Consider the following 72,089-nt stretch of genomic DNA (forward strand, 5'->3'; position numbering starts at 1 on the left):
TAAATATATTCAAGTCAAGAGCTTACCATAACCTTGCCTTCAGGCTGCAACTTCCCATTGTGGATGCACTAGCTCATATGTCGCATCCTCACTCCGAAATGCTCCTTGCCAAAGGTGTGAAGGAAGTGCTCTCTTTACAATGGTTCTCTCTCACAAAAGACAAGCTTCTCGGAAAGAGAAACTTGCAAGTAAGAACACAATCCCTTGAAGCAAGTAAAAGAGAGAAGGAAAGCTCATAAGAAAACTATTGCAAGGGAATGATTGTTTATTGCTTATTGCCAAAATTAACTTATATACAAATGACTAGTTTTCACACTAGGCCAACCAAACTTCAAAATAATCCGACTTCTTTTACTAGTCTTAAGCAACTATGTATACACCGAGTCCGTAGACTTTCCCTATTTGACACTAAGCGCATAGTAAGACTGTTTTATATGTACCAGCCATCTTACAAAAGCTCAGTGCCCAATCTCGTGGGTAAGATGGCAAAACGCATTGCGATAGTTTTCAAAAAGGTGACTACAAATTTGAAGATCGCAGGGAACAAAAAAAAGTCGAGAAGCACAAAACCTAGCAAGGCATTACAATCCTAACGAATGTGACAAAAACTATTGGCACAAGTTCTACAGGCAAATATTGACAGTGTCATTGATAGAACGGTACATCTGCACATATTACCTCTACTTACTGTAAAAACGAGCTCTTCCTGTAAAAAGCATTGAGACACCAATCTACTGAAGATTCGCAAGCTGTACCTGTAGCAAGCACACCCAGTTTGGCATCTTGCAGAATGTGCACACATTACCTCTACTTACTGACTCATATCAACATATATACAAGTAAAACCTGTGCGGTTACGACACAGCATGCAGAGGAAAAAAAGGTACAAAAACCAGTCACTTTAATTTCATTATCTATCAGTCACTAGGATATCTGACCCATTCTTGCAACTCAAATCTTCAAAAGGGTCTCAATGAGCCACCTCAGACATTTGCATCTCAATGAGCCACCTCAGACATTTGCATTGATTAATGGTTTTGCACTACCAGTGTACAAAGCCTTGCAGGACACAAAAAAAGGTCTATTTCACTCCAAACGCATCCAACTCCTCTCTAACCTGTCCTCCTTTTCTTCCTTGGCTGCGTAAACCGAGCTTTCTCCTCTTTCTGCTTTCTCTGAGACAGAATTTCATATGCAGTCCCTCTTCCAAACTTTTTATGGACACCGATCTTTTCCGACTCACCCTTTCCCTCTCTAGCTTTCAAAATCATGTCGTCCTTGTTGGTTGTTTTCTTTTTCTTTGCTTGCATTTCAAGCTTCTTTAGTCCAAACCCTCCCCCCGCAGTATAGGTCTTATGACTTCTCTTTCGAGTGCTGCTTAAAAATTCTGCAGCCAAGAGAAAATAGACTTGACCATTATTCGTAAAATGCAGCATTAAAGACATAAGGCACCTGTAAAATGTATTATTTGCCAACCTGCATCTGGCTCTTGCCCAACTTCCTGCCTATACCAGTCAGCATCATCCACATCATTTGCTAGGTCTTCCCCTCCTTCCATGTTTGTGTCCTTCACTTCATTTTGATTAGCCTTACTAGGGTGAAGCCTTCGGGATTGCTTTGCCAGCCTGCACCCAAGATTGCAATGCACTTCAGCAGCAACTTCAGTAGGAAGATTGGTCAAAAAATGAAAAGACACACAAAAAAGGCTCACTCTTTTCTGCGAACGTTTGCTTCTTGCTCTGCTCGTCGTTGCTTCCGCAAGGCCTCCCTTTGCTCTTTGTTCTCTTTCAGTACAGCGATTTCATCTTGTGTCTTTTTGACTAGCAAAAACCATGACTTCTCATTATCCAAGAATTCAATCTATAAATCCACTGTGGAGCTCATAAAGAAAAAATGGTGCATAATTCCTTGAGGGTTGCAAGGCTACAGTAAGCGAAACGTAAAGCAATTGTCATGCAGAAACCCTTGTGGTCTCAAAAAGAATAGAATTAAGAAGACTTATTGTACAACTACTTTTGTTGTGAAAATGTTTAACAGAAAAAAAAGTGCAGTGGAAGCACACACTAATATTCTAAAACTAATCTTGTATCATGTACAAAGAATGAAAACAGAATTGAAGGTTTTTCAAATACAAAAGGCAATCATTTCTGCTGATCTCAGCCCAAATCCCTGGTCGGTTGCAAACGCTGACTTATATGGTCTCTAGCATGCTGGTCGGTCACCAAAATGGAGTTGGCCTACTCCTACAGCTACCCGGCCAGCTTTTTTCTGCCCCAGCCTTATCTGGCTGCTCCCCAACATGGTCATTTCACATGTGGGCGGGCCGACCAATCGGCTGGCCCAGACACTCTATTGTATGGAGATGGATGTCATTCTCCCCCACTAGCATTGAAACTGTCCTCAATTACCTCCCCTCTTGAGAAGCTTTCAACAGTGGGTGGGACTCATTTGTGAACTGGTCCTCATCAAACTGCACTGTCTGGTGGATTGGGTAACCCTTGAACTTGAAAAGGTACTCAAATTATTTCCGACAATAATTTCTTTTGTGTAGATGAAGAACCACCTGCTCTAGCACCAACACTTCCTCAAATCCCCCATCATCCACCAACTCCACTTCATCCTCATCCGTCATAGTACCTAACTCCAGTCCATGGTGCTCCACTAGATTGCTCAGGTGAAACACTAGATGCATATTCCAAATGCTTGGTAACTCCAGCTGGAAAAGGACATCATTGAGCTTCTTGATGATCTTGAAAGGTTCCACCTTCTTTTCTGTTTACAAAGAAAGGTACAACAGAACCCTCATCTGAGGTCAAAAAACCAAGAATAAAAAAAGAGGTTGCTTCTTCTCTGGCTAGCCGCTATTGAAGAGAGCCTACATTGAGGAGGAGGGGAGGGGGGTGTTTGTGTGTGGTGTGTGGGGGGGTGCGACACTGTGGGCTTGTACTGCCAAACAAGTCCCAAGTCCCCATGAGCGGCACAGCGCTGCTACATCCAATCCAAGTCACAGATTAGACACCGAATGTCCGTGGAGCGTAAGTATGCTGGCCCGGGCTTCAAGGGCACAATAAGGCGGCACGGCACTGCTGCATCCAGTCCAAGTCACCAACTAAGCATCCAATGTGTAGAACACTCGTGCCTATGTGCTAGGGTTTTCAGAGATAAAAAATAGAGTGCAAAGGAATCACACATACAATAAACACGAGTGCTAAACTACTGTTTGTATCATGGACAAGAAAGAAGTAATACAACTGAAATTCAAGCACAACGGATGGTTGAGAGTAAAGACGTCAATTCGCAGCCCAGCACTGCTGAAGCCCGATAAATCGATCCTCACCACATACGACCCAAGACAACTAAAAACTTCCCAAACCGGGTCAAGAGAAGCAGTGGTACTTGTGGGAATTCTTGTTCTTTTTTTTCCCTTTTTTTTGAGGGGGGGGGGGGGAGAGAGAGAGAGAGAGAGAGAGAGAGAGAGAGAGAGAGAGAGAGAGAGCAATTGCCAAAGTTGCTGCTGCTCAAGAAAGCTTTCACTGTTCTACGTTTTCAGGTTCTTTGGACAGTCTTTCTCAAAGTGCTCAATGGAGTCACGCCTTACCATTCTTGGCCTTGGATTGTTCACCATTGTGCTTGCCCTTTTGTTAAGCCCACCACCAAGGAGTTCCCGACTCATAGCAAGAGGAATTGAATCCAAGGCTGATGCACACTGGAACTCGATATGAATTCTGTGAGGAGGACCAGCGGTAGCGCCCACCATTCCGGAGGACCAGCGGTATGGGGATGATGCTTGACCGGCCGCCGAAAGTGTTGCACAGAAGGAGCCAGATGCTCCACCTCCTTCTCAAGGTTGTCATCCTCAAGCTGCGAGTGATAACAGGCAGCAATAGAGGCGGTCAACCTTATTGAGCCTTCACAAAGTCCTGAGAAACAAAACTGGAACTGTGGAACCGTGGATCAGCAAAAATACCCAAAACTAACTCTTCCCAAACTTCTAATGTTCCCCAAATTCTATTCTAATCAGGCAAGCTACACACACGGGATGTGAGGAAAAAAAATTACTAGTATCCTAGGCTCTGATGCCAACTGTATGACTACTACTGCTGTAAACAGAAAGAAAAGTGCATCAGATATTCACAATCATAAGCACACACTAGTAATCCTAACACTAATCTTGTATGTTGCACGATGAATGAAAAGACAACTTAAGGTTTTTCAAGTACAAAAGATGATCGAATCTGCTGATCCCAGCCCAAGTTGTATATGAACCTCCCTGGTCGGTCTGTTGCAACTCTTCCAATCACCCTGCTCTGATGCGCAGAAGCGCTCTTGAGTGCAGAATTTCTGACGATCAGAATGGGGGCCTGAAGGTCCTATTTATAGGGGCCCCGGTGTGCGGATCAGCCATCAGAACAGAGTCGGCCTGCACCCAATCAGTTTTTTCTGCCCAACATGCCTTATCTCTGGCTGCTGCCCAACAAGCTGATTTCACGTATGGGCGGGCTGGCTACCCTGGGCACTTAACCAAATTAGCCAATCGGCTAGCCCAGTTGCTTTATCATGTGGAGGTGGGTGACACTGAGCATGCAACATGCACAGCAATTATCTGCAAAGGCCGTCAAAATAACCAGGTGTATATCTACAAGAAAAAACAAAGTGCGAATTGAATATCAACTTTAAATACACCATAAATGCATGCGCGCGCGCGCACACATAAATATATGGTCAACCGTCAGACACTGCATTATCTCACATAACCAAATGGACTGGAATTCTTAAGAAACAAATCATTATTTTGGTCATTGAATAGTCATGGGTTAAGATTGGAGGGAATAAAAGCAAACAAAACCCAAAGCACGCGTTGACGAGCTGACGAGGCTTACTGTACTCATGAAAAATGATAGCACCCGAACAGAGGCCCTCCTCCACCTTCACGAGTTGCATGGTCATTCGTGGCCCAATTTCTTGAAGCTTTACAGCACTTTTTTGAGATTTGCGATTCAAATGCCCAACGTCACTTGCTAGCTGTACCGTCGCAGCCTCGTCTTCTGCTTCACTTTCTGATCCATATCCTGCCCTACACAAGGATGAACAAATAAACTCTTTGACAGAACCAAACTCTTAAACAGCTTAATTATCTTATATAGAAGCACAAAATGTCAGTATTTTACAGCAACAATAAGAAAGCATGCAAAAGCATAGTGTGTGAGAGAAAAGAGAGGAAGACAGAGCAATGATGCTCCAGGTACAAGAGGCTGAAGCAAGGGGAAGCAACCAGCACAAAGAAAATCATCACCAACACTGCTACCACAGTCACCCTGATGAAACCGGAAATCCCCCCAATATATATAAATTTATTAATTAATTTATTTGTTTTTTTTGGGGGGGGGGTGGTTTCATCAGGGCCCTCAACAATAATAAACCCCAAAAAAATACCACTTCACACACAACCGGTTCCTTCCAGATGATCAAGTCTGGCTGGATCTCAGTGGCTTTGCTCCTGCACAAAAAGAGTAATGTTCAACAAACTTAAGTAGCACCTGCATGAGCGCCAAGTCACCGTGTTGTTTTATGAGGGCGCTTCAGAGGACATTCTTTGTGATAGGTTGATGGAAAGATTGAAGCTACACACACTGGTAGATCCAAGTGTCCTCTATCACATCCCCAAGAGTCATTACTACGTTGGCATTGATAATGAGGCAATACTTATGAGACTGCTCAGGATTACAAACGTGGCTTTGAAAACTGGCCCAAAGCCTATATAAGTGATTGAAGTGCAATGAACCTCACAATAGCTAAGCTGGAGCTCCCCCCTGCATGCCAGCACCTGATCCGCCATCGCCTCTGTTGGGGTAAAGGCGTTATGCCCACCCTTATAGTGTGTACAAGCCCATAAGTTATAGTACATAGTACACTTAGTACTTTTAATGTACTAAGTGCACTATGTGTACTAGTGCAATATACAAGTGTGATAGGGGAGTCACACACTCATGCCTTATGAGTTGACTTATCCCCACAACTCTCTCTCTCTCTCTCTCTCCCTTGTTCTTCTCTGTGTATGTCTCCCATGAATACTCTAACCTAACCCTAATTCCTGTTTTCTCCCCATCAACTGGTATCAGAGCTCTGGTCACCAGGTTCCCCTCCCTCTCATCAAGAATTGTTTGCCCTTTTGCTGGTCGTTTGCTCATTCTGTGAGTCGCCTTTTTTTGCTGGTCGCCTTTGTGCAGCGCTGGCTACTGGTCGACTGTGTGACCAGTCGCAGGCAGGTGGGTGGAGAGAAGCAGCAGCGTGGGCAGGCTCATCCACGCTGCCCAGCAGGCGAATCCACGCTGCCCAGTAGCAGCAGCTGTGCCATAGCCCGAGGCATGCGTGCCCATGCGTACAAGCGAGGGTCGTGAGGCAAAGACCAACGAAAGCAGCATAGCGGGGCGTCGAATACTAGTCTTAGTACTAGGCGAAACAGGCGGCATCGCAACAACTGGAGCCCGTCAACGTGTATGCGGCGCTGGGCGAAACATGACGAAGGCACTTCAGCGTGGCGGGGGATGATGCGGTTCTTCTTATTATCCCGAGCAGCGTTACCAGCGAGCTCCAGGACCTCTGCGGCGAGATACTCGAGCACTGCAGCCAGGTAGACTGGAGCGCCTACACAGACACCCTTTCTGCGTAGCGGCCCTTCTTGAGGAAGCGAGCCAGTCTGCTGACAGCTCTTCATTGCTTCACATCAAGAAGCTTGAAGGCTCGCATAATTATGATATTTGGCAAACCCAGTGCTACAATGTGTTGCTCCAGAAAAAGTAGCACAAGTCTATCAAAGAAAGGGGTGTGATGCCCGCTTCTCTTACTGCTGAAGAGTGGGAAGATATGGATGAGCTGGCAAGATCTACTATCATGTTGTCTGTGTCAGACTCATTACTTTTCAGCATTCGTGAAGAGAAGACAGCTTGGGGAATGTGGCAGAGATTGCAGGACTTGTATGCCCAACAAAGTGCCTCAAGCAAAGTGTATTGGTTGAAGAAACTCATAGGTCTTCAGATGAAGGAAGGGGCGTCTATGACAGCCCATCTAAATGAGTTTAATGGTATTGTCAGCCAGGTCATCAATCAAAAGTTGGCAATGGACGATGAGTTCAAAGCCACTTTTCTGTTATGCACTTTGCCAGAGAGTTGGGACACATTCAGGACAGCCACTAGCAATTCGCATGCTATGCTGTCATATGCAGATGTTGAGGGTGCTCTTCTTCAAGAAGAGATGAACAGGAAAAACAACTCTGTTGGAAAGTCCAATGCAATGAATGCACGTGGGAGATCCCAGCAAAGGGGAAAAAGCCAAGAAAGGGGAAGGAGCAAGTCTCGCTCCAAAAAGAATTTGGAATGCCATTATTGTGGCAAGAAGGGACACATTAAAAAACAATGCTACAAATGGAAAAATGATCAAAAGGAAAAGGGAAAAGGCAAAGACAAAGAGAAAGATGAAGCCAAAGATGTAAAGCCAAAGGGCAAAAGTGGAGTCAAAATCGAAGAAATCAATGTGTCACATGCAGGTGGCAGTGAGGATGAGGTCCTCTTTACGTCTTCACTTGATGCCCATTCACTTCTTACAGGTGGTCATGGTATGCACTCATGGATCATTGATTCAGGTGCCTCCTTTCATGTCACAGGTTGCAGAGACTTGTTTGTCAGGTACACTGCTGGCAATGAAGGAGTGGTTTATTTGGGTGATAACCATGCACGCAAGATTCTTGGCAGAGGTGATGTGAGGCTTGTATTTTCAGATGGCTCACAGCTTATGCTCCATGATGTCAGGCATGTGCCTGAGATCAAGAAGAATCTGCTTTCTACTGGACAGCTTGATGATGCTGATTATGTTACCACATTTGGTAGTGGAAAGTGGAAGATTAGTAAGGGCTCACTGGTTGTTGCCAGAGGCTCTAAGGTGGACACTCTTTATTTTATGCATGCAGGTGTTTGTCACCATGCTAATGTAAATGCAACCGAGCTGCCGGAAATTTCTATGTGGCATAGCCGGTTGGGACACATGAGTGTCAAGGGAATGGAGCAATTGTCTCGTTTGGGTTACTTGCCTTCTCTAAAGTTTTCAAGTTTTCAATTTTGTGAGCATTGTATATATGGTAGGCAACTACAGTGCCCCCACAAGAAAGCTCTTGGACAGAAAGATGCTCAGTTAGAGCTTGTGCATACAGATGTATGTGAGATGCCTCAGCTTTCTTTGGGAGGGGCAAAATATTTTGTGTCTTTCATTGATGATGCCACACGCAAGGTGTGGGTTTATCCTCTTCGTTTGAAGAGTGATACATTCTCAGTGTTTCAGAAGTTTGTTGCTCATGTTGAGAATCAAACTGGCAAAACACTGAAGGCTTTGCGTTCCGACAATGGTGGAGAGTACATGTCCAAACAGTTTCAGGACTTTTGTGATGCTAAAGGCATCAAGAGGGAGCTCTCTACTCCTTATGATCCTCCACAAAACGGGACAGCAGAGAGGATGAACAGGACCATTCAGGAGAAGGTCCGTTCTATGTTGTCACATGCTGCATTACCTCATGGTTTTTGGGCTGAAGCTGTTATGACAGCCGTTCACCTTATAAATAGGTCACCTAAAACGAGGCTTGGTGGGAAAGTGCCAGAAGAAGTATGGACAGGGAAGCCTCCGTCATACAAGCACTTGAGAGTGTTTGGTTGCGTTGCGTACGTGCACATACGCAGGGAAATGCGCACCAAACTTGATCCCAAGTCTCACAAATGCATATTCCTAGCATATGGTGACAGAGGTGAAATGGGGTATAGACTTTGGGATCCCATGAATAGAAAGATCATACGCAGCAATGATGTCATTTTTGATGAAACATGCATGTATAAAGAGCCTGCAAGGCAACAGGAGCCTGGCAGAGTCATCTTTGATGATGATGGACATCATGGACAACAACCAAGGGCTGTAAATCAGCCATTACAGCAGGAAAACCAGCCCTTAAATGGTGCTGAAAATGGTCCAAATGGACAGCCAGAGATGGCAGAAGATATCCCTATGGATATACCACAGTTAGAGGAGATACCGGGCATCATTTTTCAGCCTTATGGCATGGAACAGGAGCCACCAATGGGTGATATGCAGGCTGGACAGCAACCTGCAAATGATGGTCATTGGGTACGGAGGTCCACAAGACCCTCCAGAGCCCCTGACAGGTTTGTTCCAGGGGTTGACTATTTGATGCTTACTGACTGTGGGGAGCCCTCATGTTATAAAGAGGCTTTACAGAGGGCAGACAAAGCTCTATGGGAGCGTGCCATGAAGTCAGAGATGGATTCTCTGCATAAAAATGGAACATGGAAGTTGGTGCCTTTGCCTGCAGGCAAGAAGGTTTTGCCTTGCAAGTGGGTATACAGGCTCAAAGTTGCACCAGATGCAAAGCCAAGATACAAAGCCAGGTTAGTGGCTAAGGGCTTCAAGCAGGAATATGGTGTGGACTTCGATGAGATCTTCTCTCCAGTGGTCAAAATGACCACACTTAGAGCTGTGTTAGCTTTGGTTGCTCATGATGATCTGGACTTGATTCAGATGGATGTGAAGACTGCTTTTCTTCACGGTGATCTCCATGAGGAGATATATATGCAGCAGCCAGAGGGTTATGCAGTAAGTGGAAAGGAGAAGCTTGTATGCAAGCTGAAAAAGAGTCTTTATGGGCTCAAACAGGCACCAAGAGAATGGTATCATAAATTTGATACATTCATGAAATCACAGAAATTCAGAAGAAGTGACATAGATCACTGTTTGTACACCAAGAAAGCTTTGGATGGCAGTCTATTGATTCTCATTTTGTATGTTGATGATATGTTGATTGCCGGGAAATCTCGTAAAGAGATGGATGCTTTGAAGCAGAGGCTGCATCAAACCTTTGATATGAAGGATTTGGGTGATGCAAATCACATCTTGGGTATGCGGATACTTCGGGGCAGAAATCAGCATGTGTTGTATTTGTCTCAGAAGGAATACATTGGCAAAGTCTTGCAGAGGTTCAATATGGACGGGGGGAAGAAGACTAGTACTCCTTTGCCTCCATATGTGAAACTCAGTGCTATGGACAGCCCACAGTCAGATAGAGACAGGGCTGATATGGCCAAGATTCCGTATGCTTCAGCTTGTGGCAGTCTCATGTATGCCATGGTTGCTACTAGGCCGGACATTGCATTTGTGTGGTTTCTAGATACATGGCCAACCCTGGCAAGAAGCATTGGGAAGCAGTGAAAGGTGTCATGAGATACCTGAAGGGCACACAGGATATGTGCATTTGCTTTGGCAAACAGGATGCATTAGTGCATGGTTACACGGATTCGGATTATGCCGGTCATCCAGATAACCGGAAGTCTACTACCGGTTATGTGTCTACATTCACAGGAGGTGCTGTGTCATGGATATCCAGGATGCAGAAGTGCACAGCCTTATCTACTACAGAGGCCGAGTATATTGCAGCCACAGAGGCTTGCAAGGAGGCATTATGGCTATCTCGGTTAGTGGTTGATTTGGGTTATACAGGGGATATTCCATTGTTGCATTGTGACAGTCAGAGTGCCATCCAGTTGGCAAAGAACCCTGTCTTTCATGCAAAGACGAAGCATGTGGATGTGAAGTATCACTTCATCAGAGAGGTGATAGAGAACAAGCAAATTCAGCTTGTTAAGATTCATACGGATGACAACCCGGCTGATCTGTTGACGAAGAGTTTGCCTCCGGAGCGGTTTGCTCATTGCAGACACTTGATGGGCATTGGATGAGGCCATTTTCAGCCTTGATATGGCCTTGTATATTATCATGTACATGCTGATTTTTTCTTTTCCTTTACTTAAGGGCACTTTGCCTTTAAGTGGGAGGTTGTTGGGGTAAAGGCGTTATGCCCACCCTTATAGTGTGTACAAGCCCATAAGTTATAGTACATAGTACACTTAGTACTTTTAATGTACTAAGTGCACTATATGTACTAGTGCAATATACAAGTGTGATAGGGGAGTCACACACTCATGCCTTATGAGTTGACTTATCCCCACAACTCTCTCTCTCTCTCTCTCTCCCTTGTTCTTCTCTGTGTATGTCTCCCATGAATACTCTAACCTAACCCTAATTCCTGTTTTCTCCCCATCAGCCTCTGCCACCCCTGCTCCTATCCATGCATATGCACAGCCCCTTTGCCCTGCACCCCCCCCCCTTCGTTGCCCTCCCTCACCTTCGCCTCCCTTCCGCCGTCCCTCCCTCCCTCGTCGTGCTGCCCCCTCCTATGGCCCCCTTGCCTTCGCCTCTCCAGCGCCCCCTCCCTCATCGCCTTCTCTTCCACCTCCCCCTCCACTGCCCCCCTCCTTCGCACGCCTCAGCCCCCGTACTACTCCTTTTCCGCTTCAGCCCCTGCCATTGCCTCCCTCACCTTGGCCACCCTCACCATAGCCCCCGCCTTGCCTTGCTAGCCGGACTCCCACCTACTTCCCCCCCTCCTTACCCTCTTCCCCATCAGGTGCTTTTAGCTTTTGGGCAATTTTCTCTATGGCAAGACTCAGCATCTTCTGGTCTCGAACCCCCAGGACTCCATGGCAGCTGCTCCGTCATCCCCAATCGAGGCCGCCGTCCCTCACCTCTCTTTTTCACAAGCAGACCTTCAGCTCCTCGCTTCAACAGTCGCTTCTTTGGAGGCCTCCACCTTGGTATGCAAGATTGTGGGTAGCCACCCAGCGCGCAGATAGTTCAGGGATCTGTTACAAGCAAGCCTTCTTGGCGCACCTGGAAAGATCACTGATATCCATCCCTCGGGGCGTGGCTACTATTAGGTGGAGTTCGATTCGCCTTCTGGCGCACCTGGAAAGATCACTGATATCCATCCCTCGGGGCGTGGCTACTATTAGGTGGAGTTCGATTCGCCTGCAACTTTGGACAGAGTCATGCAGCTGAGTCAGTGCCTCATGCCATATCGCTTCCTTGCCTTCGAGGGGGGCCCTATTTTGCAAAGAGTCACGTACCCTGGCCTCCCAGGCCAATGTTTCATCTAGCATCAAATGGGACACCTCGCTAGAGCTTGTCCTTGGAGGATGCCTCCAGTGGTCCCCCAACCCCCCCAACCCCCAGGCCTCAGTTCAGATCCTCCTCACAGGAGTGGGAGGGACACATGCCCCCAGGTACCAAAGCACGAAAACCCGACCTCGGTTGAGCCCGATGCAAGTGAGTGGCAGACCGTTGGCCCGAGGCAGAACCACCAGCCGACTTTCAGAGCAGAGCGGTGCCGCCAGTGCCACGTGCACACCCATGCCATGGCTAATCCTGTGCATGAACAGTCTTGATCCTTGACTAATCATCAGTCATTCATCAGTGTAGTAGCAACATCTACAGCATCTTCATCAGCAGTAGCATTAACATCATCATCATCATCAACACCATCATCTTCAGCAGCAGCATTAGCTTCAGCATCAGCATGGGAATGCATGAAGGGCTGTCGGCTAGCAACAACCTTTTGCAGCAGGAAGCCGGTTTCCCTAGCATGGGAACAGGTGGCAGGACCAGCAGGCAGTTAAAGCACATCATATAATTCAGCATTTATGCAAAGGGACCTTGTCCACAGCAGGCCGCCAACAAGGGAACTGGCCGACTAGTGTCCCACCCATATATATAAGCATAAGTCATAATTCAGTATTCATCAATTCAGTAGTTCATTATTCCCTGGCATGGCAGCAGGTGGCAGGACTAGCAGGCACAATTAAAGCGCATCATATAATTCAGCATTTATGCAAACGGATCTTGTCCACAACAGGCCGACAACAAGGGAACTGGCTGACTGGTATCCCACCCATATATATAAACATAAGTCATAATTCAGCATTCATCAATTTAGTAGTTCATTATTCATTCATTCTAGCATCAATATAAGTCATCTAGAAGGGCCAGGGTCACCCCTATAGGGCTGACCATAGGCCTAAGTCATGTACAAGCAGTCATGTAGCCTTTTTGTACCATATGAATAAAAGAAAATCCTGACACCCAATCTCTCTCATCTTCTCTCTCCTATGTCTTAATCAAGTTAATTACAATCAATGTTCTTAATCCAACTTAGGGCTATGGATCAGTACAACAAGGCTTCCGCGGATGCAGCATTGGTATCAGAGCATTCAAGCTCAGCCCACTAAGCATTGTCCCAAGGAAGGTGCACAGTTCCAACAAAAAGGATGCAGCAAGGTAGCAAATGGGGTGGTCTGCCAACAGGCAAAATAAAAGGAAGCATTCCTTGAGGGTAGGTACGCATACCCAGTACCTCATTAAGCTCTCAGATCAATCCAAAGGCCTAGCAAAGGGCATGATTGTTTCCAGTAGGTAACCCGACACTATGTCAAGGCTAAGGGAAAGCAGGCATGGGGACACCAGTGAACAAATGCTCAGCTATTCATCAAGACTTCAAAAAGGAGATCAAGCGTGAAGGTGTTTAGACAAAAATATCAGTCAATAAAGTCAAAGTCAGTAGAAGTTCAAGGTCAATAGAAGTCCAGGGAGGAAGGATGACAGAGTGTTCACCCCATCATCAAGTTTAGCAGAAGGGAATGTCACGTGCACGCTTGTGCCATGGCTAATCCTGTGCATGAACAGTCTTAATCCCTGACTAATCATCAGTAGCATCAACATGGGAATGCATGAAGGGCTATCGGCTGGGAAAAGCATCATGTCGGCTGACAGCAGCCTTGTGCAGTAGGCAGCTTGTTTCCCTGGCGTGGCAACAGGTGGCAAGATCAACAAGCAGTTAAAGCGCATCATATAATTCAGCATTTATGCAAAGGGATCTTGTCCACAGTAGGCCGACAGCAAGGAACTAGCCGACTGGTGTCCCACCCATATATATAAGCATACGTCATAATTCAACAATCATCAATTCAGTAGTTCATCATTCATTCATTCTAGCATCAGTATAAGTCATGTAGAAGGGCTAGGGTCACCCGTGTGGGGCTGACCATAGACTTAAGTCATGTACAAGCAGTCATGTAACTTTTTGTACCATACGAATAAAAGAAAACCCTGACACACAATCTCTCTCTTCTTCTCTCTCCTCTGTTTTAATCAAGTTAATTAGCATCAATGTTCTTGATCAGGCTTAGGGTTGTGGATCAATATAGCAAGGCTTTACCACATGCAACAGTCAAGCGCGCCAATAGCCCCCCGACAGTGATCCCCCCCCCCTCCTCCAAAAAAAAAAAAAAAAAAAAACTCGCTTGGGAAGCATGGGAGTGGGTGTGCATTGCTTGACAATGGGCACAATTAAACATTTCGGCATTTAAACAATCCACAAAGCTGAAGATAAAAGTTGCACATATAACACCACATTGAGGCCAGAATGCCCCCCCCCCCGGCGGAAGCATGGGAGTGGGTGTGCATCACTTGACAATGGGCACAATTAAACATTTCGGCATTTAATCACAGCCATTAAACAATCCACAAAGCTGAAGATAACACCACATTGAGGCCAGAATGCCCCCCCCCCCCCCCCCCCCCCCCCCCCCCCCAGCGGAAGCATGGGAGTGGGTGTGCATCACTTGACAGGCACAATTAAACATTTCGGCATTTAATCACAGCCATTAAACAATCCACAAAGCTGAAGATAAAAGTTGCACATATAACACCAAATTGACACCGGAATGGGCCCACTCCTCCCCCTCCCCCTCGAGTATTTCATTATCCAAGGAGAAGTATAGTATGTACAAGCTTTGAAAGACTTACTCTTCCCATGGAGATGCCAAATTATCCATATACAACCATAAACATGTCCTTCATCCAATATGGATGACCCATACACCTGTGAACCTGCTAAATAGCCATATGGTTCACAGGTCATCCAGAGCCGTATAGAACCTATACATCAAACCATATGCTTCATCCATATGTCAATAAGCTTGTAGGGTAACACATATGCCTCTTCCTTGAGTGCATAAACCTGTAGGGCAACACATATGCTCAGTATGGTAGCTTGTACGGCACATCCATAGGTATATATAACATGTCCATCAGCCTTTGTGCTTCCTCCATAAAGCAAGAGACATGTATGAGAAATTGTATGGCACATACATAGGTCCATACATTTGAATAAAAGCCTATATGGCTCATTCATGAGTGCCAAAAACTGAAAAACAGTTTGTATATCGCATAAAACCAGAAATTTCAGTAAGCTTTAGGACTGTTTGGCTGAAAAATAGCCATCCGAGGTATACAAGATGGTTTAGAGAAGTGAATATCGTCTTCCCCAAGTTGGATATGGCTACGGTGGGCTTAGAAATGAACAGAAATGGTGAAAAAACAGAGTTTTCGGCCTCCAAAAACCTACTTGAAGCTCAAGCTCGCCCAAGAGATGACTCTCTCATGTTCAAATAAGCAAGAAAATGCTACAATGCCATGTGTAGAGCTGAATTGACAAGTGTGAGGACAATTGTCTCACTTTTATCCTCTTATCTATCACATGTTCCAAATCCAAAGGCCAAAAATTCCACAATCTTCAGCTCTAAAAATAACCCAGATGATAGCTAATTTCACAATGGCGCTTTGGTAATCTTTGATCTCTGTCGAATTCCAGAGGCAATAATGCTAACGAAAATTCCATCGGAGATTGCCCAAAATAGCAACTTCTCCTAAAATTTAGGAGATAATCTCTTTGTAATCCACCACATGAGAAATACATGTAAGCACCATGTAAAAACCTATTTCATTGCTCAATCTCTCCCAAATCCTCAAGAGTTTGCCAAACATACTTTCCACTTGACACTTGAGCTCCAAAGCCCATTTCTATGTCCAAGAAACCGTCTCGAGTGCCTGGACCATGCTACAAACACTTGGTACTCTATATTGGATAATCTCCCATTCCCAAAGCTTATACATTCTAATCTTTTGGGCATCCAAATCCCATCCACACACACAAATCTTGGAGATGCCCAAAATGGTGACATTCCCCTAGCTTCTTAAAGCTGTCCTCGATTTTAAAGCTTCAAACCATATATCAAGATATAACTATGTCCCAAAATAAATAAATGGGCAAGAATTCCGTGGAATCATAATCATGTCCCAAGTAAATGGGCGAGACAAAACGGTCCCATAAGTCCAGATATCATAATCATGCCCCAAGTAAATGGGCGAGACAAAACAGTCCCACAAGTCTAGATATCATAATCATGTACCAAATAAATGGGCGAGACAAAACAATCCCATACGTCCAGATATCATAATCATGTCTCTATATCCATACTCCAAGTCGAATCCATCTCCAAGGAGCAGTTACTCTACTCGTTCCCCAATCCCCGTGTCACATCAAATGCATGCTACTCTCCATTGGCTCCCATGCTTACACATGCAAACACTAGGCTGAGAAAATAGAAGACAGATTGATCGTGCACGCGGATGTAGAATGTCCACTGGATCTGAGCGCAGACATCAAATTCCTAGCATACCAGATTCCAGTCTATTGACACTTGGCATAGACATAGTCCCCTGCCAAACAAGGTGTCAGTCCACATGACCTTTGGCGTAGACAGAATGAGAGAAAGCCTTATGCTCTAATACCAATGTAACTCGGCTGGAAGCGCAAGAGTGGGTGTACATCGCTTGACCATGGGCACCATTAAACATTTCAGCATTTAATCACAGCCATTAAACAAACCACAAAGCTGAAGATAAAAGTTGCACATATAACACCACATTGAGGCCGAAATGGACCGACCCACCCTTGGAGTATTTCATTATCCAAGGAGAAATATAACATGTACAAGCTTTGAGCGCCTTACTCTCCGCATGGGCGATGCTGGATTTTCCATATACAACCATACCTACATGGCTCATGCATGAGTGCCAAAACCTGAAAAACAGCCTGTATATCGCATAAAACCAGAAATTTCAGCAAGCTTTAGCACTATTTTGCTGAAAAACAGCCATCCGGGGTGTGCAAGATGGTGTAGTAGTGAAAATCATCTTCCCCAAGCCGGATATGGCTATGGTGGGCTTAGAAATAAAGAGAAATGGTCCAAAAACCTGCTTTAAGCTCAAACTCGCCCAAGAGATGACTCGCTCATGTTCAAATAAGCAAGAAAATGCTCCAATGCCATGTGTAGAGCTGAATTGACAAGTGTGAGGCCACTTGTCTCACTTTTATCCTCTTATCTATCACATGTCCCAAATCCAAAGGCCAAAAATTTCACAATCTTCAGCTCTAAAAATATCCCACATGATAGCTAATTTCACAATGGCGCTTTGGCAACCCTCGATCTCTGCTGAATTCCGAAGGTAATGACATGAACAGAAATTCCATCGGAGATTGCCAAAAATAGCAACTTCTCCTAAAATTTAGGAGATGACCTCTTTGTACTCCACCACATGAGAAATACATCTAAGCACCATGTAGAAACCTGTTTCATTGCTCGATCTCTCCCAAATCCTCAAGAGTTCATCATACATACTTTCCACTTGATACTTGAGCTCCAAAGCCCATTTCTATGTCTAAGAAACAGTCTCGTGTGCCTGGACCATGCTACAAACACTTTGGTCCTCTATACTGGATAATCCCCCTTTCCCAAAGCTTGTACATTCTTGATCTTTTCCCATCCACACACATGAATCCTAGAGATGCGCAAAATGGTAAACCCACCCCCCCCCCAGCCCAAAAAAAATCTAGAGATCATTACCTCGTCGAGGCTTTCAGTTTCCCAAGAGGCTTCCTGACCCTTCAGAGTCTTCGGTGGCCCAACCTTGTAGCCCCCGCCTCTCCCCCGTGCAGGCAAACCCTTAACCCCCCCCCTACCCCCCCCCCTTCTCAACCTTTGCCCATCCCCCTCCTCCAACCCCTCCCCACCCCCCCATGCCATCTGCTCCTACTTCCCCCCCTACAATTCCCTCGGCTCTGGCTATATCGGAACCCTCTCCTCCCCTCCCTTCCGCCTCTCCAGAGCGTTCCCGCCACTCTCCACCCGCGTCTGACCCTGGAGCGGAGACAGCCGGCCAGCTCAATCCACCGTTTGATCGATCGATTTGCGGAGCCGGTAGAGATGACCATCGTAGCCTCTCCGGTGCACGCTCTGCGCCGCTATTCAAGGGCAGGTAATAGAGCTCTCGCACCATTTGCATGACTTGCATATCACTGATGTGCTTACCCACCTCTGGCCTTTGGCTCATATGGAGTTGGGTCGCTTGGGCCACAAAGATCAAGAAGGAGAGATGATGTCCTCCAACCTAAAGATGCTGCTTTTTGTGTTTTTTCATGTTTCAGTGGCAGTACCCCTCCCCCCTCCTAAAGATACCTGCATTGTGACAAGTGCAATCCACAGTATGCCTACTCCAGGGCTCGAGTAGAGTGGCTCCACATGGAGGTAAGGGTTCATGCCCATCTAGCACAACTTTGCCCCAAGACCCAAGAACGACAATGACTACTCTCCATCGAAATCCACAACCAAGACTCTTTGAGTGCAAGGCAATCCCGACAGTTCCACTTCCCACAAATCTTAGTTATGCGGATCATCTCATGGAACATCCATGGTTTGGGGGGCCCACAGTGCTTTCAAAGGTATAATGTCCTTAGAGAGGAACAGTTTGACATTCTCTTCATTCAAGAGCACCATCTTTCAAAGGGACATATTCACTATTTCAAGAAAATCCATCAAGGCAGGAGTCACACCTTTGGTTCCATTCTTTTAGAACTAGGGTGGAGTATGCATTTTCGTTAGCGAGCAACTCAGGCACCATTGTCACTAGACGAGCTCAGTGGTTGAACATCAAGATTGGAGAGGACTATGTGGGCTTCTGAATGTATATGCGCCAAACACTGCAAACAACAGGCAGGGCCACCTTCAAGAGTACAATTCGTCAGTCCCTACCCCAATCAAATTTCTAGTGTATGGGTGGGGATTTTAACATGCTAGAGTCGGCAGAGGACAAACTTGGAGGTGGCATGGCTACAGTTTTTGGTACAGAGTATTTGGCTTGGGAGGAGCTGATTTTGGCTCTTAGGAGACATGACCCTTGGCATCTTCCAGAGTTTGGACATAGCCCCGGGAGTCTGTGTTTCTATAGATCCGACAAGAGGAGCACTGGCCATAACCTATCCAGATTAGATCGATTCTATGTAGATGAGTGGGCTTGTGGTCGTGGTGGCATGACTGGTATTTTGGCAGGCACTTCCTTCTCCGATCATATACCGATTATTAGAGGAAATTTGGGAGAGGCTAGATTTTCACTCAAGAGCAATCGTAGGTGCCTTGGATGTAGTATCACCATTTGGCCACCCAACCGGTCCATCCTTACTTTCTCATTATGTATATACATCGGGCTGGCATCCATGGCTGTTATGCAAGGGATTGATGCCAGTCATGTGATACCGTGGACTTGGCTTTCCCCTTGGACTTGTGTTTGTGCATACATGCCTGAAAATGCCTAGAGGATTGGTGTTCCATTGGGTCTTGTACCTCGTGTACTCGCGTGGAACACATCTATTTTGGTATAGTCTCATGAACGGGGATTGTCCATAGACTCCATACTAATGTTACATTACATAGCATCTTTATGTGCTTGCCTGCAAATTGAATTTACATGTTGTTTTCATGCTTGCTTGACCAATGTGTAGTTCCGGGTAAGGGGATGCCTGCCCATGAACCGTGCATGTGAAACTGTCTGCTGACATGCTTATGTGGCATGTGACAGGTGGTAAGTATTGGCCATAACTGAGCCTTAAGATTTAGCAGTGAGTGCGTACACACTTAATTAAGTTTTGGGCAACCAAAACTCACTTATAAATTATGACCAACCCTGTGTTCGCACACGCTGATGTCACTGTCCACCGCCCAAACCTTATCCTCTTTGTCAAAGAGAGCAACCAGTCATGTGTCAATCCCAACTTGGACCCCAACTCTCTTTCCCTCTCTGCCTGACACCCAAGGTGGACATCTCATCATCTCTCTCTTCTCCCCTCTCTAGAAGTTGGCGCCCCCTTCAAGAGGCTTTATGGCTGTATTTTCTGCACTTTCTCCTTCCCAACACCATATCTAAGCTTGTTAGATTGTTTTCCAAGCTTCCAAGAGTGTTTCTAGGCTGTCTTAACTCTCCTACACACTCCCAATGATTGAAATTCAGCAAAACACTCCTTTTATCTGCTGTAATTTCTGGTCTTTTGGCTGAAAACCCTAATTGCAGCCTTCCTTTCTCAAGTTGAACCATAGGGGAAGCTTTCCCACGGTTCCTTGCAGCCACTTGAAGACTTCGGTCATGAAGGATCGCGACAAATTGAAGCTTTCAACATTCCAAACGCTTCCATCACGAAGACTTCTACTAACACCGACTCTACTTGCAATTGGTACGCTTTAATGATCAATTATGAAAACAAGTAGCAAGAGGAAGGAGCAAGACTCTGTGTTCGCATACCCTGTGTAGTGTTCTCTTGTCCTACGTACTCTCTTGAAGATTGTTTCTACCATGTGTGGGTGGAACAATAGACAGTAGATGGTAGGGAACATGGGCATTTGAGAGGGTAGTGTGAGTTGAAGATCTTCACCGACAACCATATTGTTTGCAATATTGTGTTCATATGCATTGGAATGGAAATCTAGTCAAAAATGCCCATGACACTATGGGCTTGATTCTCCCAAGATCAATATACACTATCTGAGGGAGGGGTTGGCCGTTCCGGCTCATTGTGCATCTCTTGTCAATTCAGCAAATTACATCTTGTATTGTGCTTGTTGTCCATTAAATCTCAGTGTATTTACGTGTATTGATTAGCATTGTGTTCAACCAAACATTCCACACCTACTGGTGAAATTACATGTAGGCCTTGGAGAGATTAGAAGTCTATTACAGGAGGCAGCGTAGAGCAAATTGGCTAGCTTCTGAGAGTAGGAGAGGAGCATTCGTTGGAGCCTAGCTTCTCTACAACGGCTTCAAGAGAGTGCACCAGATAGCCCGTGGATTGCGAGTCAGTTGGCTACTACCCATATAGAGCTCAAATTCATAGAGGAGCAAAGGGTGGAGTACAGATACCATGCCAGAGCCTCCTTTTGGACACAGGCCAGAGGACAGGGTCACTAGGAATTTCTTTGAGATTGCATGCCCACATAGGCGGAGAGATGGTATCTACAGGTTGCAAGGCCAGGATGGATCCATTGTTACAGACCCACCCCCCCATGTGAGAGTCATTGCCGTAGATTTCTTCAGCTCTCTTCTCACAGGTATCCCCATATCCTCACACGTGTTGGATGCGCGTGAGCAGGTTTGGCGACATACGAGCGAGGTAGTCCTTCACATCTACGGAGCTGGCAAAGGCTATGACGACATTACCTAGGGAAAAATGCCCAAGAGAGGACGCGCTTCGAGTCTCCTTATTTCTTCGTCACTGGGATCTCATGGAAGGCGGCCTCAAAGCTGCCTTCAACGAGATAATGGTTACGGGAGCCATGCCACAGAGGTTGTCAACGGGATTGATCCACTTGATTGCCAAGGATGGTGATAGCACGTTGGAGATTTAGCAATGGAGACGCATCACCCTTCTAGGGACCACCTACAAGATTCTGGCCAACGTGTGCAACCCTTCCTTCCCGACTTGATACATGGTACTTAGACGGGTTTCATTCAGGATCGGAGCATTTTGGACATCATCTTCACCTTATACAAGGCAACCGCTTCGGCCAGGATGCGTCAACAAGATCTTATGATTTGCACATTTTCCAGTCTCTGGATCTAGCTTACTACGATCAGGAATGTGTACATATGCAATGCAAGACAAAGTTGATTGGGGCTTTCTAGAGGGAACAATATGCAGGATGGGATTCCCAGAGGATTGGGTCCGAGATGTTTCGAGCCTCTACTTCACTTCACACAGCCACGTTCTTATTCAGGGGACAGATTTCGGCTTTCTTGCTCGATCCAGCAAGGCTGCCCTCTAGCACCTTATCTCTTCTTGCTTGTCACCAAGGCCATGAGTAGTTTTCTCTCCACCCAGGAGTTCGGGCTCTAGGGATTGCATCTTCCCATTCGCGCACAGGAGGAGCTACTTGATTCCAAGTTCGCCGATGACACGGCAGCATACATATCAGGGGACAAGAGGAACCTCCAAAGATTCGTCAAGGCGATTGAGATCTTCTTTCGTGCATCCAAAGTGCATATCAATTGGCACAAGTCGTGTGGATTTTTGGTTGGTTCATCACCCGAAACCCGACTTGGTGTCCAGTTGAGGCTTTTCAATGGGTCTTGAGGAGCACTCCAGTTCGTTATCTTGGATGCCAGCTTGGCATTGATCTCTCTCCTAAGCAGCAGCTAGCCCCTCTTCTAAGCATTCGGAAGAAGCTGCTATACTAGAGTTTAGCCAGCCTTTCTTTATTTGGTCAGGTAGTGGTGGCGAGCCAGGTTCTTGTCATGTGCAAGACATGTGCATGCTCATTCTCAGGGCTGATCCTTGAAGGGCAACACATAAAGAACCAGTTTTGGACCAGATACAAGAGCTAATGCCAGCTAGTATGGAAAGGGAATACCTTGTGGAGAACTCAGGTGGCTGTTGGCCAGCACATTAAGTGAGATATGCTTCTGTCAGCTGCAACAAGAAAGGATTATTTGTCCAAGGACTTGGCACCAATTGCTCATTGTTTGATTCACTCGCTCCTTTAGGGAGTAGAGTCATTAGACTAGACTTAGGCTAGGTGTTCCACCTTTTGAGGGGTAGCCAAAGGCTTGCCATGATGTACACCTTTTTTATACTACAGGAATATACTAAAACTCAGCTATCTCTCTCTCTTCTCTCCATCTGTCTTGCTTGTGTTTTGCATCAGATTGCTCCAGGATGGTGTTTAGGGCTGAAAGAAGACTCCCATAGCTTCCGCATGTCAGAGTTCTTCTTGCCACCATGTAGTACATCTCCTCCTGCTAGTCTTTCTCCTAGGCTTGTATTAGTCAAGTTTAGCCGTTGATCTGCAACTTTCTGTGGGCTAGCAACAACGAAAGGCTTGCTTGGGCCAAGGTCGCCTGGAGAGTGATCATTCAACCGCAATGCAGAGAAGACATGAGCATCATCGATATCAAGCTCAATTCGTGCTACGGACATTGATGATCCATTTGGGTGATAGCATCTGCACTTATGCCACTCGCACAGTTGGTGAGATTATGGTTGATATGCCACCAGTGGACGACACGCTCTGTGACAACCACTTTGGAGTACTAGAGTTATGGCAGTTATACCACCAGCTCATGTAGTTGGGTTCACACTATGGACCGACCTTTTTTTGTAAGTTATAGTAGGAGAGTACTTTCCCTTATAGTATGTACTCTTATCTCTTTATGTTAATGGTTGTAGAGAAGAGAAGAAGATAGAAGAAAATTCAACCATTCATCTCTTTTCTCTTGCTCTCTCGTGTGTGTGTGTGTGTGTGCTTACAAGGAACTCAAGCTCTCCCTCTCCCCCGCATTCTCTTTATGGTATCAAGGCTCCAGTTCGTGTGAGCGCTAAGGAGGCAAGCAACAAGCAAGAACAAGGCAAGCAAGGAAGCGCTACACGAGTAAGGATATTTCCCTCTTCTTCCCTCTTTCATTGTGGAGCAACACCTTTGGTAGCTGTGAGAGCTACACGAAGACACGAAAGTCATTGTCTCAAATTGAGGCATCCTCCTAGGTAAAGGAAGAAGAACACATTGTGTGCAGATAACTGAAATTTTACGCGTTTTAAGCCCTGTTTTGGCTTTGAAAGTTTTTTGCAGGCACTCTGTGAAGTGTCGATTTTGACTCTATATGCCCAATTTCTAGTTCGGTGCGCAATGTTACAGCAAAAATTTGGCTGCAGAAAAGTCTCTGCAGAGAATCTAAGTGTTGCACATGTTGGCGAATATATGTGTATGCAGCTGGTTTACATACAGTGACATTATAACAGGTTTACAGTACCACAGTGTTGGAGGTTGCAGATTTTTGCTGCAAGTGCAGAAGTTTTTGGAAAGCACCATTTGGTAAGTTGTTGCAGGTAATCATGTCTAACAGTCTATCCCAGATTGTGAGCGAGAAGCTAGACAAGAATAACTTCCAAGCATGGAAGTTCAATGTCATGTGCAAGACATGTGCTTGCCAATCCCAGGGCTAATCCCTAAAGAGGCAACAGATAAAGAATCAGACTAGAACCAAATTTGGAGCTTGTGCTACTAGGTTTAGGACAGGAGAACCTTGTGGAGAGGACAAGAGAGCTGTCGGGCAATTTTTGGAGGAGCCTTTCTCTGTCGGTTGCAACAATGTATGGGAATATTTGTCCTGGATCTAGCCGACAGCAGGTTGGCCAGTCCACTAAGGTTTTCCAGCCCTATAAAAGGGCAAACATGCTCAAGGCTAGATCATTCAATCTCTTGTAGGCTGAGTCACTAGACTAAATCAAAAAAGAAAGGTGACAATGTGTCTTGTTCTTTTTTAGCATAACCTACAAGAAATTTTGGATTTAATGGCAGAATTAGAACTTCTAGACAGTGCACCCACTCTTTGGGAGAATACCAAAAAGACATGGAAAAATAGGCTAGTCAAAGATTTCAAAAATGCCATTAACAATTTCAGGGTATCCCATCTTCTAAACATTAAGATCAAACAAGTAGCTTTTTCAAAGAGAAAAGTCAAGCAGGACAAGCTATGGGAGAACCAAAAACCCTTCCGCCTGAAGACTCAATCGCTAAATTGGTGAAGCAGCAGGTGCAAAAGCAAGTCCGGTCAATAAGCTCAAGAAATACCTTTAACATGAGCAATGACAAGCAGGATGGCAAAAAGAATAACAATAACAAGGGAACAAGAAATAAGAAAGTCAGTAAAGAGAATCAAGAAAAGAGCAATAGCCAAGACAAGAAGCAACAAGGTAACTAGCAAAACCGTCGAAATAACCAACAAGAAAACTGATAAGAAATTCAACAAGTAAATCAAGGAAATCGAGAGGAAAACGGGCAGCAAACAGGGGAATAATCCACCTTCATGAGCTAGAGGGCAAGGTGGAGATGGAGACCGTTTTGAAAACATAAATCGTGGGCAACAACAACAACAAGAATCGAATGTACAAACAGGGAAAAGAGGCCACTCTAGAGGTAGGGGGAGCCAAAGAGACCGAGGTGGTTGGCAAAGAAATCAAAGTACAAATAACATAGAGTGCTATTACTATGGCAAACCAGGACAGTTATTTGTAATGCAGCACATGCTTAGCTCCACGACATGAGACGTGTCAGAATCCGGAAGATGTTTGGTATGTGGATTCTAGTGCCTCTAACCACGTGACTCATGGTGAGTGGTTTAGAGACATGCAAAAAATGAAAAAACCAAGTTATGTAGAAACAAGTGATGATACTGCGCATCCCATTGCACATGTTGGTAAAGTGTCATTGTCTATGTAAGATGGCAAAATGAAGTACTTACAAATGTGCTTCATGTTCCAAATATTACAAAGAACTTGGTTTCTCTTGAAAAGATGGTTGAGCAGGGTCTGCAAGTGAGGTTCAATTCTCAAGGATGTTTTATAGAAGACTTCAAAAATCAATGCCGCTTGGTTGCAAAGGATAATAGAAATGGCACGATGTTTACTTTGAATGTTAACATGCCTAAGGTGAAAGCAACCATGTTTGCGCATGGGACAGGTGTCATTACACATATATGGCACAAGCGCATTGGTCATGTGAATATACAATAGCTGAAGTCTATGCAGACCCAAAATATTGTTACAAATTTACCAAAGTTTAAGGTTGATACATGGCAATGATAACATGGTAGGTCGCGAACAACATGCCAACAACATATGCTGGTGGACCAATAGCATTGGCGCGCGCGCGCACACACACACGCGCGCATGGGGAAGAGTGGGATTTTCCATGGCCTCTCAAGCACCAAGATATTTGAAAAATCCGCACTAGGCGCTAATTTCTAATCCAAACATGCTCCGATGGATACCAAACTTTGTGAGCATATGGAGGTGGGTCCCCCACACATGCTTGCAAAGTTTGGTCACCATCAGAGCATGTTTGGGTACAATGGCATGGTGAAGAGGAGGATTTTCCATGGCCTCTCAATCACTAAGAGACTTGAAAAATTCGCACTGGTGGGCGTTAATTGCTAATCCAAACGTGCTTCGATGGGAACCAAACTTTGCGAGCATGTGGGAGGGATCCACCCCCACATGCTCGCAAAGTTTGGTCCCCATCGGAGCACGTTTAGATTAGCAATTAGCGCCTAGTGCATATTTTTCAAGTCTCTTCGTGCTTGAGAGGCCATGGAAAAATCCCGCTCTTCTCCATGCCATCATACCCAAATATGCTCCGATAGTGACCAAACTTTGCAAGCATGTGGGGGGGACCCACCCCCACATGCTCGCAAAGTTTGGTCACCATCGGAGCATGTTCGGATTAGCAATTAGCGCCCAGTGGGGATTTTTCAAGTGGATATAGCAAAATAGTCTTCACATTTGCAAGATTCATGTGAGTGATTTGAGGTAAGAGGAGGAAGTAGTGACCGTAGTGCAATGCGATGGTGAGAGGAGGGAGGAGTGCCCGTAGTGCACTGCAATGCCGACGGTGTGACAATGCTCGTAGGAGGACATGAATGGTAAGCTACCCATGGTGGTGTTAAGCATGGAGACTCAAGAGTTACGAGCTCAGCCCCACCATCAGAAAGATCCCCATGACACATTGAGGTGATTAGGTGAGTGGTTCTCTCGAAGTTATGAGAAAGGCTCTTGGGCGGGCACACCCACAACAAAGGCACTCACTGCACAAACAAGAGATGGCTGCTAACACCCCCTCTCAGCTCCTAGATGTGGAACCAACCCCAGTGAGCTGGAGTGCTTCCGGAGCACAGCCTGAGGTAGAGACTTCGTGAAGAGGTCCGCCGCATTGTCCTCCGTTGAGCAATAAACAAGCAAGATGTCACAGCCAAAATCTTCTCACGGATTTTAGTAATCCAAGTGACGTACCCTAAGATCTAGCAAAGTCTAATTCTAAATTCATCAAGTTAACTTTCAAAAGCGCCAAAAAGTGATATTGTATCTCTATGTGCTTGGTCCAGGCATGGAAGACCATGTTCCGAGCAATAGCTACACGACTCTGGTTATCGCACTGGATGACCGTGGGTTCATTCTGTGGAAACCATAGTAACATGAAACGTTTCGTCCGTTTCGCCGTTCCGTCGTTTCGAAAGTTTCGTTTCGGGCGAAACGCAAAGGTTTCAAAATAACGCTTCTTATATACACATACCAAATTTATAACATAACCAACAGAAAGATGAAGATCCATTTTTTGGGACTAGTGGGTATGAAATTCATGATTTTGGGAGTAGGTTTTTTGGTATTTTCAAAATTTAGCCAAGAAAAGAAGAGAAAGACACGACAAGTTGGTAGGGAAGAGCGAGGTGAGAAGAAAATGGAAGAAGTTGAGAAGAAAAGGAGAGAAAGTTGGAAGACAAGAAAATGAAGAAAGAGGAGGGGTGGACCATGGAGGAGGAGAGAGAGAGGAAGAGGAGGCGTGGAGGAGAAGAAGTGAAGGAGCGAAAAGGAGGAGTGGACGAGGAGAAGAGGCGGGGCAAATAGGTTGCGGCCGAGAAGAAGTGTCGGATGCGTGAAGTGGCAAACGGGCAGCAAACAAAAATGGAAACAACGGCAAAAATCGCATTTGCAAAAAAAAAAAACCCTCCCCCCGTTTTTCTAACCTCACTTTACATTTGGGCGAAACACCGTCTCGATGGGCAGGTTTCGTTTTGTTTCGAAATGTTTCGTGCCGTTTCGAGAGGGCAAAACGGGTTTTTATGTTACTATGGTGGAAACCCAATCTCGCCAAGCAACCTCCGCAGCCACACAACCTCGCAAGCAGCGCCACAAGCAGCCCAGTACTCTACCTCTGTAGACGACAAGGCAATAGTTGGTTGTCTCTTGCTGCTCCATGAAATAGCTCCTGAGCCAAGGGTAAATCCGTAGCCTAATGTAGATCTCATGTCTGGATCTCGTCCCCAATCTAAGTCACTCCAACCGGGGGGTCTGACTCATTCCGTTGTTTCCCCTCTAGTGTCATAGAAGAGTCCAAGATCCTTCGTACCCTGCAGATACCACAAGATCCGCAATCCTGCGTCCCAATGAGTCTTCAAAGGCATCTGCATGAATGAGCTCAACAGCCCCACGGGAAATCTCAAGTCCAATCAGTTGTTCAGCAACCAAATGAATGAACCAACAAGCTTCCGATACAGAGAGACATCAACCTGCTCACAAGGATCATTCACTCTAAGTTTGGTGTTCGAGTCCATCGGTGAAGTAAGAGGCTTGCAGTTCTCCATCCCAAAGGTCTCCACTAACTCATGAACATACCGCTGCTGAGAAACAAAGAACCCCCTCTGGGTTTGCCAAATCTCCAATCCCAAGAAGAAATGAAGTAAGCTTCCCGAAAGAGATACAAGTTAGGATCTACAATTGATCTTTGAAATCCTGTCCATAGAAAGAAGGAATCAATCTTCTAATTCCAAGCCCTGGGAGCCTGCTTAAGATCATACAAGGCCTTCCGCAACCTGTAAACCATCCCCTTTGATCCCAGAACCTCAAAGCCTGGAGGTTGCTCAACATACACCTCCTCCTGCAAGTCACCATTAAGGAACACAGATTTTACATCCACCTCATCTACGGGCCACCGCTGAGAAGAGGCAAGGGCAAGAATTGTCCAAATCCTGGTCATTCTCGTTGTCGCTGCAAAGGTATCCTCATAGTCAATGCCAAGCTGCTGAGCATAGCCCTTAGCCACAAGTCTGGCCTTGTGCTTGTCCACCGACCCATCAGATGTACTTGGTCTTAAAGACCCACTTGACACCAATGATTGACCGTTTTGACGGCCTCGGAACCAGCTCCCAAGTTTTATTCTTCTCCATGGCATCTAGTTCCACTTGCATGGCTTTCCTCCAAGTCTCTTGAGAAAGAGCTTCCTTCACGGAAGTGGGCTCTTTGTCCTTAATGATACAAGACATCAAAGCATAGTTTACCTGTTTACAGCTCCTCAGAATGACTTGTGTCACGAACTCTGTGCGATCTGAAGGCCATCCTCTGTGGTCTACTCCGAGGGAAGCTCCATAACACCTAACACCCGAATGGTGTCTAACAACCACTTTGGTACTCGAACAGAACGCGGAGCCTCCTCCTGCTACTGGGGCTCATTTCCAGCCTCGGGCTCAACCTCTATAACTGACTGAGGCTGTCTAGCTAGAACAATAGACTAGGAATCATTCTCAGACTCATCTGGTTCTCCAAGAAGTGGCGGCTCATCCACAGTGGAAGCTGGAACATGCTCATTAAAGACAACATCTTTGCCGACAACAACCTCGTTCCGCTCTAGGTCATATAACCTGTAGCTTTTGGAAAGAGAGTTAATACAAGCTTTTGGGACTTCGAGTCAAGCTTCCCCCTCTGCTTCTTTCGAATGTGAACACATGCATCACTCCCAAACACACAGAAATGGGAGACATCTAGTTTTTTGTCAAAATAAGCCTCAAATGGAGTCATCTTTGGTACTAAAGTCGTCGGAGATCGCTTGAGGATATGGACAGCCGTAGCCACCCACAACCTCTCCCCAAAGTGGACGAGAAAGATCACGATGCTCCAGCATCGTCCTCGCCATCTCCACCACAGTCCGGTCCTTACACTCAACTACTCCATTCTCTGAAGACAAATCTGTATTGGCCAGCTCCTCGCCATCTCCACCACAGTCCGGTCCTTACACTCAACTACTCCATTCTCTGAAGACAAACCTGTATTGGCCAGCTCCCGCTTGATGCTATGTTCCACAAAAACCGCACAAAAGCATTAATATAGAATTCTCCTCCTTTGTCAACCCAAAGAGTCTTCACCTGCAATCTAGACTCCTTCTCCACCATAACATGCCACTCCTTCAACCGAGCAAAAGCTTGGTACTTATGGGAAAGAAAATAAACCCATGTAAATATGCTACAATCATCAAGCAGCAGCATAAAGTACAAAGAACCTCCCAAGGATGGGGTTTGCATAGGTCCACACAAGTCAGTGTGTACCAACTCCAAAGGTTTCGAAGCCCGCCTAGTAGCCTGCTTCGGAAAAGATTCCATGTGCTACTCACCACGAATGCAAGAACTACAGTGTCCCTACCTGCTGCCAACATCTGGCAAGCCATCCACCATCTGGTCCCAGAAAGCCCGCTGCAACGCATCCACATTCAAGTGGCCTAAACGAAAATGTCACAAGTCACTGATCTGAGTACCTGTCAGAGAAGAGAGTGCTGAGAGTTTGTAGATCCCATTCTCCACTCCTCCTTCCCATACAACATGGCCTATTGCTTTGTCCCATAGAGCAACAAAATGCTCATCAAACTCCACCCGGAAGCCAATCTTGCAAACCTCATGCACTAACAAAAGATGAAAACCAAGTGCTGGGACGTAAAGAACACGAGAGAAATGCTTCCCCCATTTGCCATCGGGAATAATCTCCATCTTGCCCTCACTATGAATCGGGATAGTGGAATTGTCGCCGATGAAAATGCGACCTGACTGCCGTTTAAGATCCTGTAATAACTCTCGGGAAGGAGTCATGTGCCTGGAAGCACCACTATTGAGAATCCACCCCCGAGTATCTCTGGCGGTGAAACCAACAGCCTCCCTGCTCAGAGAAGATAAAGCATCTGTGTCCATAATCTCCAAGTGCACAAAAGCTGGAGTCTTGGCAGCTGCAATTGAAGAATCAACACTCTTCTTGGTACTCCGCTTAGGACATTTCCTCTCCACAGGGCGAAGGTTCTGAGACCTTAACTGGCCGGTGGTCGAAATGCTGTAACAACAACAATCATAAGACAAAGGGAAGTCTTCATTGGAGAAGTCTTCTAAGAAGAAGCCTGATTCAGAGCGTGATGCTTTGAAGACCGAGCGGACCTGTAACAATTGTGGCGAGAAAGGCCACTATTGGTACTAAGAGGTCCGATGAGACAGCAAAAGTGATGGCCATGTCCTCAAAAGATATCTCCTTCCCAACCTGAAGAACCTCCTGCTGAAGAGCCTGCAACTTGTTGATGTGCTCCCGCATCATCGAAGACTTTGCAGGATTCATCACCCACATCTGCACTTCCAAGGGAATACACTTCATGGGTGATACCCTGTTATACAGAGAAGTCAGATGTTGCCAAATCCCTCTGGCCAACGTCATATGTTTGATATGATTGATCACATGTGGTGTGCAACTAAGGAAGATGAAAGAACGCACACAAGTATTAACACAATCCCACAACTGTGTCTGAGCCTCCCGTTCTTCCGAGTAGAGGGTAAAAGCTCCCCGTCCTCCAACTCCGGCCGTGAAACACCAACCATAATGAAATTAGCCAAGTCATAAGACTCCGTGACAGACTCCATCATTATCTTCCAGACGTCGTAGTTAGTCCCGCCCAACTGTCGATCCACCAGGAATGTGGGGAGTGTAGGGATCTTCACGTGCTTCTCAGCCATCTCAAGCAAATTTGCAATATCAAGGGTTCACATGGTCTTGTGAAGGGAGGGTGGGTGGGAAAAAAAATGAAGAGGCTACAAACACTATGCAAGGTGGCTGTCCAGCGGTGATGGTTGCCTTCTACCCGATCTCCAAGTCCTGAACAGCCCACGAAATCTCCAATCAACACCAAAAACAGCAAACCCTCAAGCTCCCACTGTCTCCAAGCTTCAAGCCACCTAGGGCTCTGATACCATGTCGGACTACATAGCAGAAAAATGAGACAAATGCTGTGGAGAACAAAACACAAAAGTGTAGAGAGAGAGAAGCTGTATAAACTCTGCTATATACACAAGAATCCAAAACAATGGGAAGTGGGGGACCAAGGGTGGTATTTATACCACCTTCTAGTGCTGGTTGGCCAGCCTAAAAGCAGCCGACACCAGCAGACTGAAAGTCCACAACCAGCCTAAAAGCAGCCGACAGCAAACTGAAAGTCCACGACCAGCCTAAAAGCCAGTCAGCCAGCAAAAATCTAGTCGGCCAGAAGAAAATCACTAGTCAACCAGTACAGTAGGAGTCGGCCAGCATACAACTGCCCCACGACCAGAAAAAAATAGGGAAAACATGGAAAAATGGGGAAAAATGAGAAAGGCTCCTGGGCAGGCACACCCACAACAAAGGCCCTCACTGTACAGACAGGAGATGACTGCTAACAAACACAACCCACAGAGGATATAACAATCCAAATGCCTAGACCCACACACAAAAGCTCTACATTCAGTTATGTACAACCCCCTTATGGGACTAAGGTAGCACTGACAGCTACCCACTAGTTATACCCAAGAAGGATATAACAATGTGCCTTTCGAAGGTGCCCTTGACAATATGACACCCTGACTTTCTCTCATGACACATGAGTTTGCCATCCTTGAACAGCTGCATAACAACTCTGTTAGAAGATCAAGTACTGCAAGGCTCATAACGCTGGTGTCAGCAAAACAATCTCCATCTTTTTCTAAAGAGAAGAAGCTGAAGTGATGTGCCCCAAAAAAGGACCTTGACATTATGGAACTCTGATTTTGTTTGGTCCAAAAAAAAAAATCATATTTAACCAGATCACATCCTAAGTTTAACTCACTAGCTATTGCTCGACCGTCATGACAATGAAAGAAAGCAAATATTGTGGGTGCATGGACCATTTTCCGTAGAAGCAGAATCATCCCGTTAGACATTTACGAGATTTTAAAAAATTTGCATGCTTTGTGAAAAATCATGGAGGCAAAGTACCAATACATACTTTGTAACAAACTCGCTCACGTCACCAAGCCCCCTCAAATCGGGGATTTTCCTATTTTGCACCAATTTCCTCAACGGACGGGACACTCCTACAGGTTGCAGCATGATCGAGTAGTGACGAAACTCGATAAGCTTCGTTTCTTTGTCATAACTTAACAATACAACCCGCTGACATGTCGCTAACTTCACCTGACAAGATCCAAAAAGCCAAGACAAATCAGCATAGCAACCATTTGACATGCGGCTAAGGTAACCCAAAAGAACACTCCAAATAGGAAGGTGAAACTTCAAAACCTCACAAACAATCCAGCAAGAGATAGTTAGGTAAAAATAAAGACAATACTATGGCAACAGAATAAGGGTGGATACAGAAAAATGCCTGCCTTTACCCGTGCAACTCCCTACTTATCCAGAAGCGGGAAGTGTTATGTATCCAGCCTAAGGAAAATTTTGAGTGAATTCTTACCGTGTTCACATTGATGGCTGGAAAAATGTTTTGGAACATAGCAGTAGTCAGTTTGAGGTGTTCTGCTTCTCCACCAAAACCAGCAAGAACTATCTGTGGAGAAGACAAAAAAAGAGGAATAACCCACAAAAGAAACAATATACATGAGACCTACATGCTCATCATTCTTGCCTCACCAGCGGAGCATTTTTAAACAGTCCTGCAGGAGCTCGTGGATGTAGCTGAGCTCGAGCAATGTCAGCATCTAGTGAGTAGGAGTGGATTTTAAAAGTTAAGGTCGGTCCTCGAGGGCATCGAGCTACCCTCAGATAGGCTGCTTTCTCTGTGTGGGATAGGATGAGAAAGTGTGTCACTCCAAGTGGGCCAGCAACATGTACAAAGTCCTTTACGGTGTTATTTTTCTTCTCCTGATAGAAAACAGCAGATATTAAAATTATCCACCAAAACGTGAGGCAACAACTTAGTCATAAAAACTGTATGTATAATTTAAAAATGGAAAGGGACTAACAACACTGCTCTGATTCAAAAGCAGCTAGTACAGACAATCAAAAGGCTCAAAACCTTGTGTGTAAACAGTTGATACGCTATCCCTAGTGCATCTTGATGCCCCCCAATTTCTTAGCTCCACTTGGCATCAGGAAAGATTACTGCACTTTCTCTCCTTTGACTTCCCTCTTCTGCTAAAGACATCTTTTAACTTTTATTATCTAGGAGAGCACTCCAGTTACAGCGTGTCACGTGTCCAAAGCATACTGGACTGAGACAACAGAGGAGGATATCCTTGTGGCCGAGTAACTTGCAGGCTAAAGCTGAGATCCAAGTGATAGAAGAAGATAAAGAGGGAGAGGTGGGTGGGGTCTGGAAAACTGGAGCTGGGGTGGCAACCAGGATTGAAGTGGTTGGTGAAATCTTACCCGTTTTCCCATTCTCCTAGCATTGGACAATCCTTCTTGACATGACTGTTTGGTCACGTATAAAGCATTGCTTTGATTTTAGGTGAGAGCTCCTCCTTGAAGAGGTGGCAAGATGCCACCATAGTCACAAGAAAGTTTCGTTGTTTCATCATCTCTAAAGGTTTTGTTTCATTCCGTTTCGTCTCTATGGAGGAAGAAACGCAAAGGATTCAAAGTGACACTATGTATATATGTATATACATATATGTATATATATATATATATACCTAGATGAATCCAAGAACATGCCCAAATTCACCTTTAAGGAAACGTGCATGTTATATACTCATGGTAGTCAACTCACAAGACTATATAACTATCCACTCCATTATGCATAGTATGGACTAGATGCTACGACATCCCCACACTAACGTCATCAGTGCCCAATCGTGGGTGTAGGACTATGTATCAAGATACGCACTCCACACACACACACACAAACACATAAGAGCATATTCACACAAAGCCCTTCGAACTGAGTTTCAGTCAGTCAAACCTCCTGAGATGCAAGGCAGATAGATAGATAGATAGATATATATATATACATACATACATACATGTGTGCGTACACACACACAAACACACACACATATATGTGTGTGTGTGTGTGTGTGTACACACACATATATATAGATGCATAATATACATATGTATGTACACACACATGTATATCTATATATATATCAATCCTGGTTGTACTGTGTTTTTTGGAGACTTTGCCTTTAGGTGGAGGGCAGTGTGTGGCTGCATAAGCTTGCGAAGGTCGTGCTGCAGCTGGCGCAGAAGAGGGGGCAGCTTCCCCCTGGCAATGACGAAGCTCCGGGGGACCTTCTCCACCTCGCCCTCCGATTGCAGCGGGTTCTGCGTGTGCTTCTTCTTCTGCACATAATTTCACATCAGAATCCTCTCTTGAACTACACAGAAATCTGCATATAAACCGAAAGCTTCTTACCCGTCGCGTGCGACCCATGGCTGCTCAACCCAGCAAAGGTAAACTCTCGCTATGCGAGGTTTGAGAAACCCCTTCAATCAAGCATGGTGCAACCTTAGCTTAATTTTTTTCCCACCCCCCTTACGGCCTAGCCTTTGGGGTGCTTATATTGGTCAAACATGTTATGATACATATAATTAGGTTTGTTCCTCGCCATATATAAATATTTTTTTCTTAAATTATTCATGCATATACAAATCAGCCACTTATCTCTTATGAAGTATTTTTCCATGGTAGAAGAATTTTGAAGTCCCTAATCGAATATATTGCCTCTTTGGTAAGTTAGCATGAAGTATTGCCATTAGGAGAGCTTGTTATGTCACACACACACACGCACGCCGTCCCTTGAGTGTGTATCTATGTGTCTATGCATCCACACATGATGAAAGAAAACACACACACATCCCTTGAGTCCCTTAAACCCTTGAAAGAGAATTTTACGAAAATAGTGAAAGTTAAGATGTCTAGGAGCTTGTTATGTCACACACACACACGCACGCACGCACGTCCCTTGAGTGTGTATCTATGTGTCTATGCATCCACACATGATGAAAGAAAACACACACACATCCCTTGAGTCCCTTAAACCCTTAAAAGAGAATTTTACAAAAATAGTGAAAGTTAAGATGTCTGTTTTAGTCAAACATTTTTGCCTTCTTGTGTAATAATCTATATCATCAACATAGCTTAGCAAAAGGCATTAGGGTCAAATTCTTTCCTCGTTGGCATACCTGCAATCGATTTTTTTAGCTAATTAAAGTATACCTACAAAACATTTAATAATTTTTTATACATGGAGTCTTGATTTGAGTAAATGCAAAGAGTGATCCAAGCCATAACAACAGTCACATGGGATGTGAATGCCATTAGACAAAGAGGTAATGACTATGTATAGTTATCATCTTCCAATATAAAGAGAAGTAATTAAAGCACTAATCAACAACATAAAGTTATGGATAGGTGAGAAATGTACACCATCTCAAACAAAATAGAAAAAGGAGCACAATTAGACAAGCTTTGAGTAGCACAATTCATAGACGAGCAACACTAAAAGTGGGGTAACCTCTAGATTCAAACTCTAAAAAGAACCAGCAACTCTTTATTTTTAAAATACACAAGCATATGAAAATTACAAGGCCATAAATGTATAGATGTTTTTCTTTTTTTAATTCTAAATAGATCTTTTCAAGGTCTTAGAAGATATTTTTGTCATTAAGCAATGGATAATCATTCCTCTTTGCAAGGGAATTCATGTGAGCTTTCTTCCCTCTTCTCGCTGCTCTCTTATGAATTCGTTTAGACCTTTGCTGCATTGGTGAGGATTGATTATAGGCTCTCTCTTGCACGAGTTTTCCCTCTCATACCACCTCTTGTGAGTGAGAACCAGCGTGAAGGAAACCCTCTTCTTGGCTCCATCTAGGTGGTTGGAGCTCTTACTCCACACTCCATTACTATGGAGATCTTCGATCTGATAATAAAGTAAAGATTTGGGCAAGTAGCTAGCACGCCCACATTGGGAAGTTGCTTTTTCCAACAAAGTTCCCAATGAAACATGTTTTGGCAAAGGCAAGGTAAGCTCTTGAGCTCAATAATTTTCTTTCATTCTTTTTCTTACCATGTCATTTATCATTGCATAAGAAGAAGAAAAGCTTCTTCATACATGGGCTAAGTATAAGCATAAACTTCCTAGTTTTAAAACAAACAAAAAGTGGTACTTAAAATATAACTCATCCTCTTCTTAAGGTGAAGTTGGATTGGAGTTTGATCTAGAAAAAAAAAAGGAAGAAGAAGAGAAAATGAATAATAAGAAAAAATCAAGGCACAGAGAGAGAGAGAGTCTTGAGGAAGTTTGTTAACCAAGAGGCCATCAAGCTCTTTGACACAATGAAGTGGAAATCTAGAAGCTTGCAAAGTGCAAAACTCTCCACTAGTATCGTACAATAATCCCAATGTCAAGTGCCACATCTAAATGCAAGAGCCATAGACCTTATGGAGAAAACAGTGCATACTACTAGGGATTGGCTAGCAAGGAGACAAGAGTCATAGACCTTATGAAGAATACTAAGGATTGGCTAGCAAGAAGACAAGAGTAATTGTATGTAGCTTAGTATGCTCTAATGACCACAACTAGCACAATACCTAAGCACTTCAAGGTACCTTTACAATGAGAAGAAAGAGTCCTAAAACCTATATAATTAAAAGAACAAAACTTTCATATGCTAGAGGGTAAAGGAAATCACTTTCGTTTACTCTCAAGGAAAATAGGACATCAACACAAGAAGAAAAATCACAAGCAAGGTATCTCCTAAGCCAATAGCCCAATATCTTGATCAAGATACCAATAATCACCACACTAGTAGCCTCAGAAGGGCTCAGGTATCTCGATCACGGTCCATGTCACTAAAACACGTCACCGCCACTTGGATATCTCGATCAAGATACTGAGTCAATTGGGTACCATGTCAATGCCAAAAGGTATCTCGGTTGACCCATGCATAACTACCCACTCGGATGTACATTCACCATGTATAGTGATGCTATCTCGACCATCAACATATCTTGAACGAGATATGGAAATGTGACCTTTGGAATATCTCAATCGAGATACTAAGATGTGATCTCATTGTTTGAGATGCTGAGATGTAATCTCAATCGTTCATGTATCTCGATCGAGATACATGGTTGTAATTAGAGCTATCCATGTATCTTAATCGAGATACCCTCAATAAAGCCGTTCATTTTACCAACCCTAAAACCACACATACATTTGGGCCATTCATTTTGCAAACCCAAAAAGTTATGCCACGTGATCTCAAATGAGATTATAAAAGCCCTATGATTTGTCCCCCCCTTATTCTTTTCAAAGCCTACTAATGGCACTAATCCAAGAGAACACAAATGAAGAGAGAGTGAAAACATTAGTGGTGTTTTAGAGCTTCATTAATGCTAGATTAGTATTTTATTAGCACTAGTCATTAGACCTTTCACATTAGCCCGCCTATTTATACTAGGCTTAGGGTCTAGCATAGAGTCACGCAAGGAGGGCCACTCTTCTATTGTGGACCTCATCGCATAGATAGAACATGAGTTAGAGACACACCATCTACTTTACATATCATGTTGGGCTTGGAGATGATGCTCTCATCCCTTTGTAGCCTTCATGATGTTGTTTATGTAAATGAGTGAATAGCACATCACCGTATTGCTCCAGTATCACATGGCTTGGCATATCATCAGGTGTGTGAGCTTGGGCCTATTAGAGATGGAGCATACTTGGATCTTTTTCTTGAAAGCCATGGGATACAACCTAGGGCAGGGATGACCCTTACTATTTCACATTGTTTGCATCCTCATATAGCAGCATATATCTATAGTCAATATGTTGCCGCATATGGGAGGATGTAAAACAACCTCCGGATCTCCATCTACTTTGTGAAGCAATTATACGTAAAGTTTTTCTTAGGGGAGCAGGTTGACTACACCAACCACCATCGGCCCAGTGGGGGTGCTGGGTCGAGGCTGTCTCAAGGACCACAAAAGCCGGCCACCCCTGCATGCAATTGTTGCTACTGACCCACCATCTACACCTTTGTCTACTGTTGAGGCACTAGGTACTCACGTGGGGATCAATGTGTTTAGTAACGTCGAGAGCATCCAACAGGTGGCATGTATTTTTTCATGATCAATGCCGACAGATGCCAAGGTATTTATACTTATTGATTGTTGCTTTTATAGGTTTTTAAAAGTTGTTTATTTTTTTGTTTATATCTTTATATCTACTTTTCTAAATTTTTTAAAATTAATGGTGGTGGTTGATTGTGACATGTAGGGTCCCACATCTATAAGCGAGAGACTCACAAAGGAGTTTCTAGAGGCAAGAGCAGAGATTAACCATCTTAGAGTAGCATTGCAGATGGTAGAGGCGGCTACTATAGAGGTATGTCAGGCGAGAGATATTGACATCCACCTAGTAGGTCTCTCTCTCTTTGTATTTAAAAGATTTATAATTAAGGTCTAAACTTATAAATTTCTTTAAGCTATACCTAATAGAGAGAATAAACAATTTCTTGTATGCTTTACTTTTCGACAGAGAGTACTAGAGGTGAGGCAGAGCAGCATAGGATCATGGAGAGGATTGCCCAGCATAGGGTGGAGTAGTTGATCCTGTATATTTGAGAGTTTTGCAAGTGTTCTGACATGACAATGCCTTACCTACCCTGATATCCACGGCTTGTTAACAAAGGTTTTTCGGTGACCTATCTCTCAAGATGCACCATTGTTTCTCCACAAGGCCTGATGCACTCTATGCCTCGAGGACATAGATGCAAACGACTACATCACTCACGAGCTTTTATGTTTCTCGACATGTCCCTCTTGCTGAGAGCATGAGTTAACCTGGCCACACATTTATGACCTTCACCCAGGCTTCACCCATGTGTCAATGCTAGGACTGGCAAGCCTCTAGATTTTACATTTGCTAGTGACTTAGGAGTTGATGCCACTAAGGACAGAGTTCACAAGCCCGATGTGCCTCCAAATATTGAGTGAGAGTGCACACGAGTTCGATGGATACCAGAGAGTTCCTCATAGCAAAGCATACTCACACAGGAGACGAGTGTGTGGGTGGTGCTGGTCCCAATGGCACCTTGGGCGATGGTGGTGGCAGTAGTGCTGCTTCACATGAGTAGTGTGTCCTTACAGCAGCAGAGGAGCTTACATGTGCAGAGCAGCATGCATTGACCATATGAAAATCTTGATGCAATAAGGAGAGGGAGTGAGAGTGAGAGAATATCTTCGTGGAGAGGAAGTATGCACAAAAATAGAAGGCAATAGAGTAGATAAATCTATTTATTGCTCCACTTTTAAAACTTATTATTATTAATGATGACTGGCAAATGTTTTGAATTTTCAATTTTGGATCCATGCTAATAGTGTTGCCATTAAACAATTCATGAGGCTTCTTTCCAAGTTAAAAAATGTTATTAACTTTTGCATTTGGAATCAAAGAGTAGTCATCTAGCCACTCAAATCAAAGAAGAGGAACATTTTGAGAAGTTTAGAATTATCAAATGACATGATTTTAACAACAACATTGTGGCAAGTAAAGTTTTAAGAATCAAAATTGAGTCCATTGATCTCAACTATCTAATTTAGTCACAATTGAGACTAATTTCCCACAACTAAGAGCCATCGACCTCAACTGATTAATGTTTAATTTACTTAAGTGGAACTAATTAACCTAAATTGAGATGGATAATAATCATCGGTTGTAAGATTAGTTAGAGCTAATAAATTGGAATCTATTGAGACTGTTGATGGATCTTAAGAAACCTTAATTGGGTTTAATTAGGGCCAATTAAGACCAATTGAATTTAGTTGAGGTAAGTCGGCCTTGATTAAGAAAAAATGTATCTGCATAGAGACCACTTGATATCATTGATACCAAGATGTCAACTTACCTCATTTAGTTTTAATCGGCTTTATATTAGACTTGATTGGTGAAATGGTCTCAATGAGGGCTTTTAATTTAGACCAATTAGATCTCAATTCGTTTGTTTGGAGTCCACTTGATGTTTAATAAGACTTAATGGAACTCGAGTCAGGCTTAAATGGTTCAAATCGATCCAATCTTGTTGGATGAGGGAGAAGATGCTCTACACACTCACACACACATAGGCACACACTCACACTCACAAAGAAGCTTAGAGAGAGCGAGAGAGACAAAGCTTGATGCTGGAAAGTACATGATGATGGTGATAAGGAATGAATAGAGTACAAATAGCCCTAGCCCTAAGGCTGATGTGGCTAACACACAAGAGTGTGTTCACACGGGGAAAAAACCCTTGCCAGCACAAGGTAAAAAGTGCTCGTGTGTAGGGTTGTTCACACTAGTGACTTCTAGGCTAACAAACCCCCTAAAGTGAATGGTGCGAATGTGTACAGATTATAGCTGAAACTGGGTAAACCCATCTGCCACATTGGTCTGTGTAGGCACAAACATCAAGAAAATCTCAAAATGGTAGTAGAAGACGACTGCTTAATACCAAGAGTTGCCAATAGACGGCGGTCGTGTGTAGGGCTGTTCACAACCAGGGACTTCTAGGCTAACAAACCCCTTGAAGTTAATGGTGCGGATGTGTATAGATTGTAGCAGAAACTTGGTAAACCCATCTGCCACACTGGTCTGTGTAGCCACATAAATCAAGAAAATCTCAAAGTGGTAGTAGAAGACAAATGGTAATACCAAGAGTTTCCAATATATGGCAAAGCCAACACATGCTTGAATAGGTGTGAATGTTGCCATACTCAAATTCACAACCTAAAGTGGCTATTGTCTTGGAAACAATTACCACTGTTGGACACTTTAGTGTCAAAACATCATTCCCAATAGTTGTTAATGGGGGCGGTAAGCATAAAGAAAACACAATTCCGCTTCACTGCATGCCAATGCCAAACCTGGGGCGAAGCTGAAATTTGCTCAACTGTGACACTACGTACTAAATTTCAAGATGGGTACTACATATTTAATAAGGTATCCGACAGTTTGCTAATAAGGGGTAGTATCAAAAGCTTCATTTAAGGTAGCCGGATGCCCATCTTGATTGCTATGAACAAGATACCTAAATTATGCAAAAGCCTAATGTCTAAACATCAAATGCATGCTGTAATGTCACGTCAAGGTCAATTTCTGTTAAATCTGTTGAATATTAGCAGGAGCAGAAGGCTGAATGCATGACTGTAACCCAATGATTTTCTTCCAATGCATCAAGAAGAGAAGGTGGCTCCTCATGTAATGCAGGAGCAACAAAGGGTGGAATCAATTAAAATAAGATGCATGGCAACGTGTGTCCAACTGGAATTGGGCGGGAGATCACAATGGTTGCATCCTCTTTAAGTAACGCATCACCCATGGCATTAAAGGAATATAAGAGAGTTGTGCTGCTGAATTTGACTTAATGGCATCAGTAGGGAGCAGAGGTCTAATTCAGAGCCAAAATAGGCTCAGCTGAGTCAACAAGAAACAGATAATGTGAGCACTGTGAACAACAGCAAGAGATAGACTATCAAGGTCCACTAAATGCCAATACATCTGAAAATAACCTTTGTCAAGGATAAGCCGACAAGGAGGAATCGGCAATGGAGTGGGCTAATATAACAAATCTGACAAGTGGGGGTAGCAAGGCATACATCCAACCAGACCATGAGAGTATAAGGCAACCTCTTAGCATGGTAATGTTAAAAAGGATGTGTTATCCCACACAGATTGATATAGAGAAACCCTGAATTATGCATAGTGACAAGGCAACCAAGCTAAATAATGCAACAATATGACTCCATTAGCATCCATATCAATGAGCTGCAAAGGTGAGGTGACTCAAATAAGGACCTGGATTAGCATCAGTAATACATCGAACAAAGTAAAACATCACTACATACATGTATGTCTTTAAGACAGAGCACAACTGAGAGGTCAAGTGCATAAGTGACCATGACATCATCATTAGTAATACACATCATGTGTTCCCCCTTGAATGTAATAAGCCATGGAGACAACTCTACTGTGACAATTGCTATAAAGCATAATCAACTGAGGATAGATTATCACCGGGATTAATGTTAGACATAGCACCAACAAACAATCCTAATTCAGAGTACAGATTATCTCCAGGATCAATGTTAGGCATAATTGCATCATGCAATGCAATTCTGCATCAAATAAACTAATTAACTGATAATCCTGCATGTGACAAGTATTCCCCCATTTGATCGGTCCGCGACACCAAGAGCTTATGTGGGAGTTGCATAGGTGGCAACTCCTAAACCATAAATTAACACTTCAACTGCATAAGAGCGGTGAAGTTAGGGTGACCAAGACAAGCGAGGCATAACCAAATCAGCAAACTATAGGTTGGAAGCTCCACGCAAAATCGAAAGTCGTAGAATCTTAGGTCGGAATTTGTTGACGTTGTGGAGCCAGCAAGTTAGAAGCTAACATGGCATCAGCCAGCCAGGTCAGCAAGTTAGAAGGTGACATGGCACCAATAAGTCAGCATGTTAGAAGGTGACATGGTACCAATAGGTCAGCATGTTAGAAGGTGACATGGCATCAACACATCAAAAGCTGACGTAGAGTCAATAGGTATGATGCTGAGACGAGGAGTCAACAGATCCGAAGCTGACATGGAGTCAGCAGTTTCGGAGGTCAAAAGTTGATGCAGCTAATGAATAGAATCTAAATCGATTGACGGGACGAAAGCTGAATCAGCTTCACAGAAGCTGAAAGTCAAATGTCGATGCATTGACAGACTGAATCAGCTAACGGAAGCTAAACGTTAAATGCCGAATGCCAAAGGCTAACGTCTTAAATCTAGATGCCGAAAGTAGTGCCGAAGTAGAAAGGCGACTGCTGGGATAGGTAAACTTGACCAAGAGCTGAATGCTGATAGTTAAAGGACTAAAAGCTATCTACTGATGTGGAGCTGCAATAAAATGTTGAACGCTGATGGCTATAAGCTGGATGTTGAACACCAAGCATTGACAACTGATTGGTAAACTACTAATGCAAAGGTCGTTAATCAAATGTGTGCGTTTGTGTTTGTGTGAGTGAGAGAGATGAAACTCGCTCGATAATGATGATAAGGAATGAATGGAGTAAAAATAGCCATAGTCTTAGGGCTGATGCACAAGAGCATGTTCACACGGGGAAAAAAACCCTTGCCCCAGTACAAGGTAAAAACTGCTCGTGTGTAGGGCTATTCACACCAGGGACTTCTAGGCTAACAAATCTAACTAATTAAATTAATTGAAGCTTAACTAAGTTCATTTGGACATTGTGATTAAATTGATCAGACCTTAATTGGTGGACTAATTAGACCTTATATACAAGCCATATTTCTAATTCCTAACCAATTGAACATTATATAGAAGATCTATTTCTAAATTCTATCTAAGTAAACTATCCCTACTTTTGCTTTGAGACCAATTGATGAACCTTAATTAAAACCAATTTGAATCTCAAATCCCTTGTCATTAATGTGTATGACCATGGTCCCATTTCATAGCTTGGCACACATCTTGGACTTATATAGACAAGCCAATTAGACCCGTTAGAGTAATGAGACCTTAATTTGGACCAGGGAACCTCAATTGGAGTCCATATTTCCTAATTAAAACATATAAAATTTTGATACTTAAAATAGAACTCACTCTTTACTTAAGGTGAAGTTGGATCGAAGGATGAGCTACAAAAGAAGGTGAGAAAATGAGTAATAAGAGAAAAACAAGCTAGTTGAGAGAGAGAGAGAGAGAGAGAGAGAGAGAGAGAGAGAGAGAGAGAGAGAGTCTTGAGAAGGCTAATAGGGTATGGAATATCAGGAAGACTAGGGCTTGGTGGAAGGAAGTAATCTTATAGAGCTGGTGGTCTAAGATTCCATATCAAGGGAGGGTGTTACTATATGCTAGCCTCTTTAATGCAGTATATACAATTTGGAAACTTGCAAAGTGTAAAAAGTATCACCAATGCCACACTTTGCGAATTCACTCTGCATACTTATTTGCTTCCTTATGTAGGATTGAGGTGAGGCATTCAAACTCCACCATCCTGCACAAGAAAGGTAGAGCTGGGTGGGAAAAAGGTAGAGCTGGGTGAGAGAAGGTAGGAGATAGGAAAAATAGATCGTTTCACAGATCGAAACTTGCGACTCCACCCATTCTACTTTTGGGCACACACTAGGTCATGTGGCACAATGAGGTTGATATTGCTCTTTAGCTTTAAAAGCAGGTTTTGGGAAGACACTAGGTCGTTGCGGCGCAATGAGGTTGATATTGCTCTTTAGCTTTGAAATCCAGAATGAGAAGTTTTATGTTTGAAAGGTAGGAGATATAGAGAAAACAAATCATTTCACATATCAGAACTTGCGACTCCAGACCATTCTGGTTTTGGGCACACACTAGGTCGTTGTGGCACAATGAGGTTGATATTGCTCTTTAGCTTTGAAAGCATAGAGATCATGAGAGAGATAATGATGGGGTAGGTGTGTGAAACATGAAAAGGCAATTATGAACCTTTTTCCTATTTTTGGTTAAATGGTACTATTGTCCTATTGCTAGTATCTATCTTTTCTTCTGCCATGCATGTCTCATTTTGCATTTAATATAGGGTTCTACTATATAATATGGCTTTGGTCTGTACCAATTCAGTAGTCTTGGCAATCTTTCGCCATCTGTACTTGCTAATTCAAATGTCCTTGTACCCAGCTTCTTGAAGATATTCTACCGTCATGGAATTGAACAGCAGCACTGCATCTCCTTCTTCAAAGATTTTGAACTTTGAGTACCTACCCACCTTAAGCTTCCTTCTCTTTTGAACCACTTCAGTCGTCAATGCACTGAACAACCTCTTTTCATCCAACTTTAGGAGATGTTCTATCATATGCTTCTCATATTCTTTTGGAGTAAGCCTTTTGCTTTAGTAATCATGACATTTGGCACTAGGAATTCCATGGCCACTATTGCTTCCAACCCATACACCATACTGAAGGGTGTTATTCATAAGATGTTCTTATAAGTTGTTCTAAATGCCCGTAGTGTAGAATGTAGCTTTGTATCTTAATCTATCCAATTCTCATTTACAGTCTTGACCAAAATTACCTTCAAGATCCAATTGGTGGACTCTACTGCATGACCATTGGACTATGGATAATATATTATTGACTTATTGTGTATTATTATGGGCTGGTCTGTCAGCTCCTTTACCTCATTCAAGAAATGAGTACCTTGGTCACTTATAAATATATAAATCTTGTCATGATCACTTTACCATTAGGGTGGCCTATGGATAATACACTGTTGACTTCTTGTGTATCACCAAGTGCTACTCTCTTAGCTTCTTTACCTCATTCAAGAAATGAGTCCCTTGGTCACAAAGTTCTACTCTATCAGCTTCTTCACCTCGTTCAAGAAAGTGAGTCCCTTGGTCACAAATATTTGAATCTTGTCATGATTTACTTGTTGCCTGTTCTTTGGGTTGCTAGTTTGAATAGACCTATAAAGTCCAAGCCCCATTTATGGAACAAGTCATGAGAGGCAACACTAGATTATGTGGCATTCTGTCTAAAGCATTTAGTTGTCCTATCCTTTGGCATGTGTCACATTATTTTGCAAAGGTGTGAACATCCTTAATTCTTATTGGCCAGTAGAGTCCTAGTTGGAACACATTCCTTCATATGATTTCTTTTTAAAAGTGTCCTCCATTAACTCTTTGGTGCACTTTTACCAAATAGCTTGTTGCGTTACTCATGATTTGGGACACATTTTCTAAGTATTTGATTAGGGCTCGTCTTGTAAAACTGCCCACTTATCACTATGAATGGCTTACTTTTGAGGGGGCCAGGTTCTTTCTTTGGTCTCTTGACATGTATTCCAAAAAGGATAAGTTAGCCAGGAATTGCAACATTTCTTCATACAACATCTTTTCAGCATGCTTCGGAATGCTTTCTGACACACTCCAGGACTAGACATATTGTGCATCCTTCACAGTCAAGCAATACGAAGGTGTAGCTACATCAGCCAACTATCTCCTGAATCTAATATGCCATTTGATCTACCCTAAGAATCTAGCTAATTCCTTAGTGCTTGTAGCTTTACAATGACTTCCATCTTCGTCAACCCTAAGAGTCTAGCTAATTCCTTGGTAATCCTTTGTGCTTGTAGCTTTGCAAATGACTTCCATCTTGGTCAAATTCACTACCAATCCTTTTGTTAGTGCTATGTGTCCTAGTAGGGATCCATGTTGCCTTGTGGCTTTTGCAGTTAAGACACATATTGTCGTTGGTTAGGGCACTCTTGTATCCTTTTAGACAACACATCCATGCTACCTTGTGGCTTATTGCCCATAGTAATTTCTTATTTGTTTTTGGCTAGAGTGGTCTTGTCTAGACTTTCCTCAGCTTGCCTTTGTAGGCATGGATTCTCCTACATTGTCCAAATCACTCCTTGTGCATTCTTCAAAATGTCTTCATAAGCTTGGTGAATTGTCCATACCCTCTACTCTCCTACCCATTGTTCCCTTTAGCTTTTTTGGATTAGATCTCTTATTTGCCAATGCCTTCATTGGTACTTACTGCCAAAATCTGGCACTCCTCCTTAGTGTAACCCTAGTTTTTTCACTTTGTACACCAAACATCCGATCTCAGTCAACATCCGTTCTTTCCTACATGTCCTTTAGCAAGCTCAGTCCAGGGCCTTTAGTTCTTCCTGATGAACGTCCACTACCTCTGCTTCTTGCCTTTCTCTTTTTGAGGCTTTTGCTCTTCATTGGTATCCAAATCTGAACTGGAGTCCAAGTTAGAAGCATCTTCTCTAGACTCTAGCACTGAACACTCCTCTTCTGTCTCTTTTCCTTTCTTCTTCTTCTTCTTCTTCTTCTTTGATTTTGCTTTTGATTCTCTCATCATTCCTCTCGTCTTCTTTCTCTTTTCCTTTATTAGACTTCTTGTTCTTCTTCTAAGGCTCTTTCTTGCTTTTCCTCATGATTCTCTCATCATTGATCTAGCTACTGTTGGCTCAAGTGTGAGTTTATAGGTCAGATGAGCTCACTATTACTTGGAGCATCATCTATAAACCATTAGCTTAGAGTAGCTTTTGCTCATATGTTATCTTGATCCAATATCATAAGGACTACTCTAAACTTAGCACTCTTTCCCCTCTTCAACCACACACTCTCTGCTTATCTTCTCTCTCTCTCTCTCTCTCTCTCTCTCTCTCTCTCTCTCTCTCTCTCTCTCTCTCCATCCCCCTTGCGTAATCCTCATCTTATTCTTCTCTTTCTATCTCTCCTCCTCACATTGTCTCTCTCTCCCTTCTCCTCTCTCCTCTCTCATCTCTCTCCCCCTCTCTCTATCTCTCCCTCTTACCGCAATTATTTATGCAAACATGAAACTATCCTTAGAGTGCTTCTATCTTCTTCTTCTTCTTCTTCTTCTTCTTCTTCTTCTCTCTCTCTCTCTCTCTCTCTCTTTCTCTTCCTTCCTCTCTCCCCCCTCTCTGTATCTCCCCCCCTTACTTATTGTCATTGTAAACACAAAACTCTACTTAGATTTTTTCCATCATAAAGAGGATATTAGTAACCATTGAGAGAGAGAACAAAAGAGGCCAACATTTAGTGTTGATTTCATGTTCTACAATTTATATTAAGCATTGAATGTGAGAAGAATATAATACAAACAAAAAATAAGAGAGAGAGAGAGAGAGAGAGAGAGAGAGAGAGAGAGAGAGAGAGAGAGAGAGAGAGAGAGAGAGAGAGATTTTCCCTCCCCTACCCCCAAGTGGCGAGCTCGCTAGTTGGGGGCAGGAAAATTAATAATAATAATATATAATCTCCCCCCTAGGGGATTTTTTTTTATTTTTAAAAATTTCCCTCCCTCCCAAGTGGGGAAGGGGAATTTTTCTCTCCCTCCCCTTCCCCTTCCCCCTCCCCCTCCCACCCCTCTCTCTCTCTCTCTCTCTCTCTCTCTCTCTCCACCCTCCTCTCTAATGCTATTCACTCTCTCATTATCTTGCTCGGCTCTCTCTCTCCTCCCCCAATCCACTCTCTTTGTAATTTTATGCCTAAGCAAGCACTCTTCGAGCCTCTCTCCTCTCTCCCAGCTCTCTCTATCTCTCCTACCCACTCTCTCCTTCTCTAATTGTTTTTCCTCTCTCTCTCTCTCTCTCTCTCTCTCTCTCTCTCTCTCTCTCTCTCTCTCTCTCTCACCCAGCTCTCTCTATCTCTCCTACCCACTCTCTCCCTCTCTAATTATTTTTCCAGTCTCTCTCTCTCTCTCTCTCTCTCTCTCTCTCTCTCTCTCTCTCTCTCTCTCTCTCTCTCTCTCTCTTTCCCCTTTTCTCTCTCCCTTTGTCTCTCTCCCCCACCCACCTCCTCTCTAATTTTTTGCTATTCACTCTCTCTTTCTCTCTGTCTCCCCTCCTCGACCCACCCTCTCTCTCTAACTTTTTTCCAATAACTCTCTCTCTCTCTCTCTCTCTCTCTCTCTCTATTTTTTGCTACTCTCTCTCTCTTTAATATTTTGTTTGTACTATATCCTTCTCACGTTCTCAATGCTTAATATCAAATTAAAAAACATGCAATCAACACTAAATGTTGGCCTCCTCTCTTCTCTCTCTCTCTCAATGGTTACTAATATCCTCTTTGTGATAGAAAAACTGTAAGGAGAGTTTTGTGTTTGCAATGATAATGAGAAGAGGGAGAGATAGAGAGGGGGACAGAAGAAGAGTAGAGAGAGAGTGTGTATGCTTGTAGATAAGGAGGTTAAGAAAGAGAGAGAGGGAGATGCACATAGAGAGAGAGAGAGAGAGAGAGAGAGAGAGAGAGAGAGAGAGAGAGAGAGAGAGAGAGAGAGAGAGAGAGAGAGAGAGAGAGGATTAAGGTGCTAGGCCGGGCTGGGGGGAGGGAGGAGGAAAGAAGACTGAGAAGAAGTTAGAGGCATGGATGGGTATAAAGAGAGAGTAGTTGTCAAGAAAAGCTTGCTCCAAGCTCTCTCCAAACTCACATTCTACCAAACTGGCAACATGTTCACTAATCAGGAAATACTCTCTCTCTCTCTCTCTCTCTCTCTCTCTCTCTCTCATTCTTCTCCTGTGTAATGTTAGGTTATCTCCTATCTCTTCTAAAATGGAGAAACCAACTCCCTCTTCTAGAATATAAACTAACTTTTTGTCCTACTCCATTTTGGATACTACTCGTTTGCAAAAGGTTGTTACAATGAAAGAGCATCGGCTTATGATGCATCCATTTTACCAGTGAGGTTATTATGCATCCATTGTTGGTGATGAACTATGGGGTTGTTCAGCCACCAACACAAGGCTTAGTCTAAATCATGCCAAATGTGCATTTGTAATAAAAAGTGGATCCCTACTAGAGAACATAGTGTCAAAAGAAGGCTTAGCATAGATCCACCCAAGATAAAGGTGATTATGAAACTATCATCACCAAGGAATGTTAAATAATCATAAAGATTCCTAGGAAACATTAGATGGCATAGCAAATTCCTAAGGTATCTTGTAGATATGGTGGCAACACCATTATATTGTTTGACAGTGAAAGATGTGGAGTATGTATGCTCAAGAGGGTGTCAAGAAACATTGAAATTTGAAGAGAATGCTTTGTTCAACACCCATAATTCAATAACCAAATTTTGATTTAATGTTTCATGTGTTTGTGGATATGTCTGCTATGTTTTGTTGCAGGAAGCCCAAGAAGGATTGCCCAAACCTATGTACTATGCAAGCTAGAGATTATCTAAAGTAGAAAGAAACTATTCCAATGAAGAAGTTTAGACACTATTGGTTGGGTAATGCCTTTAAATCTTATGTAGATCATAAAGAATTAAATTACTTAGTGAATAAACCAAATTTTAGCACATCAGGGAAAATTTTTAGATGGATGCAATTACTTCAAGAATTCAACTTCACCACCAAGCACACTCCTAAGAATGAACATACAGTAGTATTTAACTTTTTGTGAAGATTAGAATTAGGAGAAGCCCCAACTTGTGTGTGGAAGATGACTACTCCTCATAATAGTTGATGTGAAGCCCAATTGGTATGATGAACGTGCAATGGTACGTAACTTTTTGTGAAGATTAGAATTAGGAGAAGCCCCAACTTGTGTGTGGAAGATGACTACTCCTCACATAATAGTTGATGTGAAGCCCAATTGGTATGATGGGATGTTATTGTCTTGAGAGATGATTAGAATTAGGAGAAGCCCCAACTTGTGTGTGGAAGATGACTACTCCTCATAATAGTTGATGTGAAGCCCAATTGGTATGATGGGATGTTATTGTCTTGAGAGATGTAACTTTTTGGATTACATGACAACAAGAGATCAAAAGAAGAGATTGGCTCTTAGATGCAAGGTGTTCATGGTGGTAGCTAGTCTCATCAACTGTATTATATGGGCATTGGTTAAGTCTTGAGAAGGTGTGTTTCAGACCATGAGCAACAAGCAGTGTTGGCAAAAGCACATCGAGGAGTTAGTGGAGGACACTTTTTTTGAGAAGTCACAAGCCCAAAATTGTTCTAGGTAGGATTATGATGCCAATAGTAATAAGTATGCATATAACTTTGCAAAAGAGTGTGATACATGTCACATAGTGGGGCAGCCAAATGCATTAGGTCGAATGTTGCGTAACCCCATATTGCCCCTTGATCCTTTCTAAAAATGGGGACTAGACTTCATTGGACCATTCAAACTAGTAGCTCAGTAGACAACATTTTGGTGGTGATATACTATTATAATAAGTGAAGCCAAAGTAATGAGGGATTGCAAAGCCATGTGAGTAAAACAAAATTTGTCTATGAAGTGATCATGACTAGGTTTGTCTATGAAGTGATTATGACCAGATTTGGATGTGTGATTGAGCTTATGAGTGATCAGGGTACTTAATTCTCTTGAGTAAAATGATCAAGAAAATGATAGAGCAACACATGGTGATACACAAGAAATCAGTAGTGTATTACCCATAGGCTAATGGCCAAAGCAAAGTTAACTAACATAATCGTGAAGGGAATCCCAATCAAGATAGTTTAATGAGAAGCAGATAAATTGGGAATGAAAGCTACCTTTGGCATTTGGGTGTTTCAAACAGTTTACATGAACACAATTGGTTTAACACTCTTCAATATGGTGTATAGACTTGAGGCAGTGGTGTTGGATGAAAACTTTGGTACCTAGTCTTAGGGTAGTAATAGCAAAGAGGTTAACTCTGAGAGGCATAAAGATACAAGAGCTCCTAAACTATAAGGACATGGACAATAGAAGTGGTTCAAAAAAGAAGAAAGTTTAAACAAGTGGACATGAATTCCAAGTTTAAACAAGTGGTCATAAATTCCAAGAAGAAAGTTTAAACAAGTGGTCATGAATTCCAAGAAGAAAGTTTAAACAAGTGGACATGAATTCCAAGTATATAAATTTTTAGGAAGGAAATACAATACTACTTAATTCAAAGATGCATCTACATATAGATAAGCTAAAGACATGGCTAAAGATGCGTTGGGCATGCCCATAACTGATACACACGAAATTTAGAATATGAACATTTGAGCTTTCCACTCTAAATGGAGTGAAGATACCAAAACCAATGAATGGCTACATACTTAAGATGTACTATGCTAATTTTCCAAATTGATGCCATGTCAAACAATGGAGAGCATAATGTTTAGACAAGAAGACATTTGAATGGACGTGGAAATCATGTCAAAGTTAAAAATAATGTGGAACTCTAGCAACAAGACAAAGATTGGTGGATATAACTTAAAGGCTCTATTCCAAAAGGAGGCATTGAAAAATAGGCTAAAGAAGAAGAGGAGGAGAACCAATGACCTAATAAGCATGAAAGCTAAGTCTATGGCACCATCAACTATTGCTAGTCTAGGAGTGGGGAGAAATAAGAAGTTTAATCACAGCAAGACTGCTAATAACAATCAAAGCAAGAAGCTAGAATTGGAGTTCATCTAGGTAGAAACCAACAGGCTAGTTGGCTTTGGGTGGGGAGTAGTCAATGAACTAGTGCCCTCACCAACATAATAGACTGTCATGTGACCAGCTGGCTTTGGGTGGGGAGTAGTCAATGAACTATGCTGTCAAAGCCCCTCACCAACAGAATAGATTGTCGTGACTAGCTACTCTAGGGAGGTTGAAGAAGCTCAATCGATGATGAGTAGTTCCGCCCAAAAGCCCCTCACCAATCGGAATAGACTACTATCTAGAAATGCTCGGCAAAGTTCTTCAAGACAACAATCTAGACAAGAGTAGCCTAGAGTTTTGTTGCATGGATGGGAGTAGAGTAAGGGAGACAAGAGAAGGAAAAGGGAGCCATAACAGTAATGGCTAGATGCCTTCAAGCCCAACTGTTTTTAATGGAAAAATGCATATATTAATCAGTTTTATAACTAAAACTTCAAAAAAATTGAATCTTTAAATTCAAGGCTAGGCAAAATTACAATTGATTTTTCTCAATTTGAGTCGTGAAAATTACACTCAAGGATGGTTTTTTTTTTCTAACACTCGACATGTGTCAATGAGCAAACACCACATAGATATATGAGCTGAAGTACAACACCCGGACAAGGATTGAGTTTGTGCATGGTGGTAGTACTACACCACCAAACCTAGATGAGTGGGGATGGCTTAATGCATTTTTAAACAAGCAAAAGATCATTGTGAGCAAAAAATGGGGATTCACCATTTCCCGTAACGGTCTACCTCAAGTGGAAAGAAGGGAACATAATTACCAACAATGAGAGCATCCAGGAATACCTTTTCTGATAGTGGTTGTAGATTGAAGGGGTCCAATTTAACTGCTCATATAGTGCCCACCATTGGACATGCTAGGTGTTGAATAAGCCCTTATTTATAGTGTGCACCATCAATTAAATTGTGAGTTGCACCATCATTGTTGTAGTCTTTCTTCCCAAGGGGCTAACGTGGGTAGTATGTAGATATAGAATAGGAGGGAGAGTCGTGTGCATATGTGTGTGTCAACTTGGTGTGTTAGGTGTAGAGTTCAAGAGAGTCTGAGTCTATACTACACAGTAGCTTGCACGCAATTTGAAATAGTGTAAGTTCATGACACAAGATGCTATGCTATGTATGGTTTAAGGCTCTACCTTAACATCTAAATGAATATGAACTCTGCTACTCTCGTACTAGGAATCATCCCTTTTGTGTGTTATTCTCTACCTTATCATCTAAATGAATATGAACTCTGCTACTCTCGCCATGGTCCAAGAGAAGGAACAAATGCCCCTAATCCCAGTAATCTTGAAACAACCATGTGAAAAACCTAGATTATCTTTGAGTCATTCCAAATTATGTTAATATTGTGGGGTGATGCCAAACTATTTATACATTTGGTGCACATTGACATATACTTGTGGCATCCCTATGTTTATTGCAATTGTTTTGTATGGAAAGTTGATTCCTAGAGTACTTATGCGCCTAATGAACATGTGTGTGGTGATGGTTTATATGCTTATAGAATAATTATTTACCAATTTATTTTTGGATATTTTATAGGTGAAGAGGACTTGAAAGATTGAGGTGAAAGCGTACAAGTTATTATTTTTGGAAGGCATTCAATTGCTAAAATAGGCCATAGCCTCCAAAAATACAAAAGTTATGTTATGAAAATACATTTTAAGCCCTCTTAAAAATATTATTCTACCCTCTTAGATAATTCGAGGATGACTATCTTGTCTTTGCATCATGCCAAATTATGTTAATAATGTGGGTGATGCCATTTTAAATATTAATACATTTGGGTGCACATTAACATATTCTTGCAGCTTCCTATGTTTATTACAATTGGTTCGTATGGCCGGGTGAGAAGAGCTCGCTATTCTAAGAAAAGTGAGAGTGCCGTGCAAGAAAAATCACAAATTTTACATTTTTGGAGGCTATGGCCTATTTTAGCAAATCGAATTCTTAAAAATACTCATGTGTGGGAAATAGGCCACACGTAAGGGGGGGATATTCCACCCAATGTTTCATATAAGAGCTAAGTATTTTTCATGTGTTATTTTCTAAAGCTTGGTTTATGTTGAATTTGTTGTAATAGCTTAAGTTGAATGGTTGAATAATTTTTTTTGCATGAGAAATTGTCTTCTACAAAATCCTAGATAGGGATAGTATCCTTATGCCACTCTATTAGTGTAGCAATAGGCTTACATTCTGTTCAAGACCAAACTGTGTAAGAAGTAGCCTTTGTATGTGCTTTGACTATAACAATCATCACATTGCATAATTTGAATGCCCAAATAATAATGCAATGAGCCCAAATTATAATGACACATGTAATTCAATCTCAAAGGCTATAATGTTCTCCATATTAGGGCATGTGAGTAGCATGTCAATGTATAAAATGATGACCAAAATGTAGTCTTTACTTCTCTTCACATAGAGGGTACTCCCAGTTGGACTGTTGTAAAAATAATTTGCAACCAAGTATACATTTATCTTCTTATACCTTTCTATGGGAGCCTGCTCAAGGCTATATAAAGCTTTTCTTAACCTATATACTTTAGATTCATATCCCTTCCCAATAAAACCATGAGGTCGAGATACAAAGACCTCCTCATGCAAATCACCATTCAAGAAGGTAGTCTCTTGAATATCCAATTGATATATATATATATTCCAACCATGAGCTACCAATGAAATAATACCCTTGATTATAGTTATACAGGATGTGGGTGCAAAGATCTCATTTATAATCTATGCCCTTCTCACATAAGCATAGCACTTTGTAACAAACCTTGCCTTGTAGCACGAGCTTTATGCTTAAGCTTATAAACCCACTTTATACCAGTGTGTCCTTTTCACCATAAGGCAAATCTGTCAAATCCTAAGTGTCACTTTTTAGGATTGAGTCATACTCATCCTATGTGGCTTGCATCCAAGGATCATTTTCCTGTGTTTTCTCAAAGGAAGCATGTTTCTTTTTATTTCATACATTGGAAATGAGAGGATGATCCACAAAAAATAAGATGCATGATGAGAAACTTTGCACATGTCCTACTAGGCAACGAAGTAGCCGCCGATTTGCTATCCCACAATGTTCACTAGCCACTTTGGCATACTCTTGGACACCTATATGGCTACCCTTTCCACTACATCCACTACATCATCAATAATTGCCTCATTAATAGGTTGATCTATGGGGGCTAAAATTTAAGCTGATTTTCAGCCGGTTTGGGTTGATTTTTGCAACACCTTGTTGATCATTCATTTGCATCATATATGGCTACTTGGCATTGTATAAATTACAAACCTCTCCAAACGAAGCTAGAGTCTTCACAACACATTGATCTCTAATCCTTGGTAAAGATGTTCATATTAGCCTCGCAAGTCGCCATAATTCTTTCATGCCTCACCAACAAGTGGCTACTTCAACAAGCAACAACTTAATAAGAGTCCATGTACTTCATGTATACCTACTTCATGTATACCTACTTCATAGAGTACTTAAATATACATAAAAGCATATAGGAAGTAGCATGTAGGAATATGTCCTACTCAACAACATTTGACAAGAATCCTGCCACAAAAAGGAACATCATTGAAGGCCAAATTCTTCAAGGGATGGATGTCGCTTCAATGAATCAAATGAAGAACCGAAAATCACAATCTTGTTCTGATGATTTTGTCTACATTTCTCTAGATCCTTCCTTCTCTTTTCCCTCGATATTAACACCTCTTTAGTTTCTCAACTAACACAAATAACATGTGACTTTGCTTGTGATTGCCAAAAATAAAGTGAGAAAAAAATATACCCACAAAAAAATGCGATATCAAGGTAGATGCATCAAAAGGTTATACATTCAAGATATGAAGCAACGGTGTCCAAATCTACAGCTTGGATGGGTGCCCGTAATGTTCTGATGGAGTATTTACGGTAATTCCAACTTCAAGAGGATATGGTAGCAAGTTAGGATGAATTCCCAAGTGATGTACTTCATGAATATATTATGAGAGTAGTCATTGTAATAGCATTAGGCATCTTATGAGACTAAAGTGCCTGGCCGACCATAGTTTAAGTGAGTGTGAACACTTATGGCCATGTATATAAGTGAAAATCTCTCATAATATAAAGAACTCTCCTATTGTGCAATAGAGTCTTGCTCTTACTAATCCTATTACTAATCTCTCTCTAGTCCATGCTAGTGAGTGTGCGCGAGTGAAGTAAGGTGAGAGGAGGGACGAGTACACGTAGTGCAACGCGGCGGTGTGAACGCTCGCGGGAGGCACGGTGGAATTGCTCCTCAAGGGAACTTGGAGACCTCAAGGGTTACAAGTTCAGCCAATAGAAAGATGTAGATGATATTTGTGATTCGCCAAGTAATCTTCTTGTTGGATGTGTTTTAAAGGGGGTTTGGGTAAGCCATAACAAAATGAGGCCTACTCCTAGGAACCTATTTCTTCAAAGAGGTGTATGGACCTAGACGTTGGAGCGCCTAACTCCCCTATGACTACTTAAAGGAGTTTTATAGGCATCATTAGAAATATCATCATAGGCGATGCAATTGAGGAATATGAGCCTAAGACTCATTAAACTGACCAACAAGTGAGAGACCACCTACATGAAAGACCAAGCATAGAGGCACCTGCATATGGACCCTAACCAATTTGGCTTGAGAACGAGAAGCATCAACCCTATGGAGAAAGAACTAAAACTTCCTAGAACCACAATGGGAATGGTTGTTGGGACTACAACTACTTTGGTAGCTTTTGGCTCGACTAGCTCACAAAACACGAACCTTACTGCATTCGCAGCTTGGATACACAATGTCCCCTTTGTTTGGCTTTGCTACATATGACCTTGGTATGAGTAGTACAGGGGGATTTAGGTTCAACATGACTACATAGGTCACAACACAACCACTCAAAGTCCCTAGGGGGGTAGAGGAGCCCATCCAAGCCATGCGCAACCATGGGAGCCATGTAGCATGGAGCAGGAAGCTCCATAATAGATCCAACTTTGGAGGAGAATACCTACCATAATACGAACCAACCTTGCATGACTTGCCTCAAGAACAAGGGGAACACCCAACATATACCATGCCTCTACCGACCTACTCATACCCATACCCATAGTCCCCTACTCAACTACCCTCTACTCTAACCACAAAAGATATCTTGATGATTGTAGCCCAAAATAGGGAGGGGGTAGTAACAGGGCTAACTGCAATATCTCCCCACAGGAAATAGTAGGACCAAACCCTAGGCACACCAAACTACTATCAAATCCATGTAGATTGCAAAATTAATGTCCAAGCTCAATGGGACTAGAGACCCCTTTGCACATCGGGAAGTGTTGGCATCAAGGGGAAAGAGCCATAGGCCACACCAGCCACATAGAAGACTTAAGGACCACGGTCATGCAATAAATGATTAAGCAATGGAAGGTTGGGGTAAGGAAAGATAATATAGGCCAACCACATCTATACCCTAGACGTGAGTTGGTTTGGTGTTCAGTATGCCATGCCAACCACACAAGCACAAAATGCCCCACCTAAGATCGAGGCAAGGAGGTATCTGGTGCACAAGGCTACATGAGAATAGGAAACCATGACACTATCCACCCCATTGCTACAAGAGTCAACCTTAGAGGTAGGCGATTTGTTGCACCAAGTCACATGCTTGCCAGGGCAGTATGTGCCCCAAAGAGGAGTCTTAAGGCTACCCCTACCACCTCCGCTATTACCACAACAACCACCCATTCCTCCCCAAGTGATCCCCATAAACTAATTGACCTTTAAAAAAAACCTTGAGGGGAAGGAAGAGGGAATAGTTGGTGATGCTAACTACCTAGAACCACTAGAGGCTCACAGTCCCCCAAGCTAGATCTGAAGGCACTACGTTCAAGATGGCGATAGTGTCTATCTTATATATATAGCCATAGTATAATGGAATAGGGGAAGGGATATCAATGTCCAAAGATCCTGCATGCCATTATTACAGTGCTAAAACAACATAAGAGGGACTCCATTGAGTGTGGCAATGTGTCCCATAAAAAAGGCTATGGTGTCCGTACTGATCAACTTATAGCCTTTAGTACCACTATGTACAGGATGTGGCATTGACCACATGTACAAGGATTGCATATTAAAGCGCATCCAATCCAAGTTTATCCCATGATAAGAAATCAAGTATAAGCCTTAATTTGCTAAGCATCAGGGATAAGCTATTACAAACGGTTCCTCTCAATGTGGTGACTAGAATGTAGAACAGGAGAAGAGCTACTTGAGGCTAGATAGGCTCCAAATCATAGTACTCAAAGGGCATGTAAGCCGGCCTGAGTTTTGCCATCCATACCACATTCCATACATCATTATTGGCCCCAAAAGCTATGTAAGTGATAATGGACAGACACTAAATACAAAATAGCTAGACTCTCCGCATTCCTTTCCTCTCAAGTGTAAATTTCAATTGTCTCCTTACTCCAAGGAAGTCCAAGCCTATGGAAGGACTTAAAGGTGTTGGAATTAGGGTTGCAGGAAAGCACACAAAGCTTTGGAGAAGAAGAAGCAAGAATGCACACAACACAAAGTGTATTAGATTGTGTCAATGTACAAAGATAAGTTAGCCCTAGAATGATGGGCATATATACAAGCCGGGGAAAAAAACCTCCTAAAGAGGGAAAAAGTGCCCCGGCAGTCCTAAGTGTGTTCACACACATCACTGCCTATATATATGCAACAAATCCCCCCTGGGAGTGATGGTGTGAATGAGAGCTAGCACTCATGTATAGGGGAGTGCCATGCCTGAAGTAGATCAGTCCACAAAGGGGAGCAAGCCCAAAGCTTTGCGGAAAGCTTCGAACTTCTCACGAGGAAGCGCCTTTGTGAAAAGATCGGCGAGGTTGTCCTGTGTTGGCACATAGGCCAAGCTGATCTCTCCTGCTGAGAGTCTCTCCCTAACATAGTGATAATGCACCTCAATGTGCTTTGTGCGAGCATGAAAAACTGGGTTTCTCGCAACTGCCAATGCACTCTGACTGTTTGTGAAGATAGAGGTGGCAGACTCCTGTCCAACACCCAAGTCAGCCCCCACCATAAGCCGTTTGAGTCACACACACTCAACCGTAGCTGTGAAAGCTGCCCTGTACTCAGCTTCACAACTAGAAGTGGCCACAGTAGGTTGCTTCTTGCTCAACCAAGATAGGCATGAGCTACCGAGCATGAAACAAAAACCACTTGTGGACACTCTTGTGTCATAGCAACCAGCCCAATCTGAGTCCGAAAAGGCATGTAAATCTAGCGGCAATGATCTCCCCTTGGGATAAAACAACCCAAGATATATGGTGCCACTCAAGTAACGAAAGATGCGTTTAACTGCCTTCCAATGCTGAGACCCTGGGCTATGCATAAACCTGCTCACCTGTGAGATTGCAAACTGAATGTCCGGCCTTGTAATGCATACATAAATGAGGCAACCAACAGCTGTCTGATAGAGTGTGACATCAAAGTGATATCCAGCATCATGAAGACTCAACTTCAAACCTGTCTCCATTGGAGTAACAATAGGCTTGCAGTCTTCAAGGCCAAGTCTCCGCAACAATGTCTCAATATACTTTGTCTGACACAAAGCAATACCTCCATCACACTGCTTAAATTGTATTCCCAAATAATGATGCAAATGCCCCAAATCTGACATCTCAAAAGAGGAATTCAAATCAGCCTTAAAATCAGCAATATGACTCTCATTTGGTCCTCTGAGCAGCATGTCATCGACATAGAGAGCGATGACTAGATGTGCATCATCCACACGTTTAACATACAAAGTGCTTTCTGTTGGACTATTTTGAAAATTATGTGCAGTCAAATATGCATGTATCTTTTCATACCAAGCTCGTGGAGCTTGCTTTAAACCATATAAAGCCTTTTTCAACCTGCATACTTTGTTTTCCTGCCCTCTTTGAACAAAACCATGAGGCTGCGTTACATACACCTCCTCATGCAAATCTCCATTCAAGAACGCAGTCTTTATGTCCAACTGATGTACATTCCAACCATTATGAGCTGCCAATGCACAAATGCTACGAATGGTAGTCATACGACAAGTGGGAGCAAAGGTCTCATCAAAATCAATGCCCTTTTCTTGAGCACAACCCTTTGCAACAACAAGTCTAGCTTTATAGTGATCAACACTGCCATCTGGCTTTCGTTTCAACTTAAAAATCCACTTACATCCAATGGCCTTTTTACCAATAGGCAAATCACACAAAGACCATGTACCATTCTTCATTATAGCATTATATTCACTTTGCATTGCAGCCAACCAATTTTCTGATTTTTGTGCCTCATCAAATGAAAGAGGTTCTTCCTCTTCACACATACTAGACACAGCCAAAGCATAACAATCTGATGCATAAGAGGCATGCTGAAAACCTGAACGAGTACGACTAGACATAGGTGCATCAATTTTACTATCACGCAAGGTTTGCACCAGCCATTTAGGCATACCTCTAGCCTGCTCATTTTCAGCCCTATCTTCATAAATTACATCCTGTAAATCTGCATCAGAAATAGGCTGATCTATGATGTCATTTGAAATCTGCATAGGCTGAATATTTACCTCATTAGGACTTACATTTGAATTCCCACCTGTAAACAGAGGCAACAGCGGATCAAATACATCCCATGAGCTCACACCTGTCTCTTTGGTATATGATAACAAAGGCTGCACAGCATCTTCCACAAAAACAACATCTCGACTAATCAAGATACGCTTTGACTGCGGATGATACAATCTGTAACCCTTGCTCTCAGCACTGTAACCAACAAAAATGCATTTGACAGCCTTATCATCCAATTTTCCGCGTTGTTGCACAGGCACTAAAGCATAGGCCAAGCAACCAAAGACAAGTAAGTGACCAATAGAAGGCTTCCTGCCATGCCAAGCTTCATATGGAGTAATAGACTGCAAGGCCTTAGTGGGACACCTGTTGAGTACATATGCAGCACACATGACAACCTCAAGCCAAAATGCATGTGGCAAGGCTTGGCTCTTGACCATACATCGTGCCATCTCCATAAGAGTGACCTGTTTTTTCTCTCAGCAACACCATTTTGTTGAGGGGTATACAGCACTGTACATTGGTGTTTTATCCCACGACTAGCCAGAAATGCATCAAACTCTTTAGACATGTACTCCCCCCCTCGATCAAAACGGAGGGTGCCCACATTACAATTGGATACATTTTCAACCATAAGCAAAAACTGTTTGAAGCACAAAAACACTTCAGACTTTGCCTTTAGTGGATATACCCATGCATGCCTTGAGTAATCATCAATGAAAGTCACGAAGTACAAGTGTTTACCAAATGACGGAGTTTGCATAGGTCCACATACATCACTATGTACAAGTTGCAATTTGCGAGTGGCCCGCATAGAACCATCCTTTGGAAATGCAGAACGCTGCATTTTGCCCAAAATACAGCCTTCACAACATGTTTCAATGATATCAAATTTCTGTAAACGCAGGAAACTAGCAAAGTTCAGATGACCAGAACGAGCATGCCATAGTTTTGCATCTGAAACTGCCTTTTCATCAGAAATTGCATTTGCTGAATCTTCCACACACTTGTCATAAGAATTGAGCCTATACAGCCCACGAAACAAGGTGCCAGATACAATAATCTGTAAACGCAGGAAACCAGCAAAGTTCAGATGACCAAAACGAGCATGCCATAGTTTTGAAACTGCCTTTTCATCAGAAACTGCATTTGCTGAATCTTCCACACACTTGTCATAAGAATTGAGCCTATACAGCCCACGAAACAAGGTGCCAGATACAATAATCGTATCACCAGAAGTCAAATCATGAACAATACATCTGTCATCCACAAATTTGACTACAAGTCCAAGTCTAGCAAGCGCAGAGACAAACAATAGATTCTTCTTTATCCCTGCTGGCACATACAAAGTATCTGAAAGTGTGAAAGCACTGCCATTTGCAGCAGTAAGCATAATTTTACCAATGCCCTTCACTGGGTAAGAAGCATTATTGGCACATGTGACAGTATTCCCATTAGGGACAGCCTCAAGAGAAGTAAACATATCACGATGCGAGGTAATGTGCTTTGTAGCACCAGTGTCAAAATACCAAACATGAGAGTCAACAGAAACTGCCAACAAACATGCATCATGTACAGATGGGTCATACTGGCAATACACGCTAAACTCTGTATCCTGCACAACATTTGCAGAATCTGCATTTGTAGAAGCATCCGCTATTGTGGCTGCATTTGACTCTTTCTTCTTTGCCTCTTTAGCCTTTAGCTTAGGGCAATTCTTAATGACATGATCATTTGCCTTACAATAGTTGCACCTGGTCTTTTTCTTGCCTTTATCAAGAGCCTTCTTAGACTTAATGTTGCTACCTGTGTTGGTGGAAGGAGAAGAAGTTGCAGATCTACTAATAGGAGAAGAAACAGTGGAAGGGGCTGCCTTACCACTTCTTCTCTACTGGGCAGCAATAAATGCCTGATCAACTGCATGCTACCTAGCCGTGTTTTGCCTGGACTGCGCTTCTTGCAAGATCTTGTTGACTAAAGTATCATACTTAACAACATCAGGTCTGACCTCAGTAACAAGTCTCCACGTGGAATATGACTCAGGTAAAGCATCAAGAACAGTCTGCACAAGAGAATGATCTGGAATAATCTCACCTGCAGAAATCAACTGTTCCTTGAGATCTTTAATCTCAGCAAGAAAAACATTCATGTCATCATCTTCCTGCATAATCTTCGATTCTAGCTCTTTACGCAGGTAAGAGATTTTTGCCTCGTTACGACCTACATACAAACCAGCTAGAATATCCCAAGCCTGTTTTGCAGTTTTAGCTGAACGAATATGTGGGGTGATGTTACGTTTGACAGAAAGTGCAATCAAGGCATGAGCCTGTGCATCTTTACCATCCCAACGAGCTTGTTCACAGCAGTGGGTAAAACAGCAGCAATAGTAGAGCTGCTAGAACCTGCAACATCCTCAACAGATCTTACATCCACAGAACCTAGACGTACATCCATACCTTGTACAATGTTCCATACTCCTTTTGCAACCAAAACATGCTGCATCATGTATGCCCAAAGTGGGTAGTTGCTATCTCCATCCAGTTTGTCTTCAGCAGACAGGCAACATGCGAAATACATCATTGCTGTTATCAGCCATGGCCACTGACTGAAACTGATGCAAAAGCTACCTGTAATGAAGCAAAGACTGAATAGAAAACAACTCTGTAGCACGGTCCACAATAGAATACGTATGCCTGTTTTGCAGAAAACTGCACTGTTAAAATTTCTGCACAAAATGACGAAAACACCTGTGCACAACTTGAAATGCAAAAACGGAGCCCGAAATGACCTGCAAGCGCTCGTGAAAGCTCACCTCAATCGGAGAATGTGAGTCGAAGGGTGCTGGCGGTGTAGCCCTGGGAGCCGATGCCTGCTCTGATACCAATTGTTGGAATTAGGGTTGCAGGAAAGCACACAAAGCTTTGGAGAAGAAGAAGCAAGAATGCACACAACACAAAGTGTATTAGATTGTGTCAATGTACAAAGATAAGTTAGCCCTATAATGATGGGCGTATATACAAGCCGGGGAAAAAAACCTCCTAAAGAGGAAAAAAGTGCCCCGGCGGTCCTAAGTGTGTTCACACACATCACTGCCTATATATATGGCAACAAAAGGATTGGATGGATGGAAAGTTAAAAGTGGGAATGGAAGAACAACTGATTCTAGACTCCTCAGATTGATGAACCCGCTAAGGAAGAGGCTATTCACCAAGCCTCCTTTCTAAAGGTATTGGTGAATAAGTTGGGCCACTACTAATTGGTGATGCCCATGGTAAATTGCTAAGCCTAATGAAGCCCTTGGCGAGGTAGTCAGCAAGCTGACGCTCTACCTCATTGGCTTCACTAGCATGCTAAGCTATACAGAGGCTTGAAGAATGGCTTTGCATACTTGAGCACTAAAGAAGAAAAAAACTAAAGGAGACGTAACACAAAAAGAGATTTTCTATTTCTTGAGCATGTACAAGGCGGTCCACTTCAACAGAACAAATGAGTGGAGATGGGGGCATATCACGTTCACCTTGCAAACGAGCTTGTTTGCCATTGACCTTAAAATCAAAAGTATTATCTAGATAACTACAAGAAAGAGATGGTCCTAAATGAAACAACCATTCACGACCCAAAATAACATTAGCTCTCGTAATATGCATAACCTGAAAATCTAAGTGCATTTCATGTCCCTGAATACTAAGTGGTACTTGCTTAACCATCGTGTCCCATACATGCTTATCATGCCCATTAGCAAGAGATACCATGCATTTATGATCACTAGGGCTTTGTGGTAATTTTAAATTTTTAACCAAATGATAATTCAAAAAGTTATATATATCCCCATCGTCAATCAACTCTTTCATCCGTTGATGCGTCCATGCATCCGAACCAAATCATAAGGCTCAAAAGAGGATACACACATCATAGAGGTTACACAACACTCATGCGTGGCATCGGTATGACATACTTGAACTTTAGAAAACTTTTGAGAATGTTGCCATATACATAGGCAGTGATGTGTGTGAACACACTTAGGACCGCTGGGGCACTTTTTCCCTCTTTAGGAGGTTTTTTCCCCCGGCTTGTATATACGCCCATCATTCTAGGACTAACTTATCTTTTGTACATTGACACAATCTAATACACTTTGTGTTGTGTGCATTCTTGCTTCTTCTAATCCAAGCTTTGTGTGCTTTCTTGCAACCCTAATTCCAACAATTGGTATCAAAGCAGGCATCGGCTCTCAGGGCTACGCCGCCAGCACCCTCCGACTCACGTTCTCCGATTGAGGTGAACTTTCACGAGCGCTTGCAGGTCCCTACACTCTGCAAATAAGCCCGTAGGGTTTTGCGTTCTCAAAAATCACATCTGAGGTCGTTTCGGGCTCCGTTTTTGCATTTCAAGTTCTGCACAGGTGTTTTTGTCATTTTCTGGTCATTTTCTGTAAAAATTTTGACAGTGCAGTTTTCTGCAAAACAGGCATACGTACTCTATTGTGGACCGTGCTACATAGCACGAGTTGTTTTCTGTTCAGTCTTTGCTTCATTACAGGTAGCTTTTGCATCAGTTTCAGTCAGTGGCCATGGCTGATAACAGCCAATGATGTATTTCGCATGTTATCTGCTGATGACAAATTGGATGGAGACAACAACTACCCACTTTGGGCATACATGATGCAGCATGTTTTGGTTGCAAAAGGAGTGTGGAACATTGTGCACGGTATGGATGTACGTCCAGGTTCTGTGGATGTAGGATCTGTTGAGGATGTTGCAGGTTCTAGCAGCTCTAATGTTGTTGCTGTTTTACCCACTGCTAAACAAGCTCGTTGTTGGGATGGTAAAGATGCGTAGGCTCATGCCTTGATTGCACTTTCTGTCAAACGTAACATCACCCCACATATTCGTTCAGCTAAAATAGCAAAACAGGCTTGGGATATTCTAGCTAGTTTGTATGCAGGTCGTAACGAGGCAAAAATCGCTTACTTGCGTAAAGAGCTAGAATTGAAGATTATGCAGGAAGATGATGACATGAATGTTTTTCTTGCTGAGATTAAAGATCTCAAAGAACAGTTGATTTCTGCAGGTGAGATTATTCTTGATTATTCTCTTGTGCAGACTGTTCTTGATGCCTTACCTGAGACATATCAGACTTTTGCTTCCACGTGGAGACTTCTTACTGAGGACAGACCTGATGCTGTCAAGTATGATACTTTAGTCAACAAGCTCTTGCAAGAAGCGCAGTCCAGGCAAAATAGGGCCAGGCAGCGTGCAGTTGATCAAGCATTTATTGCTACCCAGCTAGCAGAGAAGAAGTGGTAAGGCAGCCCCTTCCACTGTTTCTTCTCCTATTAGTAGGTCTGCAACTTCTTCTCCTTCCACAGGTAGCAACAATAAGTCTGAGAAGGCTCTTGATAAAGGCAAGAAAAAGACCAGGTGCAACTATTGTAAGGCAAATGATCATGTCATTAAGAATTGCCCTAAGCTAAAGGCTAAAGAGGCAAAGAAGAAAGAGTCAAATGCAGCCACAATAGCGGATGCTTCTACAAATGCAGATTCTGCAAATGTTGTGCAGGATACAGAGTTTAGCGTGTATTGCCAGTATGACCCATCTGTACATAATGCATGTTTGGCAGTTTCTGTTGACTCTCATGTTTGGTATTTTGATAGTGGTGCTACAAAGCACATTACCTCGCATCGTGATATGTTCACTTCTCTTGAGGCTGTCCCTAATGGGAATACTGTCACATGTGCCAATAATGCTTCTTACCCAGTGAAGGGCGTTGGTAAAATTATGCTTACGGCTGCAAATGGCAGCGCTTTCACACTTTCAGATGCTTTGTATGTGCTAGGGATAAAGAAGAATCTATTGTCTATCTCTGTGCTTGCTAGACTTGGACTTGTAGTCAAATTTGTGGATGACAGATGTACTGTTCATGATTTGACTTCTGGTGATATGATTATTATATCTGGCACCTTGTTTCGTGGGCTGTATAGGCTCAATTCTTATGACAAGTGTGTGGAAGATTCAGCAAATGCAGTTTCTGATGAAAAGGCAGTTTCAGATGCAAAACTATGGCATGCTCGTTTTGGTCATCTGAACTTTGCTAGTTTGCTGCGTTTGCAGAAATTTGATTTGGTTGCTTCATTGCCCCCTCTTGAGGCACCATTAAAACATGTTTGTGAAGGCTGTATTTTGGGAAAAATGCAGCGTTCTGCATTTCCAAAGGATGGTTCTGTGCGGGCCACTCGCAAATTGCAACTTGTACATAGTGATGTATGTGGGCCTATGCAAACTCCGTCATTTGGTAAACACTTGTACTTCGTGACTTTCATTGATGATTACTCAAGGCATGCATGGATATATCCATTAAAGGCAAAGTCCGAAGTGTTTTTGTGCTTCAAACAGTTTTTGCTTATGGTTGAAAATGTATCCAATTGTAATGTGGGCACCCTCCGTTCTGATCGAGGGGGGGAGTACATGTCTAAAGAGTTTGATGCATTTCTGGCTAGTTGTGGGATAAAACACCAATGTACAGTGCCGTATACCCCTCAGCAAAATGGAGTTGCTGAGAGAAAAAACAAGTCACTTATGGAGATGGCACGATGTATGGTCAAGAGCCAAGCTTTGCCACATGCGTTTTGGCTTGAGGCTATCATGTGTGCTGCATATGTACTCAACAGGTGTCCCACTAAGGCCTTGCAGTCTATTACTCCATATGAAGCTTGGCATGGCAGGAAACCTTCTATTGGTCACTTGCGTGTCTTTGGTTGCTTGGCCTATGCTTTAGTGCCTATGCAACAATGCAGAAAATTGGATGATAAGGCTGTCAAATGCATTTTTGTTGGTTACAGTGCTGAGAGCAAGGGTTACAGATTGTATCATCCGCAGTCAAAGCATATCTTGATTAGTCGAGATGTTGTTTTTGTGGAAGATGTTGTGCAGCCTTTGTTATCATGTACCAAAGAGACAGGTGTGAGCTCACGGGATGTATTTGATACGTTATTGCCTCTATTTACAGGTGGGAATTCAAATGTAAGTCCTAATGAGGCAAATATTCAGCCTATGCAGATTTCAAACGACATCATAGATCAGCCTATTTCTGATGCAGATTTACAGGATATAATTCATGAGGATAGGGCTGAAAATGAGCAGGCTAGAGATATGCCTAAATGGCTGGTGCAAACCTTGCGTGATAGGAAAATTGATGCACCTATATCTAGTCGTACTCGTTCAGGTTTTCAGCATGCCTCTTATGCATCAGATTGTTATGCTTTGGCTGTGTCTAGTATGTGTGAAGAGGAAGAACCTCTTTCATTTGATGAGGGACAAAAATCAGAAAATTGGTTGGCTGCAATGCAAAGTGAATATGATGCTATAATGAAGAATGGTACATGGTCTTTGTGTGATTTGCCTATTGGTAAAAAGGCCATTGGATGTAAGTGGGTTTTTAAGTTGAAACGAAAGCCAGATGGCAGTGTTGATCGCTATAAGGCTAGGCTTGTTGCAAAGGGTTATGCTCAAGAAAAGGGCATTGATTTTGATGAGACCTTTGCTCCCACTTGTCGTATGACTACCATTCGTAGCATTTGTGCATTGGCAGCTCATAATGGTTGGAATGTACATCAGTTGGATATAAAGACTGCGTTCTTGAATGGAGATTTGCATGAGGAGGTGTATGTATCGCAGCCTCGTGGTTTTGTTCAAAGAGGGCAGGAAAACAAAGTGTGCAAGTTGAAAAAGGCTTTATATGGTTTAAAGCAAGCTCCACGAGCTTGGTATGAAAAGATACATGCATATTTGACTGCACATGGTTTTCAGAATAGTCCAATAGAAAGCACTTTGTATGTTAAACGTGTGGATTTGTACATTTAATCATTGCTCTCTATGTCGATGACATGCTGCTCACAGGACCAAATGAGAGTCATATTGCTAATTTTAAGGCTGATTTGAATGCCTCTTTTGAGATGTCAGATTTGGGGCATTTGTATCATTATTTGGGGATACAATTTAAGCAGTGTGATGGAGGTATTGCTTTGTGTCAGATAAAGTATATTGAGACATTGTTGCGGAGATTTGGCCTTGAAGACTACAAGCCTATTGCTACTCCAATGGAGACAGGTTTGAAGTTGAGTCTTCATGATGCTGGAGATCACTTTGATGTCACACTCTATCAGACAGCTGTTGGTTGCCTCATTTATGTATGCATTACGAGGCCGGACATTCAGTTTGCAGTCTCACAGGTGAGCAGGTTTATGCATAGCCCAGGGTCTCAGCATTGGAAGGCAGTTAAATGCATCTTTCGCTACTTGAGTGGCACCATACATCTTGGGTTGTTTTATCCCAAGGGGGGATCGTTGCCGCCAGATTTACATGCCTTTTCGGACTCAGATTGGGCTGGTTGCTATGACACAAGAGTGTCCACAAGTGGTTTTTGTTTCATGCTCGGTAGCTCATGCATATCTTGGTTGAGCAAGAAGCAACCTACTGTGGCCACTTCTAGTTGTGAAGCTGAGTACAGGGCAGCTTTCACAGCTACGGTTGAGTGTGTGTGGCTCAGACGGCTTATTTGGCTGATTTGGGTGTTGGACAGGAGTCTGCCACCTCTATCTACACTGACAGTCAGAGCGCATTGGCAGTTGCGAGAAACCCAGTTTTTCATGCTCGCACAAAGCACATTGAGGTGCATTATCACTATGTCAGGGAGAGACTCTCAGCAGGAGAGATCAGCTTGGCCTATATGCCAACACACGACAACCTCGCCGATCTTTTCACAAAGGTGCTTCGTCGTGAGAAGTTCGAAGCTTTCCACAAAGCTTTGGGCTTGCTCCCCTTTGTGGATTGATCTACTTCGGGCATGGCACTCCCCTATACATGAGTGCTAGCTCTCGTTCACACCATCACTTCCAGGGGAGATTTGTTGCCATATACATAGGTAGTGATGTGTGTGAACACACTTAGGACCGCCGGGGTACTTTTTCCCTCTTTAGGAGGTTTTTTCCCCCGGCTTGTATATACGCCCATCATTCTAGGGCTAACTTATCTTTTGTACATTGACACAATCTAATACACTTTGACACAATCTAATACACTTTGTACATTGACACAATCTAATACACTTTGTGTTGTGTGCATTCTTGCTTCTTCTTCTCTAAGCTTTGTGTGCTTTCCTGCAACCCTAATTCCAACAGAGAAGCTTCAAGTGGAAATAAAACATAGTTTTTTCTTTTTAGCTCGCTCATAATCTTGTGGTTACAAGGGACCCCTTGGCCCCTTGGCCTTCTTAACCACACATTACCTCGTTTGGACCCCTTTCGTTTGTTCCCCTTAGAACTACGGAAGTCAGATGCTCCAACCCAAGTTGTCTTGGCCGTGTGTTTCTTCTCAATATTATCATCGAAGATTTGTGCACTTTTTATGGCCTCTTCCAAAGTTTTAGGATATTGAGTTTTAACCTTAGTTTTATATTCATTATCTAAACCACGCAGAAAACTTGTACTTTTTTGAAATCATCAAAACCTTCAAGATTGAAAAATCTTGCGTTGCTTAGAAATATATTGGGTCAATGTAAGACCTTCCATCTTACAATTGTCCCACGCATCCCAATTGCAATCCTTCTCATTCTCAAGTAAGAATTATTTTTGAAAGAGTGCCTCAAAAGTAGCCCATGTGGTCGATCGTGTTAGACATATATATTAATGTCCGGTCTAGGCCTAAGTGCCTTGGACTAAATTAATATATATGTCTAACATATATATTAATTTAGTCCGAGGCACTTAGGCCTAGACCGGACATTAATTAATATATATGTCTAACAGATCGTCTTTGTCGAGGCTCATCCACCACTTGTAGGCCTTGCTCTCAAGTGTGAGACTTGCCTCAAGCACGCGAACAACATTAGGAGAATGCTTCACCGCCTGACTCCCACCTAGTCATGCCCGTGTCATCCTGATAGGAGTGGAGCACTTGGGTGCTCCTGCGATGGCGTAACCTATGAGGATCCAAGCACAAGTATTCACACGAGGTGAGTGACACACCTTGCCCCTACATTTGTGAGCTACGTTATATGGAGCATTGGCTTCTCCGTCCCATGACAAGTGGTTGTTTCTTTCATCTTTTCCATGGCACAAGGGCCTTCCACCTATCTTATGCTGTCATGTTGGGATTGAGAGCCAACTAGGATGTATGGATGCATGGTTGTGTATAGCAAATATTTATTATTTACGGTGTTATTCGCTATACACAACCCTGCATTCATAAGACTAGGACGTCGTATGGATGCAAGGTTGTGTATAGCGAATATTTATTGTTTGCGATGTTACTTCATTTATGTGGCCACCACGAGCTGACATTTTGTTATTATGACCGCCACCCATTTTATATAGTTGGGACGTGTTGTAGCATTATATGGTAGTGATGTGTGTGAGCACACTTAGGACCATTGGGACACTTTTTCCCTCACTAGGAGGTTTTTTCCCCTGTGCGTATGTACACCCTCTTATCTACTCATTTTGGAGTGTGTACTTATCTTTTGTGTACTTATCTTTTGTATCTGGCACACATTTGTTTATTCTAATCTGGTGAGTTTGTGTGCTCTCAAGCTTCTCTATCTTGTGTGTGTACATTGTTGCAACCCTAACCCTAATTCTAACAATTGGTATCAGAGCTAGCTTCCTTGACACTTGATCTAGTAGTTTGCCTCCCTTATCACCACGACCCTGTTTTTTTTTCTCCGATTGAGATACTCTCTTAGGAGAAGAAGGCGTATACTGTAGTGTTTTGTATACAAAGTATACTTAGTTTTTTC

General features: G+C 43.0%; 1 protein-coding gene across 1 annotated transcript; it reads right to left on the bottom strand.

The window, feature by feature from the left end:
• Positions 1-871: 871 nt before the first annotated feature.
• On the bottom strand, positions 872-35,290 carry PPAN (PETER PAN-like protein). Its single transcript, XM_086804572.1, has 9 exons — positions 35,121-35,290; positions 34,889-35,047; positions 33,392-33,622; positions 33,216-33,308; positions 32,751-32,938; positions 4,881-5,074; positions 1,712-1,820; positions 1,477-1,625; positions 872-1,387 (listed from the first exon to the last, which is right to left on the bottom strand). The coding sequence occupies exons 1-9, from the start codon at positions 35,136-35,138 to the stop codon at positions 1,113-1,115; spliced, it is 1,416 nt and encodes a 471-aa protein (XP_086660698.1). The 5' UTR covers positions 35,139-35,290; the 3' UTR covers positions 872-1,112.
• Positions 35,291-72,089: the final 36,799 nt, after the last annotated feature.

The sequence above is a fragment of the Cibotium barometz genome, chromosome 1 (assembly GCF_041138505.1).
Source record: "Cibotium barometz isolate CiBa-2024 chromosome 1, ASM4113850v1, whole genome shotgun sequence".
In the NCBI taxonomy this organism is placed as follows: Eukaryota; Viridiplantae; Streptophyta; class Polypodiopsida; order Cyatheales; family Cibotiaceae; genus Cibotium; species Cibotium barometz.

Excerpts from the sequence above, each read along its gene's own strand:
- PPAN (XM_086804572.1), bottom strand. Across the intron at positions 5,075-32,750 it reads GTGAGCGAGTTTGTTACAAA|GGCAGGATATGGATCAGAAA; the intron begins GTATGTATTGGT and ends ATCCTTGTGTAG. Across the intron at positions 1,626-1,711 it reads GCAAACGTTCGCAGAAAAGA|GCTGGCAAAGCAATCCCGAA; the intron begins GTGAGCCTTTTT and ends TCTTGGGTGCAG.